This window comes from Anastrepha ludens, chromosome 4 (genome assembly GCF_028408465.1).
Source record: "Anastrepha ludens isolate Willacy chromosome 4, idAnaLude1.1, whole genome shotgun sequence".
NCBI classification, from domain to species: Eukaryota; Metazoa; Arthropoda; class Insecta; order Diptera; family Tephritidae; genus Anastrepha; species Anastrepha ludens.
The window spans coordinates 24,254,587-24,325,614 of record NC_071500.1 but is presented as its reverse complement, the minus strand read 5'-3'; the positions used below and the strand labels follow the sequence as shown (position 1 = coordinate 24,325,614).

The 71,028-nt window shown below is 37.1% G+C and overlaps 5 protein-coding genes across 5 annotated transcripts; 1 reads left to right on the top strand and 4 right to left on the bottom strand.

Annotated features, from left to right (window-relative positions):
- Window positions 1-3,564: 3,564 nt before the first annotated feature.
- LOC128859848 (toll-like receptor 7) lies at window positions 3,565-5,510 on the bottom strand. The gene has a single exon (XM_054096962.1). The coding sequence runs from the start codon at window positions 5,446-5,448 to the stop codon at window positions 3,724-3,726; it is 1,725 nt and encodes a 574-aa protein (XP_053952937.1). The 5' UTR covers window positions 5,449-5,510; the 3' UTR covers window positions 3,565-3,723.
- Window positions 5,511-13,788: 8,278 nt separating this feature from the next.
- On the bottom strand, window positions 13,789-14,497 carry LOC128861311 (vitelline membrane protein Vm26Ab). Its single transcript, XM_054099354.1, has one exon. It carries the CDS (start codon window positions 14,210-14,212, stop codon window positions 13,922-13,924), a length of 291 nt encoding a protein of 96 aa, XP_053955329.1. The 5' UTR covers window positions 14,213-14,497; the 3' UTR covers window positions 13,789-13,921.
- Window positions 14,498-22,053: 7,556 nt separating this feature from the next.
- On the bottom strand, window positions 22,054-22,915 carry LOC128861577 (uncharacterized). Its single transcript, XM_054099818.1, has 2 exons — window positions 22,688-22,915; window positions 22,054-22,634 (listed from the first exon to the last, which is right to left on the bottom strand). Exons 1-2 carry the CDS (start codon window positions 22,701-22,703, stop codon window positions 22,132-22,134), a joined length of 519 nt encoding a protein of 172 aa, XP_053955793.1. The 5' UTR covers window positions 22,704-22,915; the 3' UTR covers window positions 22,054-22,131.
- A 5,954-nt stretch (window positions 22,916-28,869) lies between these two features.
- On the top strand, window positions 28,870-29,315 carry LOC128861371 (uncharacterized). The gene is made up of 2 exons (XM_054099475.1): window positions 28,870-28,954; window positions 29,024-29,315. Exons 1-2 carry the CDS (start codon window positions 28,943-28,945, stop codon window positions 29,219-29,221), a joined length of 210 nt encoding a protein of 69 aa, XP_053955450.1. The 5' UTR covers window positions 28,870-28,942; the 3' UTR covers window positions 29,222-29,315.
- Window positions 29,316-29,360: 45 nt separating this feature from the next.
- On the bottom strand, window positions 29,361-29,910 carry LOC128861370 (uncharacterized). The gene is made up of 2 exons (XM_054099474.1): window positions 29,832-29,910; window positions 29,361-29,713 (listed from the first exon to the last, which is right to left on the bottom strand). The coding sequence occupies exons 1-2, from the start codon at window positions 29,841-29,843 to the stop codon at window positions 29,441-29,443; spliced, it is 285 nt and encodes a 94-aa protein (XP_053955449.1). The 5' UTR covers window positions 29,844-29,910; the 3' UTR covers window positions 29,361-29,440.
- Window positions 29,911-71,028: the final 41,118 nt, after the last annotated feature.

The following is a 71,028-nucleotide window of genomic DNA, read 5'->3' as shown; positions in this document are numbered from 1 at the left end:
TCATCAACACGTTCTCGACCCTCTTTGAAGTCTTTGTACCACTTATAAACATTTTTCTGCGACATGGTCGAATCACCAAATGCCTTCTGCAACATGCTAAACGTTTCCGCAGCCGAAATTTCATTCCGCAAACATAATTTGATGGCACTTCTCTGTTCAATCAAATCAGACATTGTAAAAATCGAAAAATGCACTCCTGGTCGTTTGGTATACACAAGCGTAAATATATTACTGATAATGACATTCACATGAAAGTTGGATTAGATGTTATTAACAGTGCTGCTAACTCATGAAAAAATAATTAGAGCAAAATTGTAATCCCGCGAAGTTTGACAAATAAATTCACCTTACTTTTTGCCCACAGTAGTATGTAATAATAGCGTCAGTACTTATCGCTCTTACGTGATGAAAATATTATTTTTACCCATTTTTGCAAAAGGTATTAATGTAATTAAATCTACAGAATCATTGTCGCTCATACAGAGCATTCGATATTTTTCATGACGAGACGTTTGAAGGTCGTTGCAAAATCCCTATCCCCGTAAGGTAGCCAGCAAAAGCTCAGCTTACAAAGTTCACACTTTTACACACTCCGCCTTGTAACATTTGGTGCTATCATCGGCATTTCAATGTATACTTTTACATACTTTCCGGTTTGTTTATTAATGCATGTGTACGTATGTAAATATGTATATTAGCATATAAGTATGAACACATCTGTGTTAAACAGTTTTGTGCATATTTTATTTTCGTTTTATGTATCTTGTTTTAGGTTTATCTGCCGACTTTTCCTATATTGAGCAGAGGAGATTTGGAATTCCTAAGAAATTCTAGTAAATACATATATATAGTGAAATTCACTAACACATTTTAACGATATTCGCTTTGTTATTTCTCCTTAACTACAATTTTAATGATTTCGCTATTCGGTAACCCATTTCATAACGATAATCAAGAACACGAAATCAGCTGTTTTGGTTAACAAGTCGATTATCGCCAGCCTTTTTTACAAAAATACGAATAGAACAATTTCTTCTTCCTTTTTTTACAGGCACCCTTGGTGTGAATTTGACAAGCAGTCACGAGTCTGCTGGTATGAGTGCTTGGTCTTGTTGCTTATTGACGAAGTTGCTACGAAAAAATACCATTTTTACGGTAACATTAAAAATAATAGAAAAAAATGCAAAATAATATCTTAGACTTGGAAAATGTTATTTACAACAAGAAATATTTTAAAACTATTTAAATAAATTTTAAAAATATTTATTGTTATATATAAATAGTGGTTAAATTTTAAGGGCCGACGTTGAATGTGAACCAACCTAAATGTGAAGTTTTTCTCTGCATTTCATTTAAGATTTTTTAATTTCAGACTAATTCAATTTGAAAAATGGAAAGATACACAATCGAGCAACGCGTTAAAGTTTTGAATTATTATGAAAAGGGGCATTCAAATCAAAATGCATATCGAAGAAAATAATCATCAGTGTTGAGGCACATTTTCACCTCAGTGGATTCGTCAATAAGCAGAATTGCCGCATATGGGCGAATGATAATCCAAGAGGTATTGCCGAAAGACCAATGCACTCACAAAGAGTGACTGTTTGGTGCGGTTTGTTGGCCGGCGGCATCATTGGGCCGTATTTTTTCCAAAATGAGGACGGCCAGGCAGTTACTGTGAATAGTGTTCGCTATCGTGAGATGATAACGAACTTTTTATGGCCCGAATTGGAAGATATGGATGTGGGCGATATGTCGTTTCAACAGGACGGTGCCACTTGACACACAGCTAACGAAACAATGGCTCTTTTGCGTGAAAATTTTCATGGCCGAATAATCTCACGTCGCGGCGATGTCAATTGGCCACCAAGATCATGTGATTTGACACCATTGGACTTCTCTCTTTGGGGTTATTTGAAGGAAAAGGTGTACGTCGATAAACCAGCAATAATTCAAGAGCTAAAGGATGAAATAGTTCGGCCCATTAACGTCACAGAACCTCAATTATGCCTTAGCGTCATCGAAAATTAGGACCATCGGATTGAGGTGTGCCGGCGAGACCTCGGCGGCCTTTTGGTCGATATTTTGTTTCATACGTAATTGATAATAAAGAGAAATTACAATAATTTCCTAAAAAAATTAATTTTATTGAAAATCAACACCGCCCCTTGAAACTTAACCAGCCTTTATTTATTCTTATTGAAAAATATTTATTTAAAATTTTTACTTCATTTTTTAGACTTTTTGATACGATTTTCTATGCAATTTAATCATTCTTTATGCAACCCTGTGACATCATCAGGTGATCCCGGCTGTGGGTATTTTTTGTCAACCAGCTGAGAGTATTTTTACTTATGGATCCAAGCAATATTATGAACTAAACGACAAGAATTTCGGTGTGGTTAAATAAAACGATAAAATGAGATTACGTTATTTTAATTAAAACGGTTATTAATTATTTAGGTTATGACTTATCGCAGAGATAGGAGGCAGTGAGCCCTCGAACAGTAAATTGACGTTCGCTTTGAGATATGGACAATCCTTTCTATTAGAGATGAGAGAAATTCCTAAAACTATTCCAGTTAGCTGACTATTAAAAACTATTCCTAACTGAACTAAACTAAAACTGAGGACCTAAAACTAAAACTGAGAACCTAATTTCTCAGCTTGAAATTTAACTTAGAGGTACCAACAGCAATTCCGACTGAAAACACGTAAATCTTATATCTTCTAGCTTTTTCAATTCTAAATTCTTATTTTATGTTACTAGGTTCTATATAGCTGTAGGTGTGCATTCCCCATTGACAGTCGAAATTAAATTTAGTAGCTTGGCTAGTATGTCTTTTTAGTACTCTTCTTTGTGTTACTCGCTCATTTTGATTCAATTTGACAGAGGTGCCATTCTCAATCAGTTTAAATCCATAGAATTAAACAGCTATTTGGAGTTAGTTAACATAAGTTTGTGGATACTACAATCGTTAGCGCAGTCAACAAATACTGTAGACAAAAATAAAAATTATCGAACCGTATCAAGTTAGTTAATTGCACTACTGCCAAGGAAGACTTTAAAAATGTTTTATGATTTATGGAAAAAAATTGTACTTAGATCAAAGACAAGCTTACTCAGTACGAGTTCTAAAATATTTTATAGGCCCTTCGGCAAAATGTCGTTCCACTTTCTCTAAAACCAATTCAATCACTAAACCATTGCATACACAGCACCGGATAGACGAAGTGTAGGAATACTGGTTTATGGATATAACCTTTTAAAAAGCATCTCGAACATGACGAAAAAAGGCCAGACCCGGGTGCCCAAACGAAGGTTTTAAAAAAAGTGTCCAACGGGGCGTAAATAATGAAGCCTCTAATATAAAAGGACTCCTTCTGCTACTAACACAGCTACAACCTTGGTCCTCGGCCTCAATTTAGATCTCTCCCAGTTTTGAAAACTTTAAACAGTTGCTTTAAATTGTAATTTTTTTGTTCCAGATCCCATGAAGGAAATATTTGAAAGTCAGTGGTTTTTCATTTGAATAAAAACTCATTGCACATTTGAATTTTATAATTTCTTTGTAATTTATTTAAATTGCAGTTTTCTTAGGCGAAATTCACCAAATAACTTTAGTTCATGTAATATCTAAGTAGTCAGTTATATTCCTTAAACACTAATTTAAACAAGCACACATAACATAATCTTTGGTTTTTGTATCCTTTCACTTGTCCTCAATGCTCCATATTGGAATTAACCGTAGCACTCGAGTGGAAAACTATACTCGCGCCACGTCTTGTAAAGTAGTCACGTCTTTTGATTTTCCACGCGTACACCGTCACCACGCCGATCAACAAAACAATCATCGCCAGCAAAGCAATCTTCATCAACAGCAAATACAACTCCAGGCGTTGTTCGTGTAGACGCAAAGTGTTCATCGATTGTTGCAAAGCCTTCTGCAACGAATTCATATCGTTCAATTCATGCTCAACCTCCTGCAACGAGGCCTTCTCCGTCGCCATAGTATTGCTAATGCATGAGACATCACGGATGTGTGCGCGCTCGGCGGCACTCTCCTCCGGCTCTATGTGCAACATCACCGAGGTAGAGAGTTGTGGCGGCACTAGCAATGTATGCAGGTAGGTACAGTTGAAACGATTACGCGACACCCCCAGTTTGGAGAGATTCGGAAAAGCGTAAGAGAAACCACCTTTGCCCTGCACCTCTGTCAAATTGTTACCGTCTACAAAAAGATAACGCAGATTGGACAAGTAAGGCACAAATATATCTAAATTCAGTTCGGTCAAATTGTTGTAGGACAAATCGAGACTCTCCAGACTGAGCTGTTTGGAGAGCATACCAAATGTGAGATGCTGCAGACCGATGTCACGCAATGATAGCATACGTAGCCGCTTCAGCCGATCGAAGGTGGTGATATTGACCGGGCCAATGGGGTTGTTGGCCACGTCGAGCTGAAGCAGACCGGTTATATTGGTGATGTTAGCGATATCACTCAGGTTATTGGAGCCGAGCAACAGCGTTTCCAGAAAGAGTGTATTGATCATTTGTACCTCGGCAATGCGATTGTGATCGGCACGCACATATTTTGTGCCGTTGATGAAGATGCGCGTCAAATTGTTGTAATCCACTTGCAGCTGCGACAGAATACTCTTGTTACTCAACTCGAATTCAGTTAAGTTATTAGAGGTCAATAGCAAGCTTTCCAATCCATACGCAGCCTGAAAACTGTCAGGATGTATGCGATGGATGTTGTTGTAGGACAAGTTGACATCGTTGAGGCGTCGCAGCCGATTAAACACTTCCGGTTCTATGTACTCCAATTGATTATTGTTTATCGCTATCGCTTCCAGATACTGATTTTCTATTAATAGATCTTTTGGCAGCTCATGAATTGAATTGTATGAAAGTTGCAGCTTGTCCAAACTGCTCAAACCTCTGAAAGCATTCTCATTCAACAGCTCAATGTGATTGTGGCTGAGGTCGAGCCTCATCAAATTGCTAGCGCCCATAAAAACAGATGTGGTAATTTGAGTGATGTTGTTGTTGCTCATATTAAGCACGGTCAAGTTGCCTGCTGCGCCAAAAGTATTGCGTGGCACATCCAAAATTTCGGTGAAGGACACATCCAGCGTCTTCAGACATGCAAACACATCAAACAACTTGAAGGGTACATATAATAACCGCGAATCGTAAAACTTCATAAATTTCGTATTATTCGCTTTGGCGTATTTTTGCATTTTCACGATTTGACTGTGCGACACAACGAAGCCGGAGACTGTGCAATATGCCTCACTCGCCGACATCTCGTACATGCGCTCAAATTCATCGCATTTCAGTGTAATGTCCTCAGTGGCGTCGACGGGTGTCGGTGCGAGTAATCCGTTTAATACCGGCAAAAGGATAAAGAGAGTTTGTATTAATTTCACAACTCGCGCCATTTTCGCGAAAGGAAGACACTTACGAAGCGACCGTTGTAAGTCAACTAAATTCCATAACTAAGTTGAAGGCAATTCACAATCAGTTGAAAGTCGGAAAGTCTGCAGCGTCTCAAGCGATCAAGGAAGTGGATGCAAGTTTGCAGATATAGACTTGTGCAAATATATAAATATATGCATACATATAAATGGGTATATATAAAAATACATATGTCCGTACAGTAATAAATCTGCGCAAATATAAGCCATTGCGTTTTATCAGCAGCTGCTCAATGCTTCGTACGGAAAGATAAGTTCAAAGCGGCGCATTGCACTGGGGTATTCACTACAATTGCGTACATAAACTGATTTGCACAATTTTAGAATTTTGTGAACTTAATGAATGAATTAAATTAATAGTTACAGAGGCAATTAGTGCTGGGCCAAGACCTAACCTTCTACCGCATTTTAAGGTGCACAATTTGATTCTTTTTGTCGGGCAATTTTGTGGCATTTGAAATCAGGATTTATAAAATCAATGCCTTTTAATTTTTATAGAAGTATATGAATGGAGCTCACTTTTCATCAAATAAATTTTAAATGCTTCTAAAGACAAAAGAACTTTTTCACAAAGCATGTCCCTCCCAACATTTAGAATAGTGATTGCTCCTAAATCGGAAAGAAATAACGTCTGAGGCTCTTATAAACGCGAAAACGAATATTTCGGACGAGTATTTCGTATGACCCTTTGAAAACAAGTAAAGCAACATCAAGCAGAACTTAGTTACAAATAAATCAAATGTCCAAGAAAATAAGTGCTCAAACGAAAACGTACAAACAAAAGTTCTTGCAATAATTTACGCCTCTTCAATTGAGTTGCATAATTCACATAAAAAACGTTAAAAAACTACTATATTGTTTTTTAAACAATCATAAATAATAACTTTTGTAAACTGGATAAAGAAGCATTGCGAATGGGTCTGGTGGTGAACGAAGACAAAACGAAGTACCTCCTATCATCAAACAAACAGTCGGCGCTCTCACGTATCGACAGCCACGTCACTGTTACAGTTATGATGTCGACTTCATTTACTTAGGAACCAGCATTAACATCTATAATAATGTCAGCCTGGAAGTCCAAAGTAGAATCTCTCTTGACAACAAGTGCTACTTTGGACTAAGTTGGCAAATGAGTAGTGAAGTCCTCTCTCGACGAACAAAACTAACACTCTACAAGACTCTCATCATGCTCGTCCTAACGTATGGAGCAGAAGCGTAGACGATGACAACATCCGATCAGGAGTCCCTTGGATTGTTTGAGAGAAAGATTCTAGGCAAGATTTTTGGACCTTTGCACGTTGGCAACGGCGAGTATCGCAGGTGATGGAACAATGAGCTGTATGAGCTTTACGACGTCATAGACATAGCCCAGCGAATAAAGAACCAGCGGCTGCGTTGGCTGGGTCATGTCGTCCGAATGGAAACAAACGCTCCGGCTCTAAAAGTAGCAGAGGAAGAGGAAGACCACCGCTGTGTTGGAAAGATCAGATGGAGAAGGACTTGGCTTCACTTGGTGTTTCCGACTGGCGCCGGTTAGCACGAGATATAAACGACTGCGGCGCTTTATTAAACTCGACGACCAAAATCGTGTAAGGAATATCGCGGCCGCCGTAGCCGAATGGTCAGGTGCGTGACTACCATTCGGAATTCACAGAGAGAACGTTGGTTCGAATCTCGGTGAAACACCAAAATTCAGAAAAACATTTTTCTAATAGCGGTCGGCCTTCGGCAGGCAATGGCAAACCTCCAAGTGTATTTCTGCCATGAAAAAGCTCCTCATAAAAATATCTGCCGTTCGGAGTCGGCTTGAAACTGTAGGTCCCTCCATTTGAGGAACAACATCAAGACCACAGCACAAATATATATCAGCTATATATCTATATCAGCTATATATCTATACTCTTTGGGATGCCTTATAATTGCAGATCCTACTGTACTTAAATGTCCCCCCAGCGGTGCAGGGGTTAGAATATGCCCGAGGTAAGGTATGCCTGTCGTAAAAGGCGACTAAAATCTAGGTTTACCAGTGCCTGAGTAGTATGGGTGCTCAACTGGCAGTGTCTTCGGGCACGATGTCTTATCGGAGACCATAACTCGGTACCACGGAGAACAGGAGCCCTCAGAGTTCGCTCTGACCTGTTCTTGGGAACGGTCCTTCGGGGAGGTTTTCGTGGAGGCTGTGGTTGAGACCTAAAGCGCGGGTAGAGCCTTTGGCTTCAGAACGGCAGAGGTTTGGGTAGGCCTCGAGCCCTACCAAGACGGTTAGTGTGTCCATGCCACACTGCCAATTGGTACCTTAAATGCTTTTTGCATTTGGGGGCGCTGATCAACGCATTGTTTTGATCCGCGTGCCTTTGGTTACCGTGGGTTTTAGCTGTCGCCAGCAGGTACTCACGTAAAAAACACTAGACGCTGTACTTAAATGTGTGTATGCACAAGAGATATTTGCAAAAGAAAGAAAAAATTATATAAATGCAAATATTTTTTATCACATAGGACTTGATGCATGTAGATTGTTAAATCAGCTGCCCGCGTAAATATATATTTATGGCACTTTTGTTCAACTTATTCTGAGAAATTACCAGCAACAGTACGAAACTTACAAGTTTGCAAAGCACTTTGCCACGACTCAATAAATTGTATTGGCGGGAGCAGAGTTATTGAGTTGTAAGCCTTGATAGAATTAGTTTGACGTTACAAAACTGAAATGAGGGCGATATTCAAAATTCTTAGCAAGGCATTCCTCAGTAATAAGCGTAAATAGTGAAAGGTCATTGAGCACCAGAGTGCCTTATGAGATCAGCAAAGTTTATAACTCATTCTGTCGTTAGAACCAAAAGTATTAGAGTACAAAGCTGTTTTTCTAATCGTATACAAAATAAATGGGTACATATATATAAATATAAAAAAAAAACAATAACAATTTTATCAATGACGCCTCAGAATTATCAACATACCGAAATACATTGGATTGGTAGTCTTAAATAAAAAGAATAAGCCTTGCTTCCGCTCCGACTGCAGCCATACGAAGATAAACGTGGGGACCTTGAGGAAGGGCAATTCATGAAAGCAATTGAAATAAATTTATACGCTATAGCAGAAATAAATACAATTACATCCATACATAAACAGCTGAGATGAAAGCCAAAAAAAAAAAAAAATTATAGAAAATTAACAAAAAATATTTATGGAAATTTCTATTAGGGTTGCCCACAAAAAGTTAAAGTTAAAGCTGAAAGTGAATAAGTTAGTAATTAATCTAACTTATATGTTAAAAAAAATGTATAGTTAAATTAAATAAAAATACTTACTAAAAAATTTCTAAAAGAATGAAAACTAGGTAAACTTTTTAAGTTTACGATTTCTTTTTCATAAATAATACTTATAAAAAAAATTACAATTTGTTACGAAAAATTCATAAATAATACCTATTTTTTGTTTTAACTTTGCTAACCAAGAACTAAAAACTTCTAATCGTGAATTTTCCTAAATGTATTAATATATAATTCTGTAAATAAATAAAAACAAAAAACGAATAAAAATTTCAAGACAGTAATATAATATGAAACAATTAAAAAACTTAATTGTTTGGAGTCAATAAACTGACAAAATTTAGAAAATACATTAATGTTTAGATGAAATATCCACTTACTTAACGGTCTCGTAAAATTATATATTATAATTTTGTTTTAATAATTACTAGAAAATCATAGTTCAATCATTTTTGAGAAAAAATATCCTAGTTTCTTATCGTTTTTACATCAAATTTTCGGAAAGTATTAATCGGGCGAAAATTTATTTAGAATTTCCAAAAAATTTGTGGTATATAATTTGAGGTATAGTATCTTAAAAATATTGTGTGAAAATTTGAAGTGAATCCGACAAATACTTTTCGAGTTATTCAACAATTAGCAAAGGGCATATAACTCTACATATATCGATGGCCAAATTTCAAATGCTGGTATCTCAAAATTATGTTTTTTGAACTGCTGGGAACTGTAACTCAAAAACCGCTTTGGTAGATTTCAATAAAATTTGTACTGCTTTTGAAAAACGTTAAAAACTCGCGCCTAATCGAGGGCCTTTTTTCCAAAAAACTCGCTTTTTTTTTAAACAATTAATTTTTGTTTTTTTTTTATCGAAAATCTGAAAAATATTTCCTGAGTCCCCGCCATATTGTTAATATTGAAAAAACCTTCGATCAGGCACAAGATTGTTTAATAATAAAACTAATTTCTCCCGTCCGATTGATTTTAATTGAATCTCCAAGAACTTATGATGATCACCGCAAGAGACTTCTGGAGAAACGAGCTCCACACGAACAGCTATAACTTTTAAGTTATAAATTTTTTTTTTTTAATTTTTTTGCTTAAGTTAAGTTAAACCATGATGTATTAATGCTATGTCTTTATTTTTCTAAAATAAAGCAACTGACTAACAAAAAAAAATTATTGAAAATCATCATTTTTTTGGGTCTCTGTCCACCCCTATCAAAACTATTTGTATTTTATTTTCTTCTTCATATATAATATAATAAACGTAATATGTTAAAGAAAATACTCATTTCAATACTCTTTGTTGTAAATAAAATGGGGCAATTTAGATTTAACTCTTTTCATTAGGCGATGGACATCAGTTTTTGGTCAGTATCTGCTGCTCTCTGCTAATTAATTTTAAACCGCTGCTCATTTTTAATTTCTTTTTCAGTTTTAGCAATTTTCTTTGGGTTTTCTTGGTGAGTTGTGTTTTTTTTTGTGGTTCAGGCCACAACAGAACTGAGCCTCTATGTTGTTTTATGAATGACAGCAAACGTTTTTGCGGACACTCCTTCAAATAAATGTCTTGGTTTTTGGGTCTGTGGTAATGAACGCTTTGCTTTGCATACGACACTGGCAGATGGTTTGCTAAACCACATATTTTTTAGGGAACTTGTCCAACATTTTTATCTTAAAGGCATCCGGGACTTCTCCTCCCTTTGTTGCAGCTTAAGATTTTTATTAAGATTTCAGATGATGTCAGACTTAAAATCGACCTCGTAACTTTTTTAACGCTTCTGGACCATTCGAAAGCTTTCGACACTGTTGATCACGGACTACTTGACTTGAAACTTGATAAATTTTTCAACTTTTCAGCGTCAGCATTGTATCTAATAAAATCATTCCTTAGTGATGGTATGCAAGTTGTATGTGCCAGATACAGCTTATCCAGCTATTTGCCTATAACAAAGGGTGTTGTTCCCCATGGTTCTATTCTTGGTCCGCCATTGGTTTGTACTATACGTCAATGGTCTTCCAAATGTACTAAAATATTCTAAAATATTGTAATATTCATGTTCATGCCCATGATGTTCAGTTGTATGTTAGTTGTCCTTTTGTGTCCATCAGTAAATGTATTAATAACCTCAACACTGACTTAAAAAACTTTAACAAGTGGGTCTGCGATAATAGTTTGCTTTTAAATCCAAACAAATCGCAATGCATCGTTATTTACAAAAAGGAATTTAAACTTGACAACTGCAATGAAATGATACTAAACAATTCAATTATAAAATTTGTGGACACTGCAAAGAACCTTGAAATAACTTTTAATAGAATAACCACATCTATAGTGCAGTAGGCAAAGTCTGTGGTGTGCTACGATCATTATGGACTACTCAGCACTAAATTCGTTTGCTTTGAATAAAAACTTTCTTATTACCAATGTTACTTTATGGTTGTGAACTATATGCCGATTGTGATAGTCTATGTCGTAATGAGCTTAATGTCTTTTACAACAATGTTGCTAGATACGTGTACTGTATAAAAAGCCACGAGCGTATACCCGCTTTTTTTAACTAATATTCTTCATACGATTTAATGTCTTGCTAAAGTTAACATTTTTAACACTTCTCCACAAAGTCATTATTTCTGTGGTGCCCAAATACCTTATGGACCGACTTAGGTAGGTAGGTGAAATGGTTGAAGTGTTGGTCCCCACTATTATCTAGTACTCCTCAAGTTGCACTAAAGCACTGTTTTGATACCATTATGATACCTCCAATAGGCAGATATCTACTGTCAGCCAGAGCTGTTGATATAATGGAGGAGATTGCTTGGGAGTGCCTTAGTCGTCTAGCTGCCTAACCCGGATATTTACAGAGAAATTGCTCAACAGTCTCCTTTTCTGAAAGATTGATACGGCTTCTGCAATGGGAGTTAAATGGTAAACTAGTTTTTTCGCGTGTGTGCCGATCATCCAGTGACCAGTAAACACAGCCACGAGCTTGGAAATTTAATAGTGAGGAGTCTGAAGAACTTTCTGAGTTCTCCGTATACAGTACTGGAGCCCAAGGATTTTCAAAGTAGCTCATGAAGAAATGGAGCTCCTCCATCTTTTCTGTGCTTTCTTGAGAAATAATTTGTGCAATTCCCCTTTAACAACTATCAGGGGGATGCCGATGACAGGGTAGGAGGACTCTCAGGCCTATTCAGTCCCCTCCCTGGCAAACTCATCAGCAATTTCATTTCCCTCTATATTCCTATGTCCTGGAACCCCTATCAGAGAAATGTTACCTGCACACCCAAGAGATTTAATCTCCTCCTTACTAATTTCGTTCTGAACCATGGCGTCGACAGAGCCTTAATCGCGGCTTGACTGTCGGAGAAAATGTTAATATGTCCCTCGCTCCCGCGTTCCCTAAGCATTTTGCATGCCTGCAGGATCGCAAAGACTTCTGTTTAAAAAACACTAGCAGTGTTCGGCAGTTTAAAGAGATAGATAAATTGGCTGATTTAGAGAAAACCCCTGCTCCGACTCCTAATTCCATCTTGGAGCCGCCAGTGAAGACAAAGGTGCAAGCTTCGATGCAGATTTTTCCGTCGATCCAATTCTGCCTATTTGGAAAGATTGCCCTAGCACGACCCCAAACTCTAGTTTGCAGATAGAGAGATCTGTTCGAATTTTGGAGAAATACGGTGTTAACTGCCCGAAAATGCTACCATGCCCCTTGAGAGGTTGCTTCCAGAGGCCTGATTGCACTTTGAGCTGCGATGGAAATAACATAAAAGTCGATGGAAAGTAAGTGCAAAAAGACATTCAGGGCAGTACTGGGCAAGTTTTACATGCTCCGGTGATGCCAATGCAAGCAATCCTTTGCACCGTCCCCAGTTTAGTGTTATTATAGCCCTTCCAAAGAACTTCCCACCAAACTAGGCATACGTTAAAATTGGCAATACCACTACGTTGTACATCCATAGCACGACCTGCGACTTGAGTCCCCATTTTTTACCGAACATAGATTTGCAGGAGTAGAAGGCTATGTTAGCCTTCTTAACCCGATTTTCAATGTGTAGCTTGCAATGGAGTTTGGAGTCAAGTATCACACCAAGATACCTAACTTCCGATAAGAGCGGTAGAACGGGGTTGTTTGAAGTCGAAAGGGTGAAGGTATATATTTTTTGGTAAATAGCACCAGCTCCTTTTTGTCAGAGTTGACTCGGAGGCCGCAAGTGGCAGCTCATCCTTTCCAAAATCTCAGCCATGACTGAGGGAAACGGTCCCGATGCCATCAGGACCAAGTCATCGACGTATGCTACTATCTTAACCCCACTATTTTTTATGGGCCGACTTAAATTTGCAAAATCGTCACGATCTCTTAACTTACTTAGTATGAAATACAGTTACCTAACATTAAAACGTCAGTTCTTTGTCCTTGCTGTCCGTCTTTGGAACCACCTACCATTGAAAATCAAAATAATCAGATGCACACCGCTCTTTAGAATTGAACTAATATATTACTTTGCTGCCAATAGTTGCTAATATTTACGTATATCTTTTCCATTTGTTTATCTTTTCTCTTCTCTTCTATTTCCATGCTTGCACAACTTCAACATTCTTTATATTTTATATCCCGCTGCTAATTCCACATTACCTTTATGTTTACTTACACTATGTTATTATTAAGAATAGTAGCTATAAGTTCAAACACTGTAGAAAAACTTTTTGGTTGTATGTTTGATAAACAAATAAGTAAAAAATAAAAAGAAAAATAAAAATAATAGTGTTTTGAATACATTCAGACAATTTTCTAATATTTTATTTATTATTTTTATTCCCTATTTAAATTTATAAAAAAAATTAATTTTAATGTTAATGTTAAAAATTAAACTACAGATGCTTCGAATATTTGTGCACGCCCTAAAATGAAGCGAAGCAATGGAAAGACACTGGCATGCAGTCAACGCGCACAAAACATAATACATAGTACATATATTTATGTGCATGTGTAATAAAAAATAAAAAAGAATGCATTGTATTTCATAAAAATAATTTCTGTTTATTTAAAAAACATCATTTCTTTTTATTGAAAAAAAATATATATATTGTATATATCGTAAAACTTTCTATCGTTATCATTTTAATAAAAGTTATCTTAGTTCACTACAAAACTTCACAGCAATCACTTCTTCAACAGCAGCGGTGCAGTGTAGGCAGGAGCGTAAGGCGCCGCGAAATATGGTGAGGCTACATATGGCGAGGCGACGTACGGAGCTGGGGCAGCTGCGGCTATGTAGGGCGCAGCAACATAGGGCGCAGCAAAGTTTCCATGGTACTCCCGGGTGTAAATGGCAGCTGAGGGCGCGATAGGGAGCACCGGCGCTGAGTACGCCAGCACGCTGGGCTTAGGCTTAGGCTCGGCATTGGCGACAGAAGCAAGAACCATAAGTACGAAAGCGAAAAACTTGAACATTTTAGGTTTTTTTTAATGAACTTCTCCTGTAGATGTATGGTGAACGAATGATTAAACTGTTTTGTTGCCATACACTTTGCTGCGCAGTGTTTTATAGATGAATAGCCACCCAACATTTATCGCCGCCACGTGACAAATAACACAAAATACATAAACAAGAACCTTGCATGCCTTTTTTCCCCCTTTATTTGGTACTTGGTTTTTACCAGCTGTAACGTTGAAAGCAGAAGCGCACATCGTGGCCATGACGTGGCCGAAAGCGTTAGCATACCCGTTGACTGTTGCGACTATAGCGACCATACACATTGGCGGCACTTAATGACCGAAGGCTTGTTGGCCCGTAAGGTAGCGACAGCTCAATAAGGAATTGCCAAAAATTATGCAATTTCACTAGAGTGTCAATTATGTGGGTGTGAATGCGTGTGCCTCGCTTATAGTTTTTCTACATTTCGCTTGAATGACTTATATTACCTAATGGTTTATGAGTATTATATCTTGTTTCTCTTTGGTTTCGCGCTATTCGAAGCCGGCGGCAAGCCCACGTGACTGGAGTTGCTGATTAGGTTTGCACGTAAAAGCGGCCGCGCAGCAATCCGCCAACACCAAGCAGAAAATATTTACAATCTCGAAATAGAACACAAAGGCAACACTTTTATTATTTATTCCATTTGAACAGATCGATTTTAGCAGATCACATCCTCTAACTACATTCTTTCACATTGTCGCTACGATTGATTACGTCTTATTGTCGCTGTAGACGTTGCCTTAAGCATTTCAAGAAATGAGCAAATTATAAAAGCATCAGATAAGGACGGCAACCACACAACGGCTGCGTAGATTGACGAGGGTAGGGACTGGTTTTATAGAGAAGGATTAGAGGTTAATAAGAAACTAGTGCAGTGAGATAATGATTTACCGTTATGGGCAGAGAAATGGCGCACTTGTAGTGTCCTCTATATGGATTGTTATTTCTTAGAAGATTAACCGATATTCGCACATATTTTTATGCTAATGTTATGCTGTGAATCACTTCTCTCTATAAATAGGAATATAGCTTAAATATGAGTAATGAATCAAATGTATGAGGATGTCAGAAGGAACTGTCGGAAAAAAATTAGTTTTTAACAAATGCCCGTAGAAACAGAGACAACAAATTCTGGAAAAGAATACTTCTTACGAACAAAACTAAAATCAAAATGGTTGATCCTGATGGGAAGACTTTTATTCATCGTGAAAAACTAAGAGTTCAATCCCCGGCATACGACAAAGATCGTAAAGCATGATGTGGATAACTTAGGGCGGGGCTCATTTTTTGGAGTGGATTTGGACCAATTATGAGAACAAATGGCAATATTGGCAAGTTTGTTTATTTTTATATTTTCAAAAATACGATGAAACCATATTCCTTCGAGTTCATGACGCTAAACTCGCCATTGATGCATGATAATGACCCAAAGAACACACCAAAAGTTGTGAAAAATTAACTTCGCAGAGAAAAAATTGCTGTTCTCAATTGGCCAGCAAAAAGCACTGACCGAGGTTAAGGTTAGGCAAAGAAAAATTACATTATGCAGCAGTTACAGTCATGTGAAAAATAATAGGGGTACTAGTATGTATAATGGGTGTGTGAAAAAAAAATTTTTTTGCAATTTTTTAGTTTTTTGAGAATATTAGAAGGCGTATATTTTTACAAAATGAGTTCCGCGTATAAAAAACGATTTGAAGCAGTATTTTTATAATTTAGAGGCCAATGACGGCCACACCGACCTAAAAAATTGTTTGTGTCGTCAGTTTTCCTATGTTTACACCTTGAAGGCCCAAAAGTGGCACGTGCATCTGCAGCAAAAAATTTGAAGAAGTCCAACACATTCATAAATAAGTGAGTGCTATATCATTGAAGTAAAAAATGTTGACGATTTCTCCGGAAGAGGCTACAAAAAATACCTCTCCAAGGCAAGAACAGAAGATCTTTGATTTGCTTGTGACAAAGCCGGTCTTATCGTGGCGTGAAGCAGGAGATGTTTTAAGAAAAAATGGTGTGAATATATCCAAAGACGTTTACATACAAAAGACTTCAAATTTCGGAGCGCATTGAAAAAACCGCTGCTTTCATTATCACACATTGAAAAAATACTTGCATGGGCTAAACGAAATTCAAAAAGGAATGTGTAAATGGATCAATCTTCCTTTTGGACGCATGGTTGCAAACGTCGGTCCTGGTGTGCTGCTGTTAATCGACAACTTCAGCGAACGTTAAGCATCCAGTTAAGATTCATGTTTGGGGTTGCTTTTTCGAAAAAGGATTTTGCCGTTCCTTTCTGTTTACTGCCAATTTGAATGCTGTTCAGTTCAGTCAACCTTAGATTTTACAAGAAGACAACGATCCCAACACAGCGAAGCCAAAAGTAGGGAGAGTGGAAACAGCGAAATGGGAAATAGATGTTGGATTGGCTTTTACAGTCGCCTGATCCTAATAAATTGAAATGTTTGGGCAAAAGTTAAGCACAAACTCAAAGGAAAAGAAAAATGGGCGGTCAAGCAGTTGTAAAGGTAAATTCGGTTGGTTTGGAGCCGATCAACTTGCGCAGAAATTCATTCAAAATATTATAAACATTTTATTGAATATTTTCCGTAAATAAGTCCATACATACCATTCCTTACAATTGGATTGGTCAAAGAGTTTCTAAGCTATGGCGGTTCCATAGGCAAAAATAAATTTTGATGATTAAACTATTATTTTGCGTTTTATTGAACAATTCCCTTTACTGTTTCGACGGAATGTATAAAATAAAGGGAACTTTAATTTAAACATAATATTTACAACAAAAACAAATTACAGCGTAAAAAGACCTCACAGTTTATTTCGTGTATTTAAGAAAACTTCCAAATTTATAAAAATTTTATGAAGATTTTTACTCCATAATATTTTGGTTAAAAGCTTTTTACCAAAACTAATTTTAATCGAAACTGCGTAGAGCCTAGAAGTTATTCAGTATATTCGGCGGTTATCTCGCACTCCTCTTCTAACGCCCGGATTTTATCCAGTCTAATTTTCCCAAAGTCATACATACAAGGATCATAGCAAAAGGATCTTCGTTTTATTTTATTTATTTTTTATACATAGCTGAACAATCAACGATCTAGTTTAGGTTGCATCAGTTTAATGTAAATTTTATGATTCGCCTGAAACAATTACATAGTACTCCACATCAATTCGAATTATTAAGCCACAAGCAGCCTAAATATATGCAATAAATTTGGATATGGGAGGCGCCCTCCAGCCATACGAGTATGCACGCACCCAACTGGAAAATCTAAACTTACCCAGCTGAGTAGTGATGTAAGATGGTTCAATCAATGTAACCAATGGAGATTTAAATCACACGTTATTATTTTGGAAAATGCGATTTTTTGATTGCAAATATAAAGACACTTTTCGAAATTATTAAACAATCTTTACGGTGCTACTGAATGTAAAAAAAGCATTAGGAGAGAATGCGAATGCGTGAGAATATTTCGATCACTCATGCATGCGAGTTTGAGTGAGTGAAAAAATTTACATATATCCCTCAGAGCTACTACAAAATAAAACCGTTAGTTTAAACAATTAAACGCTATGAATCAATTAAATATCGTTCTGATCTAAATCATTCGAAACGAAATTCAGCTTTCCATATTTTTGAGCAAAAGATTGACATTCTGTTGCACATTTTTATTTTAGCATTATTTTTTACCACATTTATATCAACTCGCGTTTTTATTTATTCGAGATTTCAGTAGGAACTTTGCAGTAGATTTTAAGCAGCTTATAATAGGTTCAGATTACCTAGTTTTTAGAGATAATTCTATTAGTTTGGCAACTAAGTAGTTGCGGATTTCACTCATAGATGGCTTCTGTTGAATTTTTATTTTTGCAGACATAGTACAAATGTAAAAAACATCTTGTTATTTGATATTTGATAGTTCAGCTGCCAATCAGTAAAATAAGTTTTTCGATCGGTTGCGCAGTTTTCGTTTGGCGTTAGTTGAATAATGGAAAATGAAAAGGAACATTTTCCTCATATTTTGCTTTTTTATTTCCGCAAAGGGAAAACCGCATCGGAAGCTCATAAAAAGTTATATGCTGTTTATGGTGACGAAGCCTTAAAAGAACGACAGTGTCAAAATTGGTTTGCCAAATTTCGTTCTGTTGATTTTTCGTTTTCTAAAAAAAATCCGCAATTACTTACTTGTTACGTTTGTTAGATATTACAGAATGTATAATTAATATTCATATTACAGAAAAAAGCTCTTTGGCCAGTTATTTCTTATTCTAAAAGGTATTGTCGAATTTCGCATGCGTATGCCTCGTTTAGCGATTTCCTCGAGCTGTCTATCACTATCAGCAAATTGCGCAATTAAATTAACAACTACTTCTCTTTGCTGTTTCTTTACATCGTCAGTGATAATTAAACAAACCAAAAATTATTAAATTTTCAACCAAAACAATTTCTATGGAGAAAAAAAAATATTGACAACTGTTTGCCAGTTTTGCATCTAACATTTTTCCATTTTCCATTTCTTGTGCTGTTCAGTATTTTGACACTAAAAATGTGGTCACCGTAGGTATATTAGAATTTTTGTGTATTTAATATTTTCATTCTTTGATAGGATACCCGTACCTTTATTTCTATTTTTATATCTCCTTCGAGTGGAAAGAAAGTTAAAACTAATGGTGTTTTTTTATGCCATGGCGGCCGCCGTAGCCGAATGGGTTGGTGCGTGATTACCATTCGGAATTCACAGAGAGGTCGTTGGTACGAATCTCGGTGAAAACACCAAAATTAATAAAAACATTTTTCTAATAGCGGTCGCCCCTGGGCAGGCAATGGCAAACCTCCGAGTGTAATTCTGCCATGAAAAAGCTCCTCATAAAAATACCTGCCGTTCGGAGTCGGCTTGAAACTGTAGGTCCCTCCATTTGTGGAACAACATCAAGACGCACACCACAAATAGGAGGAGGAGCTCGGCCAAACACCTAACAGAAGTGTACGCGCCAATTATTTATTTTGTTTTTTTTTAATCTTGCTTTTACATCATTCACATATTGTTTTCTCTTCCAGAAATATCACACATTTGTTTTATATTGTCACAGTAAGAGTAAAGAGGAAGGGAAATGTACATATTTTTTTTAGCTCCATGATCTGTTTTACATTAATTAATTTTAATTTTAATTTTTTTGAGAATTTTGAGTGAGACATTTGAACAACAAATATGGAGATAATTCTAACAGAATTGTCCATATTTCACAAATGAACGTGAAATAAAGGGTCTTTCATAAGTGACTCCTAGATGTGAGTAGTGAATAATTCCTAGACGGTACATTGTTTTATGTCATCTTTGTCATCATCAAGCAACCAGATGCACAATTTTACACGATAGAACCACTCGATCAAATTATTGAAACTTATTATGAAAAAGGTCGATCTTTAAGAACAACATATTGCAAAATTCATGATTTTTTTGGCGAAAATAATCTTCCGAATGAGTCGACAATGCAAAGGTTGGTCAACAAAGTTCAAGGAACTGGTTCTGTCGAGAATAGAAAAAGAACTGGTAGACCAAAAACTGTAGGTTCTGTTGAGAATTTTGCTGCTGTAACGCAAAGTGTTGCTGAATTAAGGAAGCAATCGGTATCTCGACGTTCTCAACTATTCGTCATTGATGAATCGAATGTTTTTGGCGGAGTTTACCTGTAGACGAGCTCATGGTGGACATTTGAATGATGTAATTTTTCACATACATAAAGTAGAGCCGTGTTTTGAATACAAAAAGTGAAACCGGAAATAATCTAAATTAAAATTTTTTTTTTTTGCAACAACATCTAGACGAGTATTTTGAAAGACCCTTATGAAGAGGGTGAATAGAAGGCATCATTTAGGGGAAGAAAGGAATGCACAATAATTGCACATAACTTTTTATTCATTTGTTTTTTGGCTTCCTTTATTAATTACACCTGTCGTATGGCACTAACATTTTTTATAGCTTGCATGTCATAATATTAATTAATATCAATGCTACACTTTGGTTGACTATTTCTGTGAGTTTCTAATGTATGAATATACCTTTATTTTTTTCTGGTTTTCAGCTGAGTTGGTGTTGGTCGTTTGAGCATGGAGTATCAGCTTTCTGTTAATGGGAGTTGTCGCATGTCCGTACTCGTATGATTTGTGCTGCGTTTGCGGATGACTTCTGGTAATGTAACGACATTCAGGTCGCGATGGATATCTTCATTTGAGATGTACAAAGGAGCATTAATTATTGTTCTGAGTATTTTCGATTGTACTTGCAGCTCCCCAGATTTCTAGGCCGCATACCCAGATTGGGTAGATTTTATTCAGCAATGACAATTTCGATTGCCTACCAAGTAGACAATGTAGTTGTCGGAATCAGGTTTTTACCTCAATTTTTTCAACATAATATTTTCTTCTCAGAGAAGTTTGGAGTCAGTAGTCATAAAGGGGGGAAAGAGGGATTTCTTTTATTGCATAAATCGTTAGTATAACTACTCAAGAATATGTGGTAAAAACTTTAAAGCTAAATTCGTATTATTCCCGATGCTATGAGCACTTAAGTGAGCGCCCGTCGGTTCAGCCCCGTAGCGCCTCCGATACGATGCTTTATTTCAAACGCGTTTTTCCCGAAACGAGTTTTTATCGACCCATCGTTCTAAAATTTTTCGGGATTTTTTCTTTATTCAATTCTAATTTATATGAACCTAATTCTGGGATTATATTATTATTTAAAATATGGTTTTTTAAGCAAAATATGGTATAAAAAACTACTTTGTGTTCAAGCGCCTCAAAAGCATGCAATTTTCAATATTTTTTTACCACAATTAGGTTCATATTCTTAGGAAATATGTTGTTAATAAAAAAAAAAAAATTGCTGTTGATTTCAGAGAAAAATTGAAACTTCAGGAACTCCCACCAGCAAGGCACTCGGACGGCGACAGCACGCTCTAATGGCATTATCTCTCGCGGAAATAGCTTCAAAAAAATTTAAAAGTATACCTAAAAATATAAATAAAATATCCTCTAAACTTAAACAATTTCTGATTATTCCTTCTTTGTTCAAAAAATTCTCAAAAAACACCAAAATTTTGGCCTCTTAAACCGGTTTCCCCCCTTAAAAGGCATTTTGCTTTGGTGTCTATAGGAATTTAGGAATTGTTTATTGTGAGATTCTTTGTTCCCCTTTGTATTAAGAGTAAACTACATGAATTGTTTTGTCACTATTGATTTGTTTGTATACCCCAAGCGTTAAACCATTTTATAGTTTTGTACTTATACAACTCCACAATTTTACAGCTCTGCGTTTAACAAGGCTGAGAGCGTTCTGAAATTAAGTTCTGATAGTAGTCTCCAATTGAGCTTTAGTTGCTTGTTACTATGTATTTTGCAAAAAGAATTGCCTTCGTTTCAAGATTTTTAAGCCTTGGGTGAAAGATGTGCGTACTCCGTATCAAATCGCGTCATCTGGGTCGAATTGTTAAGTCAACTGCGCGAGATATAACCATACCTCAACACGTTTATTATAAAAATGTATCATTTGCACGTGCCTGCTCAATCGTTTAACTTGCCATGGTGATTTGGCATCAGTTACTTAATCACAGACAATTGATTTTACAGACGCCACCAAACCAACGCGCACATCTCAGCATGTCAACATCGATTTTTGTTCATTGGAAAACCAAATAGAACAGTTGACGTAACAAAAAACAACCAAATAAAAGAAAATAGAATTATTGGGAAAACAAATTTTTATTTATATATTATAAATAGGTGTATGTACCTATGTCTTCATGTATATTTTTTTATTTTATTCATATTTTATTATATTTTGCGCTGATTTTCTCACATAAATGCATAGGCGAGTAATCAAAAAAAATTTAAATTTCCACTTGCCCCAAGATTGAATGTGAATCCAACATTGATTGAAAAATTGCTAATTGGCTTAAAGATCACATTATAGCCGGTTTTGATTGGCTTGCTTGGTAATAACGCTTTTTTCACGACTTTATATAGCGAGTAGCCCTTACGCTGAAGCAACACATAGTAATACTTTAACTGATGATTGATATCTTCGAAAACATTTGTAGGCAGGTACTTCCAGTCGACCTCCGCTGCTGTCCATAATATAATTACTGAATCGTTAATAGGCCAATTTGTGTGCAAGTGTCCAAAAATCTCTGTAATATTGCCGTTGCCACTTTCTGGACTATTGAGTTGGCGACCAATACCCAAAGGCGTCGGTTGTGCTGTCGGCACGGCTTCAGCAATAAGTGGATACTCGATTACAAACTGCATAGGAGGTACGTTACAAAAGATTACGTGGCTGGCAGCAAAGATTATGTTATATGTCGATATTAGCAATACTGCAACTAAAATTCAAAATTCTTTAAATACAACCACTTGTAATTTGGTCATTACTTACCGTTATATTTGTACATGTTTCCCTTTTACTGTTGACGCGCCTTTCTATTCGTCTCATGGGTAAGCAAATAACATCGCACAATGATTCGGATTAACGCACCTTTTATATACAAATAGAATGTAAGCGTTTCCTTCAGCATTTGGATATTTCATAAAAATATTTCTCTCCGCCAACATTCATGTCATAACATAATGACATAAAAAACAATTAACGAAGTGCCAATCAAAACAGGTGATGTTGGCGACTACTTACTACGTATTATGTTCATTCATCTTTAAAGTGCACTTCTACATTTCCAGGTATACATGCATACAGTCACTAACACATTATATGATACAATTACGATTTTTTGTAAAGTATTCTATATTTCATAGTATTTTTTGGAAAATTTTTTGTATTTTATTTCATTTCTCAACATGAAATACAAAAAAGTGGAAACTCTTTTCATTCTAATGCAAAAAAAAACATACAGAGAACTCACGCCACAGCTTAAATGATCAGTTAAAAAAGAGTAACTATTTATTTGTAATGTTTAAAATTTTATGATATTTACAATATTACTTTGTAGTACTTTTAACCTTGGTGAAGACTAACTACAATACATCGTCCCGACGGTAAGATTCAATAGCAATTTGGCCACTCTCTTTCCATTTAAGGAAGAACGGAATAAGGGATTCTCACTAAACAACTTCGACACTACAGTCTATACAGATGGCTGTAAAATGGATTGTAGTGTTGGCGCTAATATATATTTCACAGACTTAAAATTGCGAAATCTGTGCGTCTCCCTAATACCAGCACTGTCTTCCTGGCGGAAGTACTGGAGATTGGGGAAGCCTGTGGGCTACTAATCGCAGATTTTTCTTTTAAGGACAATATCGCTATTCTTTTGGATAGCCAAGCTGCAATCTAGGCACTGGGTTCGGCTACAACAACCTCTAAAGTGGTGGAACAAAGTAGGAATAGGCTTACCACCTTGAGTAAGTTACCTTAATCTGGATCCCGGGACATCGGAACATTGAAGGTAACGAAAAAGCAGATGAACTGGCAAGAGGGGGATCTGCCATGAATAACGCTCTTGCAGAACCGCTATTCACACCATTCGGAGCAGTCAAGAATACAATTTCCTTAAAATACCTCCGAATCGCGGATTGTAAATGAAAAGACCAGACGAAATGCAAAATTAGCAAGACGTTATAGTCCACCTGCAACCACAAGCAATCGTCGGCATTGGTAAACATGAAACGACAGGACGCCTGGACACTAACGGCAGTCATAACTGGCTTTTAGTCTGTCGGAGAACAAGAAGCCAAAATTGGTATCCCTCACAAGACATACTATCACAGTTGTAAGCAACCAGGGAAAAAGGAAAAAATCTTCCATTTCCTCTGTGAATGCCCTATGGAAGGACAGAATGTTAACCTTGGGCCAACCGCTGTTCGAGAGTCTCGAACAACTGTCTGGCTTAGACGCCAACAACCTAATAAGGTTCTTACGCCGCACAGACTGGATATAGTTATGCTGTAAATAACCGTTAAACAAGTTGGTAACGAGAATGTGGCAACAAAATGTTACGGAAGCGATAGTTGGATTCTGGAAGAATCACCACTTTAACCAGCCAACCAATCAGTACTTTGTTGGATATATAATACTTTATTATTAATGACAGATTGAAGTCTACGTGACTCCATGCCAATTTCTTGTGTACTCTAGACTAATTTGGTTCCACTCTTCAAGTATCACCTTTTTAAGATTTGTTATAGATGTCATATTTTCTTCAAAACCGACCACAAATTTTTGATGACATTCAAATCAGCTGATTGTGCAGGAGTTTCAGCAAAGTGCGGACATTTGTTTGTGATTTGTGCTTAGGGTAGTTATCTTGATAAAAGCGAAAGTAATCTTCAATTTGTAATTTTCTAGCGCTTCGAACCAAATTTTCTTGCAGAAGTTTTAAATTAACGTATTTGTTCATAACTACTTTGATAAAGGTCAAATTTTCAACTCCATTTGAGGACAAGGATGCCGAAACCATAACTTTCCCCCGCCGTGTTCTATAGTGGCTCACAAATTTTGTGGTTTGAGCTCCGCACTGACCTCGTGCTATATAAAAGGTCTGCCACCCGGTCCAAAAAGTTTTTTTTTACACCTCGACCGTAGAAAGAACGATCCTCGAAATGTTGGGGATCAATTTTTATGGACACGCGATGCAATCTCTTACTTCTATTCTTTGCATTTACGAAAGGTTTATTATGAGCTATTCTACCATTTAAATTTGCTTATTTACCATTTATGCATACTCTGTTTTCCCATTTTTGCAAAATATAAAAAAAAAATGTTAACTGTATCAAATAAGGTGTGAGTGACTGTATATCGATTTGTGTTTTAATCACAGTACCACATTTACCTTGCGGCCTTTTAATTTACATTGGACATGTATTTAATTGCAACGATGATTGCTGTGCCGTCTATTGAAAAGGTACTCTCAATTTGTTAATAAAACGAAAACGGGTGGGCGAAATGGTACTGACGTTTCTTCTTTTTATTTTTCAATTAATTAGTCGCATACAATTGTTACTATTTAGCTACCATGAACTTTGCCATTTTTAGTGGTAACTTCACCTAGTACATTTACTTGACAATTATTTTGATAAAAATGGAGTAAATGGTGAACAATTTCGCGCAATGATCTTTCAACGTGCGCCTTTTTCATTGCATTCTAATAAGCGTAAAACGAATAAAAAAATTAATATATGTGAAAAAAAATAATAAACTATAGAACTATAGTGTAAATGAATGTTTTTAAAGTATTAAATATCTTTCAATGCATGTTGATTGGGTTGGGTACGTAATGCTGTATGATACAATATTCTGTTTACAAAATGCTGTATACGAAATTCTGTATTTCAAAATTCTGTAAAAAATATTCTGTATTGCCGGAATGCTGTATTGACGAAATTCTGTATTGACGAAATTTTGTATTGACAAAATTCTGTATTGACGAAATGCTGTAAGTAAATGATAAGAAATTCAACAAATTTTATAAAAAAAGTGCGCACTTCTTTTCTTCAGTTTCGATAGAATCCACCGTATTTTTGCGTAGAACTCCTTTTAGCGTGGGCGGCCTTCGGCCGCGCTTCAAAAAAATAACCCTCATCAGTCCAACTCCGGCTACGCAATCCACCGTAGTTTTGCGTAGTACTCCTTTTTTCGTTGACTTTTGTCAACAAGAAATTTTTTCAATACAGAATTTTGTTAATACAGAATTTCGTCAGTACAGAATTTCGCCAGTACAGAATTTCGTCAATACACAATTTTGTCAATACAAAATTTCGTCAATACAGAATTTTTTTAAGACAGTGCAGAATTTTGTTTTTACAGAATTTTGTAAATACAGAATTCTGTAAATACAGAATTTTGTCACTGCAGAATTTTGTTACGTTAATTTACAGTATTTCGTACGAAAAGAATTTTGATATACAGCATTTTGTAGGGATCCCATGTTGATTCCAGAGATTTCCTGAATGTTAGAACATCTTACAGCTGTTAGTGTGAAGACGACGAAGATTCACAATGCGGTAAGGGGTATACTACCGAGCATAGGAAGACCACAAGGCGCCAGGAGAAAAATTCTTTCCTCTGTAACGGACTCTGTAATACTGTACACCTCTCCAATGTGAGCTGGAACAAAAAAGGGTAATTTTAAAAATGTACTGCAGGTTAGAAGAACAGGTGCATTGAGGAGCACACGTGCCTATAGGACAGTGTCAGACAATCCAGGCAAATGAATACAAGAGGTTGTACTGCTCGCAAGGTCCCAAGCCGACAGAGGAACTCAAACAGCCAGAACGTTCACCTCAATAGCTGAATGGCAATCGAAATAGGACCAGTCACCAAACATTTCGTAGGCGAATAGGTTGATCCTACGGATTAACGAAGGGATCTGCCTAAAACGAGTCGTTGATTTTTCCAAAAATATCTGCATTTCCTAGACTTGGCTAGTAGTCCTTATTGCTCAGAATGCTTGGACGAAGAGAAGACTGCCGTTCAAGTGGCCTTTCATAGCAGCCAGTTCGCTTAAAAACGCGATGACCTAGCAAACAAAACTGGTGTGTTTCCAACGCCCAAATAATCTAGTCCCACAAATGCTTGAGTCGTATGAAAAGTGGAGGGCAGTGCAAGCTTCTGCAACACGATATTATCGTGGAACTTTGCAACGTTGGTTGAAGACGGCAAACGCAGCAGCAAGAACAACAGCCGTATTGATAAAATGCAGCAAGACGAACAGCAGACAAATATAACTGACGATTAAGCTTATTGCTCGCGGCGGCCTCCAGACGTAATTATAAAATCGGTATCCCTGTAGGATGAACCGTCCTCGGACTTTACGTGTTTTTAGTGGCGTTAAATCTCACTCTGACTAAGGCTATCGATAGGTTTTACACATCGTACAAAAAAAATTAAATATGAAAGAGAGGGTTGAGATGAAGTGAAGATATTTCTAGAAACCGTATTTATGTTCCCATTTGGCTAATTTACAAATGCCATATGAGCCAAATAAAGGTAAATATTTTAGAGGAAACTTGGTCCGCATTGAACCGGAATAAATCTATTTTAAAAGAAAGATATCTGAAGTTTGTTATAAAAAAGTGACTAATAAAATTTCATGCGTTGCCTACATTTGATTTTCAATTTCTTTTTCTTTGTTATGTAACACAACGTATGTTGGTACACATGATGCCAACATTGGCTGATTAACTTATGTATTTACTTCAAAAATAATTATAAATAATCATACTGCGAAATCAAGGTAACTAACAGCAGAGGCTATCGGTCTGCATATGCTGATGTTATTAGACATTTTTCCGAAAATAATAAAATTGCTTGTGCTTTGCGGACTTCTGACAAAGAACTTTGTACAAAAGCCAAGATTTTCGTATGGTTTTGAATAATCCTACCCTTGGTAGGTCGATTGTTGGGTATGTTTTGTTCCAAAAATTCATATGCTCCGAAGAATATGCCATTTGAAATGAAGAATTTACAGTTCCAGGTTCTTGTAACCTTTTCGATAGCAAGAAAAAAAGCTAAAGGCCAAACACAAAAAGTATGCGCACCCGTCACTCTAGGATATTGGAAGAAAATAATTGGGTCACATTCAGTAAAATGCCGCATGGGCAATTTTAGGCAAAGTAAAGTAAAATTTCAAGGGCCGATGTTGAATGTAAACCACGCTTTTTCTACCTTTTTTCTGCACTTCATTTGACATTTTTCAATCTCAGATTAACCCAATTTAAACCGTTTGAACCAAAAATATGCAATCGCACGTATGTAGAAACATTACAAATAGTGATTCAGCTCTTGAAAATGGTAATTCGGAGTAAAAGATAACTGAGAACCTGCATTTTAGCATATCCACTATTTAGTCCATAAAACAGCACTTTGTCCGTGAACTGGTTGACAAAGATCACTAGGACTCAAATACTTTTTTTACTGAGGCTGACGAAAGATGGATTTTGTCGAAAACCATGAAAGTTCCATCCATAAATGCGCCAGCGCTGATAGAAGAAGCTTAGCTATTTCTATCATTTGATGGCATGTACCCGGGCATTACAGAATGTAAACATGCACCTGCCCACGGCGGCCGGAATATATAGTAAAACTAAAAATATCCACATAAAACATACACAAAATAACAGTAAAGAAGGTTGGGTGCTATTATAGATTATATACAAATATATATTTAGAGTTCTGGATAGAGTTCAACATTAAAGTAAAAATGTATATGATTGTTGCCCTTAAACTCTACCAAAGTCAACGTTGCATATCGTTCGGTAACTCAAACACGAGTAAGTACAAATTTGCATAGCTGCAACTTGAGAATCGTATGTATGTAAATGTGCATATATGTCTCATGTGTATTCTCAACGCACATCACACATACCTGGCCACAGAACATGATACTACTTTTGATGTTACAACATTTGACCGAAAACTGCAAGCGGCTTCACTTCAAAAACTATCAAAAATAGTTATAGAGTTTCAAAGTATGTATGTAGACAATTGTCAACCAACTTCATGTTGGAAGACACAAAAGTGCAACAAACATATGCAGCCAGTGTCACAAACATTTTAATATCGCCGCTGTTAATTGTGGTATATAAGCGCAGAGAACAACCGTTTGAGGCAACATTAACTCAAACAGTGTCCAACTTTACAGTTAGAAGTATATTTGCCAACGACTCTCCAGTAAGCAAAATGTTTAAGTTGGTAAGTTTCATAAATATTACAAAGCAAGGAAGGTCCAATACAGTCACTACCCGCCTATTCACATTTCAGCTCATTTTGATTTCCTTCTTTGCCATGGCATTTGCCCGTCCTGGATTCCTGCACTCCGCACCTATCCTAACTACATATCGCGAGGAGCACCTTGCTGCATTGCCTGCTGCGGTGCATATTGTGGAACCCTTGGTCACCACACATCAAATTGTTACACCTCTGCTGCATGGCACCATATTAAACCATGGCTTGCATTGAGTAAGCGTCAGAAGTCATCGACTGTATGGGCAAAAGCAGCAGAAGTAAACGAAAAAAAATTTATAAAATTACCATAGTTGCCTGTTAAATAAACCGCTGCTACTTAAAAAGTAAAAATAAGTGTTTGTTTCATTTTTAGTTTTATTTCACTTGGCTTTATGCATTTACGTAAATTTACACGACATCCTTTGGAGTTTTCGTTCAAGTGTTTTCTGCTAATCAATGTATAAATTCATAGGTGACCGGTTTGTAGTCGGAACGATATTGTTGCTGGAAAGAATCCGGTGTCTGCACGCTGTTGTAAGTTTCTACAGCTGGCAGTGGCATAGCTGCCTGGATGCGTGAGTAGGCCAATGGCACAATGGCAGCACTGCGTGCTGCAGGCACTGCTATGGGGAGCGGTGCATAATAAGCTGCAGCGGCAGTAGCAGCGGGCGTGTAGTAAACTTCAGTGGCCCAAGCAACAGTGCCCAATAGGCAGGCTAAGATCAACTGCAAGTAAAAGAATTTTAACAACAAGAATATGAGTTATAGTATAAAAAAATGCAAAAAACAGGTTTAGATAGTTTCTTTTCAGTTCCATATAACAATTAATTGCGTTATGCTGTACCAATTTTTGCATGTTTTTTCACGATTTATCCGCTTCCTCTAGACAGTTCTTTGTCAAGCTGCCGCAAGCGCACTGCTATAACCATCGACAATGCGATTGCGCTTTTATATACTGGCTTCTACTCCTCCTGTTTGCTGGACAGTGCAGAAGGAACGATGGCTGCTGCAACGCCAAGGACAGTCGTTTAAGGTCACTGCATTGGCTAAAGGTTCACTTGCTGTCACGTTGATTATGGCCAGTACCATTACAGACATTCTTGCAATCCTAGTAATTACTAAAATAGAAGACAAGGAATACGCTGAACATAAGACACTGGAAGGCTGAAATTAAAGTTACAGCTACGTGCGAGGGTCGCCTTTTATATTTTGGCTCAATAACAAAAACACAATAAAATATGAAATTGACTTTATTGTTTTTCAAAATATTCTCCTTGGAAGTCAATATAATTCTGCATTCATTTAACCAATTTGTAAAGCATTTTTGCTACCCACAAGTGGATACTTCCAAAATAATCTGTTTAAAGGCTTCCACAGCTTCTCCAGGAGATGAAGAACGTAGACCCCGCATTTTGTTTTTAATATTCGGGAACAAAAGAATTAATCAGGTGCCAAATCGGAACTGTGAGATGAATGAACCATTAATTCGATATTTTCAGTGCTCAAAAATGCTCTTGCTTGAGCCGATGCGTGAGAACCCTCACTGTCTTGGTAAAGGAGAATTCGTCTTCAGCGGTGGTTTTGATTGCATACCACTCAGTAGTGGCTGTTTGAAGTATTTCTAGTGGAACAGGTATAACGCTACCAGATTTGTCAAAAAACAGCAGAGAATTTATTTTGAGGTGCTTCTCCTACGCACAACTTTTATTGAATTAAGTATGAAATATCCGTACTATTAATTGCTGTTTGGTTTCCGGCTCATATCCAAGACTCATCAAAAACGTACTTTGAGCCACCGCTAATGTATTTCTTCAGCATTTCTTTACACCAGTCCACTCGAATTCTTTTTTGGGCAATTGTCAAATTATTTGGTATCCAACGAAAACAATTCTTCTTGACGACCAATTGTTCACGCAATATTGAATGTATGCTGCTCTCAAGGATGGCTCTTTCTCGCGATATGCAACATGATGATATTGTGTTACTATTTGATGCACTTCATCCATAGCTTCTGGCACAACCACCGTTTTTGGACGGACTGCACAAAATTCATCCTGCAAGGATGGACGGCGACATTGAAACTCGTTGAAGCAACGATTTACAGAGACTAAGCGTGTAAATCTAAAGTAAATTGATCAATGCACTCCTATCTCTATAAACGACGTCAAAAAGCATAATAAAACACCTTAAAAAAATGTTCATCTAATGGGCGAGATGAATTTTTCAAGTCACTCAAAAAAGAATCAATTAAGCTCTTAAAGGAAAACGTTATTTGTAAGTTTATGCTTAAAAATACCAAACTTTCGATAAAAGTATCAAATTCCAGCTCATCACGAGTGTTGCAGAGGCGCAACATATAAAAGGCTACCTTCGTATTAGTAGATGGCCAAATATTTCAACATTGTCGGACTGAGCTCCCTTTAATACCAGAATCGTTAACACTTCAGAAGTACTTACACAAGTATAATATATGTTTACATATATATATTTATAGGTATGGTATGTGTTCCACGCTTGTTCTAAGGTTATAACCAGCTTCAGAATTCTACATTGAAGCTAAAATGAAGAACCACATAGACAAACTTTTTAAACGCCGCTTTACAATTTAACACTGCTATGGAATGTTTTAATTCCAATACAAAGAATTGCATATGCATACAGTTGAAACTCGATTCTTCCACATACTTGCAACACAGTTTTTTTTCATTGCGTACTCAGCACTTACTTTGAATTTACACATTCGATACTTGCAACATTTTTTGTTCTGCCCTTCTTTTTTGCTCTTTTTCCGTTGTATTTTTGGGAATAAAGCTCAGGAAAGTACCCCCAATGCGGAAATTTCCATTAAGGGGTCGCGGTGGTCTATAGCTCGAAAATTTAAGGTATTTTCAAGAATGTTTTTAGAATAAAAAAAACGAAAAACGATATTTTAATTTCCTATTTTTTATTTCAGTTCATGTGGCCAAAATTAATTTTTCTTTTTTATTTTAATAATTTTGAAAATGGCACTGAAGTTGACCCTCCCGAAAAATTGGACCTGGATGGTGTTGTCCATTTTTTCTCTTCTATTTATTGAAATATCATACAAAAAGCAAAAAAAAATATTAAAATAAATTAAAATAAAGTATGACTGTAGCTCTACTAGAATAAAAACAGAAAATTGACAAAATGGCATGGTTTTTAATTTGACACTCTAAAAATCTGGTTTTTAATCAAAAAAATACGAAATAATTGAAATAATAATATCGTTCTAGTACGGGCGATAGCCCTTGATGTTGTAAACAACATATTCAAATTTCAGACGATTCGGTTGAATATTTTTTTTTTTTTTTTTGTGACAAAATAATTTTTTGAAAGTTCTGACTACTCCTAGCCCCTTAAAGCCAAATATCGGAAAGACAAAGCCTATAAAATTTCCAAATTAACTGCTTCTCCAAAGTATAAAGCGATCTTTAATAAGCTTAGGAAAAACTTTGAAAGATTTTCCCTTTTTCTACAATACATAAAAAATATCGACATTCGTTAGCGTCAAATATAAAATCGAAATCTTTTTGGATATTTTTCAATTCCAAGAAGAAGGTGAATATAATCCGCAAATCTGTGGAATGTAATGGATCTTTTGTCACAGATCCCTCAGACAGTTGCAACTTATTTGCACACTTTTTTGGTCGCATACGAGTATACAATAGCTGCAAAGCGTCAGAAATCAGATCAAACTCCTCCCATCTTCATCAGGTGGTTTATATCGAGGAATTTTGTGTTAGCGAAGGAGATGTGCTTAAATCTGTGCAAGCTACTGATGGTTCGAAAGGGCAGACTCTCTCCGCGTTTTTTCTCTTTAATATACAACCACCTTGAAACAGACGTTTTCTTAGACATATGGAAAATGGCTTATAACCTATTTGCAAATCAGTTAAAAACACCGCAATTATTTGATAATTAATTAGTTATCAAATAACAGCTTTCAAAGCACACATTTTCATAAAGCAATATGACTTCTATTCGGGTAGATCTACTTATACAAACCTTGCTATTTTCTCTAACTTTACATTAAACGCAATAGTGAATGGGTTTCAAGTGAATGTTTTATACTGGGTGCATACGGTCCGAACGACAAATTACGAGTAAAACTAATCAACTTTTATTTTGAACACAATTTACGGAAACTTTGCAAATTAACTTTACATTAACTTATAGCTTATGAAATCATGTAATCAAATGTTCCATTAGCTGTGGAATCTTTGTGCATGATGAGAAGAACCTCTATAGTAAGTAGTACAGGATGGACCATCTTTTATCTCGGTATGAAAACATTGAATAATTTTGAAAAAAAAAAAACAACTGATTTGTATAAGTGAGGTATTTTTATTTGGTTTCGTTATTTACAATTTATTAAAACTATTTTTTGAATACAATATCAATCAAGTGGCCACCTTTATTAGCAATCACAAACTGCGATCTTTTTTCTGCGTTTGTCATTACGTTGCCAAGCATTTCGGATTTTATAGCGTCGATTTCGGCACTACTGTTTGCCTTAAGCTGGTCAATAGTATGCGGCTTGTTGGCGTAAGCCTTACTTTTCAGATAACCCCACAAAAAGAGATCCGGGGGATAAAGTCAGGTGACCTGGGGTGGGCCAGTCGATGTCACGTCTTTTTGACACTAGTCGTCCCGGGAATTTTCGTTGCAGAAATTTAATTGTTGCATTCACAGTATAGCATGGCGCACCATCTTGTTGAAACCAGTAACCATCTAAGCCTTTCTCACGCATTTGCGGGCAGACGTAATGAGCCAACACACATCGATATCGGTTTCCAACGACCGTTTCGTTTTCACGGTAAAAATATGGTCCAATGATGGTTTTGGCGCAAATGCCGGTCCAAACAGTTACTTTCCGGTCATGCAATGGCGTTTCATGGATCTCGTGTGGATTCTCAGTTCCCCAAATGCTGCAATTTTGTTTATTCACGCTGCCAGAGAGATTAAAATGTGTCTCGTCAGTCATTAAAAATTGTTTCCAAAAAATGGGTTCAGTGTCAACCATTCGAGCGACTGTTTGGCCATATTCCAAGCGACGTGAATGGTCTGTCGGCAATATTTTTTGTGTCAATTGCCCTTTACACGGAAACAAATTTAAATCATCCTTCAAAATGCGCCGCATTGTGGTTTCACTGACGCCTTAATGCTAAGCGCGACGACGATACGACACTGTTGACTCCTGGGCAAGGCTCTCCCCCACTGCTTCAACAAGTTCATTGGAACGTCTTGGTCGTTGATAAACGGCATTTTGACGATATTCTACTGTTCCGTGCTCAAAAAACGGTGCATGTTTGCCGCGGTGCTCATTGCGATGTGCGCGTTGAGTTAGAATAATAGAACGACTATTTTCGATGTATAGCGTCACTACTTCAACGCGTTGTTTCGGTGTATAGCGATCCGTGGTTAAAATTGTACTGAATTGACGTATCGAAAGCATGTATGTTGAAGCCGACCGGTTTGTAAATGACAAAGTTATTCAGCGTTTACATACCGACATAAAATAGTGCGCAATATTTTGTACTTCTGTATTCCGTACTTCTGCCTTCGAGCGGATGGCAACCATCTCCAAAAAGAAGGTTGATTGAATTTCTTTCATTTGATATCATTGCTGAATTATTTTAATTATGTAATATCAGCTATTTAAGTTAATGCATTTAATTAATTTTCTAGATATTGATGCACAAACGTTCCAACTCACAAACCCTCTTATAAAGGGTGGTTAAATTTCAAAGGCCGATGTTAAATGTAAACCACACCGAACTGTCAAGCCTTTTTCTACATTTCATTTCACATTTTCCAATTCCAGATTTATTCAATTTATTTTTATTAAAATTTGGTTGCCGAATTTAAATTTGGTTGCCGAATAATCTCACGTCGCGGCGATGTCAATTCGCCGCCAAGATCATGTGATTTGGCACCGTTGGACTTCTTTCTTTGGCGTTATTTGAAAAAAAGGTGTACGCCGATAAGCCAGCAACAATTCAAGAGCTAATGGATGAGATAATTAGGCACATTAACGGCATAGAACCTCAATTATGCCTCAGTGTCATCGAAAATTTAGACCATCGGATGGAGGTGTGCCGTCGAGGCCGCGGCGACCATTTGGCCGATATTTTCTTCCATACGTAATTGAGCCATACCAGTATTATCATAATAAAGAGAAATGACAATAATTTCTTAAAAAAATTTTATTTTATCCAAAATTAACACCGGCCATCAACACATACTTGCGGACATTCCTTGATTTGAAAATAATATTCTTAAATGCTTACGCACAATGATAATCCACATAATTGTTGCTAATATGTAATAAATTTATTGTCACTAAAAAAATTAAAAAAATTTTAGATCCGCTGTAAAATATTAGCCAAAGGTTGCCAAAAAAATTTATGAGATTTTTGAAAAAATTTCTCTTGCATACATAAATATATTTAAAAAAATTAGGTCTCACCGCAATTTTTACAAATTTTCCTACTACTTTTTCTCTTTTATAACCAGCTTAGATGTACTATACGTATGGACGACAGTTCATTAAGCCCAGTGTCAATGAAGCTAAGTTACAATTACGAGGTAAATAAACCCCATTCCGTAAGCATGTTGACCCATACCTCGCACGTTTTATGGAATGTATGCTTTTGCTAGACTAATGAGCTTTTAAACCGGTCGTTTTTGTTTTGACCGTGTACAAAACACTCAATCACACACACTCATGAACTGGACATCTGCAACAACTGCAGTTGGATGACAAAGGATGGATATATTCGCTGAACGCCAATAGAGTTCAATGTGTTGCTGCCACGGCATACATTAATGTCGCTGTAAGCATAGTATGTATATCATTGAATACTGGCAACAATAACAAAATGCTTGAGCACACGAAGTATAGGGTGACACAAGATGGATGCAGATCTTCGACAGAAATTATTTGTGGTACGTTAATTTTATTTTTTTAATTTTGTATCAAAGAGTTGGTACTACAGGCTTTGGGAAATTGAATCATGGAGCGAAACTCCACATAAAAGTAATTCAAATGCTTTAGAAAATGGTCGTTCTGCAACGCGATGAGACACATGAAATCCACATATAATTCAAGAAAATCTGCGCACCCACCACAGGTTTCTGTTTGGTGCGTTTATTGGGCTGGCGGAGTCATCGAACGATTAATAGCAAAAGTTATCGTGCTATGATAACAAACTTTTTATGACCTGAATTAGGTGGCATGGACTTGGAAAATATATATGGTTCCAACAAAACCCAGCCACATAGCTTATGAAATAATGGCACGAATATTTTTCGAAGCAAATGAACTTTTACGGGATAAATGAACTTTGCGATCTTGCAATTTCACACTATTGGGCTCCTTTCACTGGGGCTAATGAAATGTGTAGACCATACCAATAAGCCCGAAATGATTTCAGAGCTAAGGAACGAAATCATACGCTTTAAATTTCGCTATGCTTTGTCAAAAGAAAATGTGCAGCCTTATGAAATCACCCTGCACAAGCTCACACAGAAATGCTTTAAATTGAAACTCAATATATGATGGAATCCCGCATAATAACAGGACCCATACCTATTTATAAGACACACATAATAGGTAAAGCAAACCATAATGAGATGCGCTTGACCTTAGTGAGTATTGGTCAATAAAGTGTGATGAACGGTGATGAACTCTAAAACAATAAGGCACCTGTACATATTCTGGATATACCATTTACCCATAACACGAGAAGTGCAAGAAACCGGTACAATTGCTATTGTGCTTATGCAATTTCTATATACATACATACGCATTTACTTTTGTTAAAATATATAAGTATATTTAGATGTGAAACAAAGACATCTGGCGGGACATTGCACATGCTTGCCTAACTATGCTCTTACCGAGTCATTAAACTGCATCCAGCATAACAGATGCATCGATATAAGTTGACTCCACCCATGCCAGCCAAACATGATAGGGCGGGTACCCAACCATTACTTTTTTCAGTTTTTTTTTATAAAATGCTCCCATAAAGATACGTATTGGATTTGGGAATAAGTTCATAGTGGTTTTATATTTTATTTTATTTTACAATGCAGAAGAAGGCCTTCTGAATTCGATGAACGACGACTCAAATCACTTTTGAAGAAAAACGGTGACCAAAACAGTCGAGAATTGGCGAAAAAAATGAACTGCGATCATACAATTATTCTCAATAACCTTCATTTAATGGAATTTACCGACGAATTGGGGGCGTGGGAGCCTCACCAGTTCAAAGAAAAAAACAAAGAAAGTAGCCTTCAAATTGTTTCTCAGCATTTCGCCCGCCATCGAGCAGCGCACGGTTGTAAACATCGATTTTTGTACGGCATCATCACGAGAGAAAAGAAATGGTGCTTATACATCAATATGAAGCAAAGAACAGAGTTGGTGGCCCCAGGAGATACGCCTAAGCCGAGAGTCAAGCCGGATCTTCTTCCAAAGAAGACAATGATATGTGTTTGGTGGGACTGGGATGGCATCGTGCACTGGAAAATGCTCGAAAATAATGCCATGGTCAACAAAGACGTCTACATTGCCCAGCTACGCCGCGTGACCAAGGCTATTCGACTGAAAAGACCTCATCGACATGGTCAAACCATCAAACCACTCCTTCACGACAACGCCTGGCCCCATGTTGCACAAGTCATCAAAGCCGCACTCCAAGAGCTCGAATGGGAGCAGCAGCATTCGCCGTATCTTCGGACCTTGCACCGGCCGATTACCATATTTTCTTTCTTTTTTCTAATAGCGGTCGCCCCTCGGCAGACAATGGAAAACCTCCGAGTATATTTCTGCCATGAAAAAGCTCCTCATAAAAAATATCAGCCGTTTGGAGTTGGCTTAAAACTGTAGATCCCTCCATTTGTGGAACAACATCATCAAGACACACGCCACAAATAGGAGGAGGAAGCGGTAATAGGTAAGCGTAAGTGACTACAGGTTTAACAACTGTAGTGAATGTCCGGTAAGTCCTTCGGGGGTTCAGTCCCCATGTTTTTCCAAAATAGTTTGTGCAAGCAAAGATAGCTCTTGTAGCTTTCGCAGTAATTCTCTCAAGATAAGAATTCCAAGTGAGCGTTGTATCAAAGTTGATGCCAACATAGTTCGCTTCTGTGGAGAGTTGAAGAGTTGATTAATTTCGGAGAGGATGTTGATGTTCCTTTTTCTGGTGAACGGCATTCGCGCAGTTTTCGCTGGGTTAATAGAAAACTCTTTGGTGGTGCACCATTTGTTTACTATACTAAGGGATTGTTGCATGCGTTTAGAAATGGTCCCCTCATACCAGGCTACTGTACCATATACTACCAGGTGAGCGGCATAACCGTGGATGTGGAAACGTGGATTGTTCAGTTTGTGGAGAAGTTCATCCATTACTAGTGTCCACATTAGAGGAGAGTGTACTCTCCCTTGCGGGCAACCTCTTGCGGCCTTGATAGAATTTATTCTTCCTCCTAGTTCTGCATTGATTATTCTAGATCCCTTTGAGATAGGGTAGTGCTGATTGTCTCACAGGATGTATGTACATATTATCGGATGCTCTTGTTATATGTATCAGTAAGAGTGTAAAATGAGATTAGTTTTGACTCAATAGCTTTTCCAATAAATATGGATAAATATTAAACATAAATATAATACATAATAAATTAATTTATAAATTTGTTAAACAATTAAATTTCAAAAACAAATAAGAGTAATTTCTTGGTCATAGAACTAATTTTCTAGTACTCTTTACGGCCGCCTTAGCCATAACCTGTTTCGGAAGGTAAGAAAGCTAAGGGCATCCTCTAGAGCAATACCATACCATATCCGTTGAGTCGTTTTCTCAAGAAATGAGCAGTAAATTAATAAAAATGTCCAAAAAGAAGATTCATTTAAGAGTTTCGTATGACCATCGAACGTTGAAGAGGTACAAGTACGAGTACAATGTTTACATAAATGCAAGCAAACGTTTGGCATGTCGAAATATCCATTTTGATAGCAAGCACTAAATGCCTTAACAACCGCACTGTTAGTTCTGCCTTTTCCGAGCTGGATAAAGAAGCAAAGCGAATAGGTCTGGTTGCACACTCGCGTATCGGCAACCAAGCCACTATTGACAGTTATGTCTTCTAGGTTGTAAAAGATTTCGTTTATCTAGGAATTAGCATTAACACCGATAATAATGTTAGCCTTGAGCCTCTCCAACGGAGAATTTCTCTTGTCAACAAGTGCTCCTTGGACTAAGTAGGCAATTAATTACTAAAGTTCTCTCTCAACGAACAAAACTAACACTCTATAAGAACGGGCATGATGTCCTAACGTATGGAGCAGAAACGTGGACGATGACAATATCCAATGAGGATGGAGTGTTTGAGAGAAAGATTCTGCGGAAGATTTTTGGACCTTTGCACGTTAGCGATCCCGAGTATCGTAGGCGATGGAACAATGAGCTGCATGAGCTTTAGGACAACATAGGCATAGTGAAGTGAATAAAGATACACCAGCTTCATTGGAATATAAGCAAATGCTCCGGCTCTGAAGTATTTGATGTGGTACCAGCTGCTGGTAGCAGAGAAAGAGGAGGGCATGCTCTATGTAGGAAAGATCAGGTGGAGAAGGTGTTGGATTCACTGGATGCTTTGTTTAACTCGGCTAAAATCGCATAAGCAGTTATAGCGCCCATCAAGAAGAAAAAGAGCAGGCTTCATTAGTCTAGCAGGAGGACTGGTAGCGTGGCTTTCTTCAGCTAAGTGAAGGCAGCAACGGGAGTTGGACTGATTGGTGAATGAGGACAAAACGAAATACCTCTACGAAGCATGAAAAGAGTTTTAGCGTATTGGGAGGCAATGCCCAATACACAGAGACAATTTCAGATGCAAAGATGCCAGCACTTTGCTTGCTTCAGAGCCGGCATAAAACCATATTATCAAATTTTCAGCTTTAAAGCCCAAAACAACTTTCTCTCGATTAAAAAGAACCATGCAAAGATCTCACTTCCGTCCTCATACATATTGCATATAACGCAGCGACTTGGACGAGAGAAGTATTTGAGAGAATAGAATAGCAAAATGTATGCAGAAAGGTTATACGAACTCTATAATGAGAAGTAGTCATTACTGAAATTCAGCCAGATGTAGCTATGCAACAAATTCGTGTTATCACGAAGTCTACTCAACTACTTCCCAGAAAATCTACAGGTGCTGGTTAGCTCGTGTTAATAATATATTAATACCAAATTGGCACACCTACGAGTCACATGCCTGATACGTATCTACAAAGCATTCCAAACCGCAAAGCTTTCGCATCAATTCATCAAATGTAAATCAAAGCGCAAGTATAAACCACGGAACAGTAAACATGACGACGGCTCCGACACGTTAGAAAATATGTGCACATGTATTATATTTGTATATATATGTGTGTGATGCTGTACGTGCATTGGTATATACCCAGCATCAGCAAACAGCACGAGGCGTTCATTCGTGACCGCATTGTTGCAATTAAACGAACGGAAACTCAACCACAACCACAACTCGACCGCATTGCAGGAGCCGCTTTGATTTGATTTTTGTTCTGAATGTTCTTCATTATAGTCGCTTATTCTTAGGTGTGAAGGCGTTGATAGTTTGGACTTCTAATGCGTCACAAACGTATTGCATTCGTTGATCTAAAAACGTGACCAAAGTCACACAGGCAGCTCATTCACATGGATTACGCTCAAGTCAGTAGCACTGGCTTTTTTTATTTAAAAGCAGGTTACAAATTTTATGAATAAGATGTTCAATATTTGAAAAAATTTAAAGCGGATACGACATTTTCTTTGAAAACTCTGCTGAAAGCGCCATTTGGTTAACAGGTATGATAGGGAGTTGCCACGTAACTGCATACGCAGATGACCTAGCAATTGCGGTTAAAGGCAGATATCTTAACACCCTTATGGACATTCTGCGCTCTAACATGTCCAGGCTTAGGATCTGGACTGAGAGTAGGGGACTCGATATATAAACCCGCAAAAACTGAAATAATTCTCTTCACAAGGAAACATTGGCTTTCTATAACCTCCCCGCTGGACTTTAACTGCGTGGATATTCCTTTGAGAGAGAATGTCAAGTACTTAGGACTCATATTAGATAGGAAACTCACATGAAAATCTAATATTGAGGAAGGAGTAAAAAAGGCCAACGTTGCATTATATACTTGCAAAAGAGCGGTCGGTATTAAATGGGGGTTAACACCTCGCGTTACTCATTGGCTATATACTTCGGTAGTTAGACCAATCTTAATATATGGAATACTTGTATGGTGGCCATCTGCTCTAAAGGCGAGTTATGCTAAAATCATGAGTAAGGTCCAAAGAACAGCTCTTTTATGCATCGCTGGTGCTTTAAGGACTACCCCAAACAAAGCGCTAGAAGTGCTAATCAATTTGCCTGCACTAAATCATGTAGAGAAAAACGTGGCCGCCACCTCGGCGCTTAGACTCAAAAGTATGGCGCCATGGAAAGAACGGTGGTTTGGCCGCGCCTTATTTTGCACACTCTGAACAGTCACAAACAAGAAATAGACTATTCTATTCCCAGGCTTACCTTCGACAAGCTCTTCAAGACAAGTATACCGTCAAGAAGGGAGTGGCCGACACCAAGGCCATGGAGAAGGGGGGAATTAAATGTTTATGCAGATGGTTCCAAGCTAGACAATAACGTTGGGTATGGAGTATTTTCGAAAGAATTAAGACTGGAACTATCCGTTCGACTACCAGACTACTGCAGCGTTTATCAGGCAGAGGTTCTAGCCATAAAAGAAATGGCTACATACCGAAATACGCATGTCGTAACAAAAACGACTATAAATATATTCTCGGATAGCCAAGCGGTCATTAAACCAATGAATGCGGTTTTACTAAGATCGAAGGTTGCACAGGAATGCCGAGCAGCCCTACTATAAATAATATTAGCATCATATTCAAGGTCAGCTTTATTTTGGTCTCGGGACACAGAAATATTGAGGGAAACTGTAGAGCTGATGAGGTAGCCAGAAAAGATACCGCTCTTCAACTGTTCCGTGATAAAAGTACCATTGGAATACCTTTGGCCACGAGTAAATTAATAATAAAAAACAACATTACCAAAGAAGCCAATAATTCATGGGAATATGAAGATACATGCGTAACAGATAGTTTAGTATGGCCGCAAATAAACAAGAAAAGGACAAAGGAATTGCTTAGCCTCTCATGAGAAGATATCTCGAAGGTCGTGGCTTGTGTCATCGGCCAGTGGCTATTTGGCAGGAACTCCTTGAGACTAGGAGTATTCCCCATGAATATTGTAGCAGTTGTAGAGATGAGGAAGAGGAAGAAACAGTTGAGCACTTCCTTTGCAATTGTCCAGTCTTAGCTAAAATCAGAGCAGGTTGTTTAGGTAAACACTTTTTAATCCTCTTACAGAACTATCTGGCGCGGGGATTAGACCAATCCTGCGCTTCATAAGAGCCTCAAAATGGTTTAATGAAAATAAATAAACAAGGATCCCGTGTTACATAACGGTATCACAACGGACCTGTAAGATCTAAGTGAGTTGGTCATATGGACCGACTACCACCATAACCTAACCTAACAGGTATGATAAACGATTTTATGTGGCCGGATGCTAAAAAAATTAACTTGGACAATATTCGGCTTCAACAGCATTGCGCTCCGTGCTACAAATACAAAGTCCATGCAACAGTCGTTATTTTGCGATGTCAATTGTCCATCTCGGACCTGCGATTTCACCTTTTCTTTTTATGAGGTGCAGTGAGGGACCGAAAGCCCTAATGATGCAGGCTCTTGAGATTAATATCTGGCAAATCAATCGTGAGATACTCGTAGAGCAAGGGCCTTACACCCCAAGGCCCCAAAACCAAGCGTTCTGTGCCGTTGGGTAGTTTCAAGACGAGGTGTATGACATCTGTCTGTGTGCAGGAATCAACTTAGATAGGAGCTTCCGGAATAAGTGAATCACAGTTCTAAGCGAGAGTCAGGCTTCACTCCGTATCGAGAAACTAAATCTGTTAGGTACGCACAATCACATCCAGGTTATTTGGGTCCCAGGAAACAGGGCTATAACTGGGAACGAAGTAGCGGACGCATTGGCAAGAGAGGCTGCGGCCTCGTCATTAATATGAAGGAGTGAAGAACTAAGGCTAAGGGAGGTTAGCCGACACCACATCACGGGGCTACGTTAGGCGAAATCCTTACTCGGGAGCCTACAATGATGTTTAAAAATCTCTCTATCTCTCTCTCTCTGATGTTTAAAAACTCTCCCCAAGGCTAAACTGAGAATGCTCTCGAGCAGACCGCGTAATCATTTGCACATTATCGGGATTTGGTCCACTGACGCTTGTTGTCTCTGTGGCCTTGAATGCAGCGCTATAGCACAGATAGGGTTGAGACATGTCGGCTATTTACAGCAGGAAGGAAGGCACAAATGCTCAGTCCAACCCAACTCTACCTTAATTTTAAAAATCTTGATCTCGTCAAATGGAGAGACCTATTTAGTTGTATGCCGTTTGGAGATTAGTTTTTTATGAAGTGCTTTTCATTGCCTGCCGTAGGGCAACCGCTATTAGAAAACACTTTTTCATTTTACTGTTTCATGTCGGAATGGTAGTGGTAACTTGGAAAAACTTAGAGCCAAAAAAAGTATCCTAAAACCTGGTAAAATTTATTTATGGCAATTCGAACCCTCTATTACTAATGGAGAGTAATATTTTCTCCGCCTTTTTCCTCTTCGCAAAAATATTTCATTTTGAAGAAGTTCCGTAACGATTAGATGAATTTAGATAAAATTTGGTGCATGAATCGCTTATAACTCTGACAAATAATTGGATTATATTTTAGATTTTAAAAGAGGGTTACCATAAGTTAGAAAAGGCAATTTTAACTTAAGTCATCATCATAACTACATGAAAATGAATATGAAACATTTTTATCTAAGGCGTAAAGTAGTTGATTAAACAAAAATACTAATTTACTAACTCTACGATAAAATTGAACTTGGTTTAATGCAAAAGCAATTACCGCAGTTTTTGAAAATTTAATTCGGGTGTTAATTGAACTTGTTTTAAACTAATTAACTTTAAGATAATAACATAACATAATAAATCCAGCTCAGAAAATGCAAAAAGGAGAGACCTGCTAGCACTCACACATAGGGCGAATTTTAGCTGATACAACATGTCTAGTTCTGTTCATAGAATTCTAAAATAAAGTAATTAAGTTCTTTGATTTACCAATAGCGAATATTCTCTGAACTATTTATTTATTTATTGGTCTAACTACTCGTTCAAACGATTTTTGATAGGTTTATTATCTGAAGCAGACTTGGAAATTTCGCACAACCTTAGAAACTATCGGCTTTCTCATACCCAACTGGAAGTTTACATACCAATACAGATTTAATTACTAATTTGCTATCATCGGAAGTCCATTAGTTTCATCTCAAAGGAACTCAAAACAAGGAAACAAGTTATCAAGAGGTTCCAATTTAAGTCTCAACACTCCCCTACCTCTTTAATCCCCCCTACCGGCAAACGAAGCATTTCACCCTGCTGCTCCCCTAAGAGATATTGACATCCCATATCTCCCCATGCACACGGTCACACACCTTCGCACACCAAAATTTCACATTCACCCGACACCAGACAAGCTTTTTTTTGCAAACATTAGCATTGCAACATTACCGTTAAGCAGTACATTGCTGAAAATGAAGAAACGACTAATTGGATGGGACTCTTTGCATCAATTCTAAGTTCCTCCATTTGTGGAACAACATCAAGGTGCACATCACAATTAGGAGGAGTTGCTTGGCCAAACACCTAACATAAGTGTACGAACCAATTATTTATTTATTTATTTTTTTAATCCTTTTGGGAGTAAAGTGCGTCGGAGTACTGTGCGTTGCGACGGTTATTTTCGTTTTTTTTTTTTGTACTTATATAGTCGCTCCATCTCTTGTGCAACTAAACTTCGACATTTACTATAGAGCCCACTAGCAATCCATAATTGCTTCTTTCGCTTTTCTAGACAACTTTAAGGTATCATTATAAGCTGCTAATTTTTTCAAGTGGAATATTACTTAAGTACAGTGCAAATAGCAAAGTGGATACCTTTTAAGTTGCTGAATAATACCTAAAACTTCTATCCTTCACTTTACTTTCTTTCTTTTTTTAATTTTTTTTTTTTGACTTTATATCATTTTATTAGCAAATTTTTTCATTTCAAATTTCATTTGATTTTTTTCATATATGTAAAACTTTTTTTTGGACACCAATTGATACCAACACATGCCACAAATGAATAAAAACAACACCTCATCTTCCAGTTCAATTCATATTATTTCAATGTTACTGTATTTTTCAAAATATGAATGGCGTCAGAGTGAATGAACCAAAACCATAACCATATGAGTAGCCTAAGGGATACGGATTGGCTGGGTACAGTGATGGCATTGATGGCGTATCAGGATAATACTCGTATGGCAAGCCGGTGGGCGTCGGATAGTAAGGACCTCGATATGCAAATCCAGCGGTTACAATGGGCACGGCGAGTACTAGTTCGATGGCACAAAGAAGGCCAAAAAACAACAAAATCTGTAAATTAAAAATCACTTTTCAATATAATTTGAAGTGAAATATTTATTTGAAACGCATAAAAAGCGTGCAAAAGCATTTATTATCCATTGTAATAGAAGAGTAGTTGTTTTTCCTATGACTCTTTGTTATAAGGTCCACTCACCAACAGCATTAAAATGCGCATTTTAAATGCATTGCTAGTGCAGTGACTTATATACCAGCGGCGTAGTTGCTTGGCGTCTCTGCCTTATTGCGCCTTTTGCAATGGCACTGCCAGATCTATAAAAAGGAGCCTAAAGGGCGCAGCAAAGGCAAACCAGAAACCAACTGAAGCTGACTACATATTGAGTTGAACAGGTTCAGACAATTTTCTCTTTTTCGAACAACTCATTTGTCTACATTTAATGAATAAAAAAAGAAGTTTTATTGCTTTTATTTATTTTTAGAGTACAGGTTATATTTGCATTGTATGCTTTTTTTTGCTTTTTTGTATATGCTTTTTTTGTATATAACTCGTTTTGATTTTCTTCGCATACTTTCGGCTCTGTTGCTTCAATTTTTTAGTAGTTACTTGTTACATACTTTGTCCTTATTGATATGATTACGAGTACTCACACAAGCGTGCATACATATTTACTTTACGGTGTAATTAAGTTATTGGCCTTGAACTTGACGAACAGTGTGGCTTTCCACTTGTAGCAACAAACTACCGTAAAGGTAGCAGTGCACTAAATATAATAACGTATACAAAACGCACAAAATTAATCATCCGATTTGTATTTGAATCACTTTTTCACTAAATGCAAAACAAAACGATTTTGAGTGATGGGAATCTTTATTTTGACCTTTATGAGTTCTTTTTATGGTCTATTTGTATACCGTAGCTGTTTAGTTGGTTGGCATAAGACGTCATTTGCAAAAATTGAAAATCCTCCGATAGGGTGATTAATTTTACCCCACGTTGTATAGAAACACGTTTGGGGAAAGTTAATAAGATAAGATAAGAGTTTATTAAGTAGAAAAACTTTACAATATTTATGTTATCGCACAATTTACAGAATATGATATAAATCTAAATTCTACATCTTTATATTTGTATATTTATCACAGGTTTCGGTTTTTTAAACGATTTTTTCTTTTTTCGAAGGAAAAAACTACCATGAAAAACCTCCGCTTTACATCTTACAAGCTAGGGTTAATCTATACGCATTTAAGTACCACGGCCTAATTGAACATTAAGAAAGTTAAGTTATTAGCAGATTGTCCGAAAAACTGGAACGAATTTTAAATCTTTCAGTCAAATTTTGTATTTGATCTGACAAAATCTTAGTTTTTGATTCATCATGAAGCTTTCTGGTGGAGAAATGCCATGGGAGTCATAGCATCATTTTGAGTACCTTATTTTGGCAGATTTGCAGTTTCTTAACATGCGACTTTGCGATATTACTCCAAGCTGAACAGGCATATAATATTATTGGCTGAAATATAGACTTATAAATCATTAGTTTATTTTCATCACTCTATTTATTAGGGGATATAACATTTTAATCGCCAAATTTACTTTCTCCTGTATGTACTTTACATGATCGCAAAAAGAGACTTTTTTATCAAAAATCACCCCCAGATATCGTACGGTATTGGCCCACGGGATATCATAACTACCTAATTTCAAACTTGTACTTGGTATAAAGCAATGACTTCTTTTTCAAGTGAAAAGTAGTCTGCCATGTTTTGTACTTCATCTTGAAGTTTGGTTACGATTTGGTTACCAAACGCATGCGAATAAAATATGCCAATGTCGTCTGCATACACAGCATATGAACAATTGGCTAATTTGGGAAAATCAAAGCAATAAATAATGTACAGTAAAGGACCAAGTACCGATCCCTGGAGAACTCCAGCGGGTAATTCGATCATGTCAGAGTATTCATCATTCAGAAACACGCAAAAGTAACGATTTTTTAAAAAGCAATTTATGATTTTTACTAGTGGTAACGGAAATTTTAAATTTATTAATTTGTAAATAAGACCATCATGCCATATCGAATCAAAAGCTTTCTCAACGTCAAGAAGCATTAAACCGGTTGATTTCTTATGATCGAAGTTAGATTTGACGTGATTATAGGGAAAAGTTAATAATTTTACCAATTTCGGGGAAATGAATGCGAAAATTCGATCTGGATATACCAGATGATTCGCAAATGTATTGGCATGATAAACCGAGCAAAAAAAACGAGAAAATGGCTCGCAATTTCCGAGCGGGTTTTATCGTGATTTGGCCAGTCATTAGTGTTAAACGTAAAATTCCTATCTGGTTCATATCTACAAAAATGAATAGTGTCAAGAATACAGAACTTATACATAGACAAAGTACTCATTAATTTTTTTGATGATAATTTCGATGAGCTTCCAAAGCAACAAATGAGTTTTTAGGCAGCGAAAATAATATATAGAAGCATTCCACTTTACTTGGATGCACAGTGTAAAGTCGTTCGATTGCATCACACAAATGAACACCTGGATATCCATCTACAGGTACTCCTCGTTGCCTTCGTACCCAGGACCTTGACGATGCATTCCAAGTATAATATTTAGGAACATTTGAATAAAGCAATGTTCTTGCAAATGAATCTGTTTCACATAAGTTGAAAAATGCAGTTAGTCTTGTTGCTGGTGGTCGTTCGGCCATTTGTTGAGCAGTATTTTCAGTGAAATAAACACTTTGTTCATTTTCTAAATGGACTGACAAATGAATAACAGCTGGATGGCGATTATGAATCAGAAATGATAATATTCTCCAAACTGCTTCGTTGCTACTAATGTATCTTCCCATTTGGTAATTAGTAATTTCATCATTTCGATTTACAACTCCAAATACTGCCATGTCACTTACTTTTTTGATATATTTGCATATGTATTTGATGGATTTTACGGAGTTACAATATTCCACCTTTATATGAGCATTGAATATTTTCGATAATAATGGACAATACGGAACCACCCAACGATTATCAACTTCAACTTCCTGGTTATGCATTTTGATGGTTGCCGTTTTGCCATTATCATTAGGTGATCTACGTCGATACAACGGATATCCGTCATTGCCCGTTATTGTGTCTGAAGTAAATTGCCTTGGGTATCGTTTCGAACACTTTTCATCAATCATACATGGTGAATTCACATTTAGTTCACCGCACGGTCCATGTATCATGTTTTTAACGACAACTTGAAATAACTCAGGATCAGCAGTGTGATTAGGAATTTCAGCTGATATAAGGTTATCGATTTGATCCGGAGTTATTTTATGTACCAGCCAAATTAGTATATGTGCTTGCGGCAATCCCCTTTTCTGCCATTCGATGGAGTACATATGGCAACGCACCTCCCCAAATACATATAATTTCACAATTAAATCCATAAGAGCTTTACATTTTTGCCGAAAAACACGCGCAGTAATGTCATGACGATCGGTTGGCGACTGTCCTGCAAATAAATTGTTTTTGATGTCATCCCACTGCGGATTATATGTAAATGTAATGAACAGATCTGGTCGACCGTATTTTCGTACATAACACATTGTGTCTTGTGCATATTCCTTCATATTACGTGGGCTACAAATATACGAAGATGGCAATATAGTTAAACGTCCGATGTCATTAATATTATACAGGGTGGCTGATGAATTTTGCTACATTAAGAAACTCAAATAACTTTTTTTTAGTGTATGGAATTCATTTATTTTTTTTTCAAGTTGAAGGTCATTAAATTTTATTAAATGTAGCTTAACTAGTTTTAAAAATAATTGAATTTAAATGCCCCCCATGCTCGCACACAAGTGCGGCATCTTAGTAAAAAGTTGTTCATTGCTGCTTTGAGAGTTGCGACAGGAATAGCCGCAATTGTTGCCCGAATGGATTGTTTTAGTTCATCCAAATTTGTTGGCTTTGTTTTATAAACTTGTTGTTTACATAAACCCCACAAGAAAAAGTCAGGTGCAGTAAGGTCAGGCGACCTGGGGGGCCAACGAAATTCGGAGTTTCTTGAAATCAGTTTATTGGGAAATTTTCGTCGCAACTCTGTCATAACAGTCTGGGCTATGTGAGACGTTGCCCCATCTTGTTGAAACCACACAGAGTTGAAAGGAATTCTCTTTCGGCGTAGTTCTGGATAGAAAAAATCTTTCAGCATTTTCAAATAACGGTCTCCAGTAACCGTAACGGTGTGACCATTTTCTTCAAAAAAATAAGGCCCGACAATACAGCACACCACACTGTCACGCGAATAGAATGCAATTCCGTCTCCTGGAGTATCTGTGGGTTAGAAGTACTCCATATTCGACAATTTTGTTTGTTCACATTGCCGTTTAAATCGAAATGGGCCTCATCTGACATGAAAAGGCAGTTTAACATGTTTTGGTCTTCTTCCACCATTTGCAGGATCTTCTGGCAAAATTCCAAGCGAGTCGGCAAGTCTGCTGCATTCAGTTTGTTAACCATTTGAATTTTGAAGGGAAATAAGTCTAAATCTTTGTGCATTATTGTTTGCAAAGACTGTCGGCTGACACTAAGTTGAGCAGATAAGCTTCTTGTTGAAACCCTTGGATTGCTTTGTATAGCTGCAGCTACAGCATCGATCGTTTCCTCCGTCCGAACTGGTGGGTTTCGATGATAAGGCCTTCTTGCGACTGTTCCTTGCTCAGCAAAATTATTCACCAGTCTCATTATGGTCCATCTGCTCGGGGGATCGCCGCCAAACATCCGCCTGTACTCTCTCTGTACCAAAACTACGGACTCCAGTGCGTGATAGCGGCGGACTATCCAAATTCTTGTTTGCGTGTCCCAGTTATCCATTTTAATAATTTTAAAGATCAATCTGCAAATTAAAACAAAAATGGAACAGATAACTTAAAAAGAAAAAAAGTTATTCAATTTTTTTTTGGTAGCGCCTTTCATCAGCCACCCTGTATTAGCATCATTCGCTATTGCATCTTCCAAATGAATACATATATTGTTCAGATCTTAATTTTGCTTGGTTGAAACGAATAAAATTAAGACGTTCTGTTTCTATTTTGGCATACATATCAACGATGTACTGATGATATAGTTTACGACATCTCAAAATATAATTTTGTTCTTGTGGACGAATCATCAATCGATAAGAATAAAAATTCATGGCACTAACTTTTTTCTGTACACGCAGACCTGAAAATAAGTGGAAAATGTGACTTAAGAAATTTCTACAAATGATGAAATGTCAACACACTGAAAATATTATTTACCTGTTCGTGGACCATTTTAACTGGTTGTAGTACATAAGAATGCAATCTCTTGACCTGAAGGCGAGTTCCAAATTGTCCTATATCTGGAGTCCTTAGTTACCCAGCGAAAAGAAAAGTAATATTTTCATTAGCATTTATTAACAACTTACAATGGATACTCATGAGGTTCAAACACATCCTAGAGTTATCCAGGTTCACGTTTTGGTCTATATCTCGAGACCCTAGTTACGGAGGGGCATTAAAAATACTCTATACTATAGCAATCATCAACAGCTCCCATTTGCTACCCATATTGTACAAACACATCCTAGGGTTACCCGGGTCCACGTTTTGGCCTATATCTCGATACCCTAGTCACGGAACGGTATGAAAAATACTCTATACTATAGCAATCATCAACAGCTTCCATTTGTTACCCATATTGTACAAACACATCCTAGAGTTACCCGGGTCCACACAAACCTTCTCCATATGTGTCTCTTCAATGTGGCAAAGTTTGGTTAAAATCGGTTGAGCCATTCTCCGTAAAGTTCATCACAACGCGAAAAACGGCTGAATTTTTATATATAGATAGATATAATACTCGAAAGAGACGGACAACGCAAATAAGTGCACGCCAAATAACAGTATGTAAAGTAAAAACAAATTACTCAGAAAAAAGTATTATTCTTTGAGTTTGATAGCTCGTTTCTCCAGTCACACTGCAGTTACCCTGGTGTTAAAGAGAGTTCCAAGTCGACCCCATGGTGTCATTGGATAAACATATAACTTCCCCTCATTTAAGTAAAATATTTATTTCTTTAGCTAAACAGAAAAGCAAAACCTTCAGCATGCCAACATACACACCAATTCATTTTATTGAAACCAAAATAGACTATGTAAATAACAGAAACATGTCGCGTATGCAGAACCGTCACTGGCACCAGTACAGCGCCCCCCACTCCAATAGCTTTAGAAAATAAACATGATTACGACGCTACAAAATGTGACAATATTCATAACCAAATCTCGCCGCACGTTGCTTGCAACGCATGCTTTACATTTTCATATAACTGGCATTCGTTTGCTTTTATTGTATTAGCGATACAAATCTTTAGCATATTTACGATAAGTTACGAAAGCTTCCTCTATTCTCTCGCTAAAAATAGCCATAAACATTCTAAAAATATCGTTAAACAACTGAAGCGGCATCTTCTATGCTAATAACTTGAATACTTCATTGAAAAGTGAATTCGCTGAATTCAATTTGCTCTGGGTTTTCAATTGTCGCTCGTGTTCTGCTAGGAGCAGAACTCTTCCATTCAATATCTGTTAAATTGATTTGTTATATGTGGAAAGGTTTGCGCTCCTTAAACTATAAATACTTTGTATGTGCCCGCCATAGACGAATGGGTGGGTGCGTAATTACCATTATCCAGTGCACACAATTTTTCAAATCCTTTTTGGCCGGGCAACGCAGCTCACTAAAAACTAGTTTTTTATCACATTTATTTTTTTATTTATATAAAATTAGCTTACAACATAAATCTTATAAGCTATTTTAAGTTAGGGGCTATAGCAGCGAGGCCTTAAGCTCGATAATTTTATATACATATGCATACTTCCATTCTTAAACTTAGTAGATACAATTTTATTTTAAATCTTATGGTAAAGATTGGTTCTTTTGAGGAATTTTGTTATTAGGGATATTGACTCAAGAGAAGGGACTGAGAGGTGTGAAATTGGGTTTGTGTTAGTGAATATTTGTTCTCTACAGGTAGCATACAGGGGGCAACTCAGTAGAAGATGAGTTACTGTGACTAAGATATCTGTGTTGCAAGTACAATATAGTGGGTTTGTGTTATTCATAAGATGGTCATGTGTTATTTTCGTGTGTCCTAACCTAAGGCGTTCGAATTTTATAATGTCTAGTCGTGAAGGTTTTTTATTAGTTTTTTGTAGAAAATCTGTTATATTGGTCTTTGTGTAGTTAACGTTTTTATACCAGTCATTTGTTAGATTCCATTCAAGGAGTTGTTTGTTGTAGAAGTGTTGTTTAATATGATTTTTAATATCGAGTAAGATGAAATTGTCTGTGCTAGTTACTGGGCTTCGATGAGCTTGTTTCGCGGATTGGTCAGCGAGGCTGTTCCCAACAATATTATTGTGCCCAGGCACCCATATTAAAATAATTTTTGGGTAGTGTTGTGTGATAATGTGTCTGATTTTGTTTGGGTAATAGTCGCTGTTATTTATATTGGCTATGGAATTAAGAGCGCAGAGTGAGTCTGAGCATATAGCAACCTTTTTTCTCTTGTGCTTTACTAAATTTATTGTTTCAGATATGGCAATAATTTCGGCTGAATATATAGAACTATAATATGGAATAATTGATATTTTTATAATTTCATTTTCTAGGGTTATGCTATATGATATATTTTGGTTTATCTTTGACCCATCAGTATAAATAAAAGTATAGTTGGAGTAATTGCTTTTAACTTCGTTGAACATTGCATGATATTGAATCGGATTTGTGTTGTTCTTGTTGAAGATATGCAATGAAGTGTCAATTGCTTTTGGGTTAAAGGACCATGGGGGATGGATATGAATATCGTATTTAGTTGGCTTTAAAAGTATACCTACTGCTGAGCAAAGTACTGTTGTTCTGCTTATAGCAGGCTGTATTTTAAGGGTGGTTGTCCTCTTCTTCAGGTTATTGACGATATTGTAAAGCGGGTTGTCTTGCTTTGTTATGAGAGCTTTAAATAGTTTAGCAGTTGTTAGGTCTCTTTGATTTTCGAAATTCAATATTTTTGATTCAAAAAATAAATTTGCGATTGGTGTAGAGCGCAGGGCTCCCAACGCGGTTCTTATTGCAGTGTTAAGTAATGACTTGATTTTGTTTATGAGATAGTTAGGAGCATATCCGTAAAGAAAAATGCCATAACTGATTTTGGGTATAAATAATGTTTTTACAATTGTTAAGATAGATTGAGTGTCGCATTGAAATTTTGGGGAGGCTAGACATTTCACAATGTTTAATTGTGTGACCAGGGAAGTGCTTAGGTGATCGATGTGGGAGTTCCATCTGTATCTCTTATTGATAATGATTCCTAAAATTTTTAACTTATCACAGGGAAAGAGGTTTATGTTTCGTGAAAGCACAGTACATTGACAATTGTGCTTTCGACAGAGATGAATGTACCGATTTTTTGTTGGTGATAAGTTTGCTCCTGAGTAATCGCACCAAGTTAAGATGTCGTGAAAAAGGTTATTCAGGTCAATTATTGGACACTTTTCTTTATTTGATTTAATAATAATGTTAAAGTCATCTGCGTAGGCGCAAAAGTCAATTTCTTTATGGAATGATATTACAGAGCATAGTTTTTCATACGCAATCAAGAACACAATGACAGATAAAGGGGATCCTTGGGGAATACCATTGTCTGTTGACCAGAAATCAGAGAAATGGTTATCTATTCGTACCATAAACTTACGATTTGACATAAAATTGATAATATAATTGGTGATTTTGGGGCCAACCTTCCATTCTACGAGTTGGTCAACTACCGTGTGTATGCCTATTTTATCATACGCCTTTTCAAAGTCAAGAGAAATAATTGTTAAATGGCTTTTTGATGAGAGCTTGGCTGCAGCTAGATAGTCTAACAGTAGTATACTATCTGCTGTAGATTTTCCTCTCTTGAAACCCATTTATCGGCTATTCAATAATTTGTTTTTTGTTACAAACCACCAAAGCCGATTTGCTATTATCCTTTCTAGAACCTTAGCGAAGCATATGTTTAAAGATATCGGTCTGTATGATTTTGCTTGTGTTTTATCGGACTTTGGTTTTGGTATTGGTATAATAATGCTGTGTTTGAAGGACTGCGGGATAATTTTGTTATGAAGAATCGCGTTGAATAAATTTAAAAGGCGCTTTTTAAAAATTTCAGGAGAGTTTCGCATCATTGGATATGTTATCCTATCTAAGCCTGGAGTTTTTCCTTTTAGCTTAGTTAGTGCAGATATCATTTCCAGATGATTTATATCTTGTTCTAATATATTCGCATCTCTACAGGGTTGTGCATACACTTGAGATTGTAAGGTCGCTCTTTTTCTGTTTTGAAAGCTACTTGGAAAATTTTGGTCCGAAGCTGAATTGCTCCAGTATTTAGCCAGCTCATTAGCGATATCTTTTGGATCTGTGTGAGATTGATTGGGATTGTTTAGGGACTGTAGGCAATGTATACCGTGGGGGAGTTTGTATCCACAAAAGCGTCGTATAGTCATCCAAATTTTCTTTGTGGGGGTGCTAGGACTAATTTCTGCTGTAAACTTTTGTATCGAACATTGTTTGGAGGTTTTAATTTCTCGTTTACAGGCAGATTTTGCTTTTTTATACTCAATTAAATTTAGTTCAGTCATGTTCGATCTGAATATATGAAACCGCCTGTTTTTCTCTGCTTTTAATTTACCTAAGTTATGATTCCACCACGGCACTGATCTTTGTTTTTTAATATTTAAAGTTTTTGGTATAGATTCATTAGCAGACTGTAGAATAATTTTCCTAAGGTTGGGTGGTTCTGCATTAACATTGCGGCTGATAGGTCGGGTTGACTCGAACTGTCTACATTTCTTTTCAAATAGTTCCCAGTTTGCAAGATCAGTTTTGAATGAAGTCTTACTTGCTGCGTTCGGTTGGTTAATAGGTGGGAAGAGAGAAATGAAAATTGGGAAGTGGTCGCTTCCGTTTAAATCATTGTGAGTCCTCCAATCAGTGTGAACGGCAAGATCGGGGGTACAGAGAGTCAGGTCTATGTGCGTGAGTGTATTGTGTGTGGAAAAGTGTGTTGGTGATTTGTCGTTTAGTAGAACGAAGTGAGATTGATTAATAAAATTTGACAAGATGTTGCCCTTCCGGTTGTTGACGCGTGAACCCCAGCTTTGGTGCCAACAATTAAAGTCGCCAGTGATAATGCCTGAGTGATTAGTTTGATTAAATACAGTTTCTAGGTTGCGGTAATGAAGATTGTAAGATGGGCGACAATAGGCTGACGTGATTCTGAATTTTTTTGTTGAGTGTATTTCTAAAGTAATGCTGTCAAAGTCCTTTTCAGTTTGAATTATTTCGTGTTGTATAGATTTATGTATCAGTATAGCTACACCACCGTATGATGGGTTTGAGTTGAATGAATACAAAAGGAAGTTGTTTGGAATTGGGATGTTTTGGAATTGTGTCGGGATGTGGCTTTCTTGGATAGAAATAATTTTAGGTTTATAATTATTAATAAGAATTAGCAGTTCATTATAATTATTAATATATCCGTTTATGTTCCATTGTATGATAAGTAGTGTCATGATAAATTGTATGAATGAGTTTATCTAAGTATATATGTATGTGTATAAGTATAAATGTATAATAGAATCTAAGATATAAATTGAGTAACTAAGTTATTGATCTGTAGACATTGATTCTGATGAATCAGAATCGATATCTGCAATAGGTAATGTTGAATCGCAATCTTGCTTAGAATTTCCCTTCAACTTGTTGATTTTTTTTAACATGGCTTTTGTTCTGTTAGAAATGTTTTTAGGGTAGATTTTAGTTTTATTATCTTTTGTTATTTGTTGCAAAGTGCTTTTAGTTAAAAAGTTACTATTGAGTATATCTGAGTAGTCTGTTTGCTCTCTTGGTTTGATACTTTCTGGTTGTGTTGGTTGAGATGTGTATGGTGGATTCGAAGAGTTGAGTGGGAGTGTGGATTTACTGCTGTTGCTGGAATTTGGTATTATACTGTTTACTGAGGTGGTTTCTGCTATCATTCGTGAGAGTGTTGGAGAGTGTGGTGAATCTGCGCTCTTGTTATGGGTAATTGGTGGGTTTGTTTTTGCTAACTTTGATGCGTATGTTGCTGTGTTGAGTGGGTGACGTTCTTCGTATGTGGCTATCGCTCTCCGCCTATCGACTTTCTCTAGTGTGATGATCGCTTGGATTTCTTTCTCTTTTATGAATACCGGACATTTCTTATCAAGTGCATTGTGGTCAGCATTTTCTGATCCATTGTTGGTACAACTAACGCAAGCTGATGGGTCAGTGCACTTATCATTAGTTTCGCGGTCAATGTGAGAAGTTTTGGCGCAATTTGCGCATATTTTAGTGTTATTGCAAATTTTTGCTGAGTGACCATATTTTAAACAGTTCATGCATCTTAGTGGGAGAGGGATGTAGGGTCTTATTTTTATTTTCTCATATCCGATCAAAATGTGATTTGGTAGTATGGAGTTGTCGAATATCAGAATAAGTAAGCCTGTTTCGACTAGAATGCTGTCAACCTTTTTCTTGATTTTCCTTACTTCGCTTACTCCTTGGTTTTTTAGTTCGTTTCTTATTGTTTCTTCTGATATACCTATTAATTCACGGGAGAAGATGACACCTTTTGATTGATTGAGGGTATTGTGTTCACATACTTCCACTTTAATATATGGGGATAGGGCAGACAGTTTTATTAATTTGCATGCTTGTACAAATGTTTTTGTTTTGATTAGAATACTTCCATTCCTCAATTTCTTGCACATTTCAACTTCGCCACCACATACTGAGTCAATGACCTTTTTAATAAGAAAAGGGGACACTTTTGAGAGAGATTCCGCTCTTTCGATTCTGTTAATTATCAAGTATTTAGGTGTTTTTGAATTACTGGTTAACAATTTATTTTGATTAGTTTGGTACGAGAGCTGTTCTACAGCTTTGGCTCGATCAGGAGGATCAGCCATTTGGTTAAAGTTTGTTGATTCGTTATATTTACTTGGGTTTTCACTCAAAGAAGCGATAATGTGTATATTAGTAAGTGCCGGCAAGTTACACGAGAAAACCGAATGAACTTTTCCGCGAGGGAGTTAGGCGTATACTGATTTTTTTATCACATAAAACAGAGATATTGTTGTAATGAATTTTTATATTATAATCTGGTAGATAATTTCATGAGATTTATTTTTATTTTTATTGTTATTACTAGCAACCCGCCCAGCTTCGCACGGGTATAAAATATATACCCTATGTCACTCACTGAAAAAATGATTAAAATCGATCCAGTAGTTTTGGCTTATTCATTATTGCCCGTGGCCCGCACGCGTTAAATTTGGAGTAAAACAATTCTCCTTTCTTTATAGCATGAAGATTTCCTGCTATCTTTGGGATATCTAAATTCATACCCTACATTTTTGCATATTAACTTTTTGCATTTTTACATATGTGTTTATTTTATTTTTACAACAATTACTATATTACAGAATGTCTTTATATACAACGTTCATAGCCTTCTTGTCATTAGACAATACAAACATGTTTTCTCTAGAGGTTACTCTTGAAAGAGCGACATACAGTTGGCCATGTGAAAAACAGTCAACACTCAAATCTAAGCCTGCAACGTTGAAGGTTTGACCCTGAGATTTATTAATGGTCATTGCAAAAGATGTCTTTACAGGAAATTGTAAGCGTTTAAATGGGAATGGTAGATCCGATGGTATCAGAGGGATTCGGGGAATCAATACATCTTCTCCGGTACCACATCCTGTGAGTATTGTGCACTCTATTATGAAAGTTTTCAGTGATTTTACCAGCAAACGCGTGCCATTGCAAAGTTTAGGTGGACTTAGGTTTCTTAATAAAATAACAGGACAACCTATTTTCAGCTCCATTTTGTGAGGAGGGAGTCCAGACGGGTTCAAAGAGTTTAGAAATTCTGTAGGAAATTGAACAGCTCCTTCCAAATCGAGAACAGTATCGACCGAGTAGTATATTTTCGTCGGCGCATCAATCTTTGAAATAATCAAGTTATTTACTTTATCTACTTGTTCGTTAGTTGGTGACAGAATAGCTCTTTCTTTAAACCAAGATATTGTCTTATAACTTATGTTATCAATGTCAGGATAGACATTGTTGACTAACTCTTGGATGTTGTCTATCAAAACGCAAAGGTTTTCTAGGTTAATCCTTCCCCCACTTTGTATTAATTCTCCATTGCCAACTTTTAGTAGCATCTCTGGAAATAGACTGTTCTCACGTGAAGATGACGAAATCCTCATATTAGTTTTAAGATCTAATTTATTGACATGCGACCAAAGGTGGGATCTTTTTAGCGAAGCATTTATTTCGTCAGCACGTGTTCCTCGAGTCACAACTGATAGGATTTGACGGAAATCTCCTGAGAACAGAATTGTACATCCACCCATAGGTGAATTTTTGTTGCGCAAATCGCGCATTGTCCTATCCAGTGCTTCCACAGACGTCTTGTTTGACATGGTAGCTTCGTCCCAGACTATTAATGAGCAGTCACGCATCAATTTTCCTGTATTGCTCTGTCTAGAAACACTACAGACGCTGTTATCATCATCGGTTGCGATTTTCAGCGGGAGCTTGAATGTAGAGTGTGCGGTTCGGCCTCCTTCCAAAAGAGTAGCGGCAATGCCGGATGACGCAACAGCTAACGCAATTTTTCCGGTAGATCTCACTTTTTTTAAAAGCAGATTGATTAAAAATGTTTTTCCTGTGCCTCCTGGGGCATCAAGGAAAAACAATTTCCCTTCATTGTTATCAATTGTTGATAGTAATGCAGTGAATACTTTTTTCTGATCGATGTTTAATCGTGGCTCATCTTGAGCTATATTTTGTAAAAGTCTCGTTTGATCGTATGATGTTTCTCTTGTGTACTCGGCACTATTAGTTAAATCAGAGTTAGTAGTATTAGCTGGCATCGGCAGCCCAAAATCCTTGATCGTTTTACCCGAAAGTAATTGCACTATTTTGTTTAATTCAAATAATGCTTCGTCAAATATGTTTTGGTCATATTGTACATCAACAGAGTTTGACTCTTGCCGTCGCCGAATCAGAATATCACTGGCCATATTTTCTTGAAATTTATTCCATAGACTAACAGAATCAGTTACTTGACAAAACACTACTATGACGGCAAATAAATATCTTAATGATGTAGCTGAACTACAAACAGCTGCTTCTGATAATGTATTTTCCCAGTGAGAATCGTCTTCCAAGAGCCCCATAGCTTTGCATGCTGCTTGATAAGTATTGTAAACAACACCTTGTAAAGTTCTTAGGTGAGCAAAGGATGTCGGGCCTTTTACAATATGAAGTAACATTCTCAGATAAAAGCATTCGCTGTTGTTGGGATGAATCACATAGACTCTCCCAAGAGCATCCGTTTTTTTTACTTCGGGGAAACCATCAACCGCAGTACCTTTTTCTCGCCGTTGAAAAGCTTTAGAACTCTGGTTCCATGTATAGTAACTTGGAACTCTGTCATATGTCAGTGTTTTCGCGAAATTATCTTGAGCACATAACTTGAAGAATGCTGTCAATGTTGTATCCGGCGGGTTATTAATAACTTCTTGTATATTGTTCTCAGTAAAATATACCCTTTGTCCATTTTCTAAATGAACTGCAAGGTGGACAATTGTGGGAGACCGGTCGTGCACTTCGAACGATAAAATCCTCCATACAGCTTCAGAGCTGCAGATGTAACGTCCAGACTGATATATTTCCACTTCATTTGGTGATTGTGTGCTGAAAGTGGCTTGATCACTGCCTTTATTAATGTACTTAGTAACATATTGGATTGACTTTATTGAATTGCACAACTCCACGTTGATGTGGGCATCAAACATTTTCAAAAGGAGCGGATTATAGGGAACGATCCATCGGTTGTCAATATCAATGTTTCGGACGGTAGCAATTTGCCCACCCCCTTCTGGCGATCGTCGACGATATTTGGGGTATCCATCATCGCTAGTAATTGTTTGAGTTTGGAACAACTTCGGAAATTTTTTGGTGCATTTAGAATCTCGCATACATGGAGAATTCGGGTCTAAAGTCCCGCAAGGGCCGTGTACCATATGTTTCTTTACGATTTCGTATAGGATAGGATCTTCATCTTTATCCGGTAATTCAGCTGAAATAACCCTGTCAATTTGGTTTGGTCTAATTTTGTTCACTAACCACACCAGCAGGTGTACATGTGGCAAGCCACGCTTCTGCCATTCTATTGTGTACATATGACAGTGCGGCGGACCGAATATATGAGACTTGTTAATGAGGTGCAGAATTTTCTGTACTTTTAAATGGAAAACTCTGTTAACTATATCGTATCTGTCTTGTGGTGAATTGGTGTTAATATTTTCTCTGATTTCCGACCAATTTGGGTTACATGTTGCAGTTATAAATAAATCAGGTTTGCCGTACTTTCTGACGTAAGCCATGGCGTCTTGCGATTTTTCGTGTAAATATCGAGGTCCACCTGTGAATGATGAAGGTAGTATAACCAACTGCCCAATGCCGTTGTGGTGTTCATTCGCCTGTAAAGCATCCTGAAGATGAACGTAATTTTCGGCTCTCAATTTAGTTTGATTATTACGGATGTAGGCCAATCTCTCAGATTCAATTTTAGCATATTGATCTACCAAGTATTGGTTTGTTAACATTCCATATCTAAGCAAAGTGTTGAAATCATTACGTCTTGTCATTATACGGTAGCAATAGTAGTTCATACATGACACTGTTTTACGCAGAGGTGTACCACCGATTGGGTCAACTTGAGAAATATTAATAGCATAACCATTTTCTCCACGACATAGCATCAAAGGATATTGTAAGCTGTCATAAGATCTGTGTAACTCTGAAATTTTTTGCAAATTATCATCACGACTATGCAATACAATATCTCTTTTGTCAAATTGCTGTCCGGCTATCACCACTGCTACTTCACTCGTGGAAGGCGCATTGTATCGTCCTCTGTGTTCTCCAACAGGAACTTTATTTGCATGGATTACGACATTAAAGTCAGGAGTATCTGCTGGAACACTCTCAATCGCAGTTTTGAAAGCCTGTATGTAGCAATTATGAGAATGTAACATATCTTGGAGAGATCTAATCAAATCTCTATCAATTGGCCGTGCAACACTTGAACACCTCGTAGATGCTTGTGTATCTGGATCTGCAATAAAATATATTTGCAGGAATTTGTGATCATCGGGTCGAAGTGGTAGCAAGCTCCCAGCTAAGTGGTATACTTGCCCTTGAATTTTAAATGTAGGCATGAAGCCACGCTCAACGACTTGCTTACTCTTAAAAGAGGTCATTTGAAATGCGTTATTGTAATGGCGTATATAGCGCATGAAATGATTAGATTTCTGATGATCACCCGTAAGAAGAGAGTGAAGTGGTTCAGGTGGAGGGAGCATTTCTTCTAATTTGACTTTTCCTTGTAAACAACACATACCTTTCGATTCGTCCTTGAATTTCAATGCGAAGCAATGTTCACACACTACTGACATAGTACCTATTGATACTATTCGGTCGTCCTTGTAAGAAATCGAAGGATCATAATTCATGGCCGAATTTTCTTTACTCGCCCATAAATTAGTAACTCGTGCTGATGATTCTCTGGCTCTCTTTATTCGATGTCTGTCCTTATCTCGGGTGCGGCGAAGCTCACGCTCTCTTGAAGATTCTCCCTCTCTCTCTCAGCTCTATATCTATCCCGAAGCTGACTGAGTCGAGCCTCACGCTCTGCTGACGATTCTCTGTCCCTCTGAACCGTATGCCTATCTCGATCCCGGCTGCAACGAACCTGACGCTCTACTGAAGATTCCCTCTCTCTCTCAGCTCTATATCTATCCCGCATCTGACTGCGGCGAGCCTCACGTTCCGTTGACGATGTTTCATCTCTTGCTGAACGTAGTCTTCTGGCATCCACTGTACTACGACCTATGTTCGAACGACGACGTCTTCCAGCCATGACTTTATAATTTTTGTGAAAATTTACTCAGTTTTATATGTATGATTACCTATCCACAAATTGTCATATTATTAGTATGTGCCGCAGTTAAAAATATGTAAATACTTATATTACCATTTAGAAACAAAAGATAATTACTGATGTAATATCTTGAAAAATATTTTTTTCAATTATATGCTGTAAAGAGTCATATACATAGATCTATATTAAAACAACAATGTATTTAAGGTATTTAATTGGTTAAGGATTAATGACGTACCTATTTGCTGAAATCACTTCGAAAATAAGCTATTAGTTGTCGTAAAAAGTAAATGACAAAAAATGTTATTGTATGGAATCGATAGCAAACTAAACGCGCTCCGAATCAATAAAAACTATTCAAAAACTATTTTAACACGTTCCCTGTCCCAATACAAAAATGCCAAATTGACCGACACGTCCAACAGCGTTTTTTGAATAATTAGTTTTTTTGCAGTCATAGCTTTATATAATACTAATAATTAAAAAAAACGGATGTAGGGTATTTCTACCTGAAACACATATGGCCCATGAGCGTAGAGGGACATTTTTGCTTCTGCACGTTCATGAAACACATGTGGTTTATATACCCCCTGACGCACATATGGCTCAGGAACGTATCAGTGCTTATCAGGCGCACGTTTCCTGAACCATATGTGGCTCAGCAGACAGGGAACGTGTTAATTATGTGGGAATTACTAATATAGAACGTGAAAATAGCGTTTTATTTCGCTGTAAAATTGTATGTACATATAATTACATGGAATTCAGTACATACATAGATACATATGTACATATGTCCGAAATGAAATAATGCGAGCGATTCGTAAATACATACATACATACGTCACCATACGATGTAATTCAACATTAATGAGGTGTGGTGAGATTATCTCTTAACGCCTGTTGCTTCATTCGGTTGACAGCGAACAAACACACAAACAGCTTTTTTTGGAAAAAGAGCTGCTTTTGTTTAAACAATTTGGGTTAAATAACAAATATATCAATTTTTTTTTTTGATGCAGAACGAAAGTAAATATTTCAAAGTTAAACTTCAAGAAAGTTTCATTTTAATTGGTTGATTCGTTTATGATTTATGGCCGTGAAAACAAAAAAATTATGTTTTTTTGCCACATTTTGACCGATTGCCACGCCCCCTTTATATATTTCTTCACATTATATAGATATAAACCTTCCTCTTCAATCAATCTATCTTTAAAAAAAAACCGCATCAAAATCCATTGCGTAGTTTTAAAGATTTAAGCGATTACGTGGACATAGGGACAGAAAAAGCGGCTTTGTTTTATAATATGTAGTGATTATTTAGATATCCGTCATTTGTCAGTCATGGCTACGAGTTACACGATTCATTCGATCAGTCCAATTTTTGACTACTTTTCTCCAATAAATACGAATAACAAATCTAAATAATCAGCGTTGTCCTGGAGTTAAACGATTCATGATGAGTTGGGAAACCTTACTGAATAGAAATGTCAATACAGTTTGCCATTCTTAGCTGTGGAACCGTAGTTATTGGTGTTTTGTGGAAACAAACATGCCTGCCACCTGGCTGCCAGATTTATTGCAAAACGTAGTAAAAATTGGACTAATCGAATGTAAAAATTTATATTCTTTCAAGATTCACTCTTTTTTTTTTTTAAACAGCTCTTAACAATTACATAGGATAAATTACATACTTAAATGTCCCCCATAAGCACTTCTGAAAGTAAAATCCGCCAAACAATCAATTCATGAATGTTGAATAGTTGAGAACGTCGAGATATCGATGTGGAATGTTGTTCAGCAACTCTTTGCACTACAGCAGCAAAATTCGCAATAGAACGTACAGTTTTTAGTCTGTCAGTCCTTTTTTTATCCTCGACAGAAAGATTTTTTTGGCATTTTTCCATCAACCTTTGAATTGTCGATTCATTTGACAAAAAAAATCAAGAATTTTGCGATATATTGTGCTTAACGACTGATCATTTTCATAATAAATTTCAATCATTTTAACGCGTCATTCTATGGTGCAAAATTACACAACTGTCTCCTTAAATAAAGAATAGTTTAAAAAAACTAAAAAACACGCTTTTATTGCTAATCGAACTAAAAAGTAGAAAATAAATTTTAATGACAAAGGGGCCTATAATGAAGTAATAGCAAATCGAACGATCAGTCATAGTCAACTACCTCAGAACAGAATTATAACAAAAATTAAGATACAAATATAATAATTCAAATTAGAGTTAAAAGCGTGGGATGCATTTTGCTTCACTTTCATAACCCTCTGTACATAGGCAGTTGCCAATAGAATGATTGTAATATTTACTATATCAAGCATCCCACAAAAAAAAATTACATCTTATATGAAAATTATTTCATCTTATATGAACTTTGAATAGAGTAAATTTGCGTGTACGAGACTTGTAGTATCTACGCATGTGTAAAGACTATACAAAGTGAGAATGCAACTCCCTGAAAACGTTTTAGCCTTCTATTCTTACTACAGTGCCGCGTGCCCGAGCAAGTTCGAATTCGAAAGAGTAAGTCGTAGACTCCCGAAATCAGTAAGAGTAACTGGGAGAGTGCAGGTATGCGCAGACCGCGCGTTAGCTCTGTCTTTCTTACTCTTCTACAGAAGATCTAAAAAAAGAAAATATTAATCCTGGCAATCCTAATAAGGATAATGGAAAACTTTTATCAAATTATTGCATTGTCATCGGTCCTTGATAGGTGTGCAAAATTCCAAGTCGATCAGATTTTTAGAAGCCAGTGAAAATTAAGCTCAAAGATTCCGTTACATACATACATACAACCCGAGCTAATAAAAGTGTGTTAAAAATGTCAAAGATGACAAAAAATACCGTCTAGTATCTAGGCGCCACTTTTAAAATGTCTTTTACTTCTAATTAACCGATCTGTCTGTCGTTCGTAACTTTTTAAAAGAAAAGAAATATAAAGATAAGGTGTCTAAAAATCGAACAAACGTAATAAAACTTGGCCAAGAAGTAAATTTAAAAGATTAAGGAAATGGGAACCAAAAATATACTCAATATTACTGAAGAGAAGAAAAATATGATTTCCTCCCATAAAAGAAATTTAATTTAGACAATCCATGAATTGACTCTATGAATGAACTCTTATGACGTTTATGGTAGGAAAAAAGGCAATGACTGCGTCTTCCAGGAGGACCAGGAAGATCGAATCAGAAATTATGTAGCAGATTCCGTTGTGAAATAACCACATTTTCTGTAGAACATAAAAATCAAACAATCCGACGGGAGGCACAATTGTTCTAAGACATAATGACGCTTAGACACTTCGTTGGGCGTTTGGCTGAGCTCCTCCTTCTATTTGTGGTATGCGTATTGATGTTTTTTCGTAAATAGAGAGGCCTACATAGAGTTGTATACTGTCTTCGAATGGCAGCTATTATGAGGAGTTCTTTAATGGTTGAAATGCACTCTCTGTTTTGTGATTGCCAACCGCCCTTCGGTAGTTATGGCAATCGAGTAATAAAGCCTCCTCTTAATGAGCATTACTAGCATCTATAAGGCTCTTATCGTGCCCGTCCTAACGTATCGCGCGGAAGCTTAGACGATGATAATATCCGATGAGGCGCCCCTTGCAGTGTTCAAGAGAAAGATTCTACGAAAGATTTTTGGACCTTTGCACGTTGGTGACGGCGACTATGGTAGGCAATGGAACAATGAGCTTTATGAGCTTTACGACGACAGAGACATAGCGCAACGAATAAAAATCCAGCGGCTTCGTTGGCTGAGTCATATCCGTGGAATGGATACAAACGCTCCGTCTCGGAAAGTATTCGATGGAAGTAATCGATCAGATGGAGAAGGACTTGGCTTCACTTGTGTGTCCAACTAGTGCCGGTTACCACGAAAAATAAGGGTCTGGCGCTCTTTCTGAAACTCGACCAAAATCGCGTAAGCGATTATCGTTTCACTCAAGAAGGAGAAGAAGAAGGTATTTGCAGCGGATAGTCGATATTTAAATATACCCTATGATCTGAAAGTACTGGGAATACTTAATGAAACAAAGCAGAGTTAAATTTATTTCATCTCTTTCAAAATATGACCCGTCTGAAGCAACACACATGTGCCAACGTTTAACCCAGTCCTCCATGCACCCCCGGTAGGCCGACGAAGGGATGGCCTTCAGCTCCTTCGCCGTATTCTCTTTGATCTCCTCTATCGACTGAAATCTCCTTCCACGAAGCGGTAACTTCAACTTGGGAAGCAAAAAGAAGTCGCTCCGGGCCATATCAGGTGAATACGGTGCTTGCACGATGGTATTTACTTGGTGTTTGTTCAAACAATTATCCAGAATTGTTTGCCCACATTTCCATCCGGCCAGGCAGACGCTAATGAACCAATGGCGCTAAAAAGTGGCAGATGTGTGTCTTACAGTCCTACCAACATAAGAAAAAAATATGGACCGATTCCCACTTGCGTAGTTCGTTTAAATTAAACATTCTCGATACTTTCTGATCATAGGTAATGTGTGTTTTATAATAAATAAATAGGAAGTGTTGAATTCGGTATGGAATACTTTTTGTAAACACATTGCCCAATAAAAGTTACTCATTTGTTTTGTATTGCGATCAGTTTTTTTGGCAATGTACAATGAGCACAAAAGTGAACAAAAATAGACGCGCCTGCCCTATTAAAAATCAAATGAGAGCAAACTAAGTGGAAAAAGCGTACGTACTCGTGAACTGGATAACTCTATCTTCGCAAAAAGTATTGTACATAGAATTGTATGCCAACACTTCGCTAAAGCAGCATTTCGCATTGATTTGCTACCCGAGCATAACTCGAAAAGTTATGGAGATTTCATTATGAAACTTGCAGGCATAACTGGGAATAGTCTCGGATTTTGATAAAAACGCGAAGAAAGAATTATCCCAAACAATAATAACAACAAATTACACTTTTTTCCAAAAAAAAATTTATAAAAAAAGCATGCATCAAAATGTTTAAAAGAACCGAAGCAGTTGGAGTTTGTGTGTATTGGGTTGGGGAATAAGTTCGTAGCGTTTTTACCGAAGACTCTTATTTAAACAAAAACAATAATTATATCAATAAGTTAACCAATTATATATTCGCCATTGCTGCTTACAACCTCTTCCAACCTCTCCACCAATTTGTTAATGTCATTCCTCCAAAAAGCGCCTCGTCTGGTGTGAAAAAAGTTGTGAGCCAGTTTTTAAGGACCTCTTTGTTACCGAAAGTAACGTCTTTTATATGGTTTGACAGGGAGCGGAAAAGATGGTAATCGGTCGGTGGAAGGTCCGGAGAATACGGCGAATGCGGTTGTTCCCCTTCGAGCTCTTGGAGTGTGGTCTGACGATTTGTGCAACATCGGGTCTGGCGTTGTCGTGAACAATGTCGCTCCGGTCTTTTCAGTCGATTAGCCTCGTTCACGCGGTGTAGCTGGGCAATGAAGAAGTCCTTTTTGACCGTGGCATTTTTTTCGAGCATTCCCCAGTGCTCCATACCCTCCCAGTCCCACCAAACACATATTATGATCTTCTTTGGATGAAGAATTCGAATTCAGAAGGCCTTTCACTGCGGGACGTGTCATTGACGTAAAATTCGCCATTTTTGAACTTTGCAAATCATTTGCAAGCTGTATACCCCTTCTTATACACGTCGGAAATGTCCCGGGCTGCTTCGGCAACTTTTTAACCTCGCTGAAAAGCAAAGAGGAGCAGATGTCGAAAATGTTGATTTTTGCCTTCTGGGTGGTCCATTTCTAAGCCTTCAAAAATACAATTAAAATTGTTTTGTAGAGCAGAAAGAGTTGAATACTTACCCCTTGCCATACAGCAAACAAATCGCTGTAAAATAAAAGGAAATATAAAAACACTACGAACTTATTCTCTAGCCTAATAATACGAAGCGGAGCTATTCAACTCTAAGTATCCCAGCGAGGGATTCGAAGCTCCACCTAGGAAAGGTTAAAATTTTACAAGTCTCATAAAAATGTATGTCTTGAAAGCAATGTCGCATAAAGGACACCATATTTTTATGCCAGCGTGCACTTGTTAAATAGTTTTGTTCCGCAGCATACAAGAATCAAGTTAGATATAGTCGCATATTTACCATATGGATGTGCTCGTACACAAAAATGCTCAGAATGATGAGAGACGCCTATTTAGTCATGTCTGTCCGTCCGTATGCACAACAACTCCAGCGCAAATTACTATATTTCAATGAAACTTGGTGAACAAAGTCGTATTACATTTTACCCCAGGTGTAGGTTGGCATTGAAAATGGTCGAAATCGGGCAATAACCAAACCCACCTTCAATACAATGTCAAATTTCAAAAAAGAAAAAGAAAAAATGTGATATCTTTGTAAATAAATAAAAAATTACTCACAAACCGTGGAAAGTATTTAGTTTCCAATAGTTTTATATTTCGCAAAATGGTATAACAAGCACATGCAAAATTTGCTTTTTTTTCTTAAACATATTATATTTGAATAATATGTAAGTCATATCAAAATTCAGTGCAGTGAAATGCTACGAAAAATCATACATGTGACCCGATTTGGCTTATACTCGGAATATGTCTTAGAAAATGTTTCAGTAATTGGGATGTTTGTAAGAGCCTCGAGAATCAAGCTCAAAACAGAGTATAACAGCTAGCACTCCTTTAGTTATTTTAGCTCCTTATGTGAAGATGTTGCAAGTATAACGATTGTACAGAGGTCCTTTCCTGCAGCCATCATACCTCACTATAACGAGTCTCACCTTTTTCCATTTAGTCCTATCAACGGCGTAATTCCAGCTGTCCTTCAGTTCACACATACGTAAGTACCGGGATTGTTTAATTGACTATTTTCTTCAATTGCCAAGGCGTAGTGCACCAGAAGAACCTTCCATCGGGCCAGACAGTCAATAGAGAATATTGTTTATCCGTTTTGAAGCGTTAGAGAGATGCTGTACTTCACAAACGGCCGGAAATGTGGGCAAACAGTTCTTGGATTCTCCATGATGATAGCGCGCTTGGACACCGAGCCCAAATTGTGTTGGCTTATTTGACCAAAGGCCAAGTAAATACCATCGTGCAAGCACCGTATACACTTGATATGGCCCCGTGCAACTTTTTTTTGTTTCCCAAGTTGAAGGAAGGAGATTTCAGTCGATAGAGGAGATCAAAGAGAATACGGCGAAGGAGCTGAAGGTAATCGCTTCGTCGGCCTAAAAAGGGTGCATGGAGGGCTGGGTTAAACGTGTTGCTTCATACTTGTCATATTTTGAAGTAGATAAAATGAATTTGCCTGAAATTTAACTATGTTTTGCTTTATTTAAACATACCCGGAACTTTCTGATCATAGAGTACTCCTTTGACCGAATGGTGTTTGCATCAATAGCACTTCAAGCCTCAATTTCAACGTAGAGAGTTCTTTGCCACTGAGTTTGTCGCGTAGAGGTTTAGTATTTTATTTTCCACTGTGCTGATGGAGGATATAGACCTTTGCGCCCCACTTATATATATAGGGTTGTCCATATTCGACGGACCCATGTGTTTTTTTTTAATGATTATTATCGTCAACATCAAAAAAATTGGGGATTTCTTTGATTTAAAAAAAAAACACATGGGTCTGTCGAATATGGGCAACCCTGTAGATAAGTCTGCGAGTCTCTGAACTACCTCCGAACTCTTGGCATGCGTATCTTCATCTACAACAGCCCACCATACCAAGTTGTCATAAAACCTTCACTAAATATTGTAATGATAGAAAACATTGTTATTCATTGCTAGTACGGTCATGCATCAGTCTTACTATCTGTGGAATACTTGCAAAACGCACCGAAATAACCTGGTTATCAAGATAGATCTAAATATAGAGTATAAAATACGAATACCCGACAGAAAAAATTGGCAGACCAGAGTCAAATCAGTTGATATTTATACTGATGGCTCAAAGATGGACAATGGCACTGGAGCGGAAGTGTACTTGGAACAATTATATCTAAATTGCTCCTTTAGACTCCCAGACTAGTGCTGCGTCTTCCAAGCTGAGATCTACGAGTACACCATAGACCAAGCAGCAAAAACGATAAGACTGACAGACTTACCTCCAGCAAACCTTACCATTTTTGTTGAAAGTCAAGTAGCGATCAAGGCACTGGCCTCAACGCGCATCAATTCAAGATGTGTTAAAGTATGCAGGAGGTCGCTCACGCTCATCCAACAACGCAACACCACTCTTTGTTGAATTTCCGGCCACTCTGGAGTGGAGGGAAATAGAAGAGCGGATTAGTGTAC

What these genes read in the sequence shown, in the direction of transcription:
- LOC128859848 (XM_054096962.1), bottom strand. Translation starts at nt 5,448, where the DNA reads ATGGCGCGAGTTGTGAAATTAATACAAACTCTCTTTATCCTTTTGCCG.
- LOC128861311 (XM_054099354.1), bottom strand. Translation starts at nt 14,212, where the DNA reads ATGTTCAAGTTTTTCGCTTTCGTACTTATGGTTCTTGCTTCTGTCGCC.